Here is a 72,089-nt window from a genome sequence, read left to right as displayed (position 1 = left end):
ATTTGAGGGTGCCGGTATATGATAAACGAGTCTGAGACGAAAATCGGGAACTCTTTAAAAATAGATGAATACTTGTTATTTAGGGCTCAAATCGAATACGGTAATTCATGAAGCGACCCCTTACACGTTTTAGAAAAATTGGGAGGTAACGAAACATGACCTGGTTCGACCTTCAAATGGCTCAAATTTAAATCTATAATACACGATTTTCGAGATTTCAGGCTCCTGAAACAAAAATGTCTGTCGATCATACTGACGGTTCCTTAGGTCAACTAAAGAAGGCACACAAATTTTGAGAAGCAACGGAGGACATTTGAAGGAACCGGTACGCGGTAAACGAGTCTCGGATGAAAATCAAGTATTTCTTAAAAATAGATGAATATTTCTTGATTAGGGTATAAAATCGAATACGGTAACTCATGAAGCGACCCCTAACACATGGTAGTAAAACTTGCTGGAAAAGAAACATTACTCGGTATGACCTCCAAACGGCTCAAATTTAAGTGTATAATGCACGGTTTTCGGGATTTTAGGTTCCCGGAACAAAAATTGTTCGTAAATTATACGAAATGATTTCTCGGGTCAGATAAAGCAGCTACACTAATTTTGAGAAGGAACAGTGGATATTTGAGGGTGCGGGTACGTGATAAACAAGTCTCGGACGAAAATCGGGTATTCCGTAAAAATAGATCATTACTTGTTGTTTAAGACTGAAAAACGAATATGGTAACTAATGAATTTCCCTAGACACGTGGTAGAAAAAGAAACATGACCCGGTACCGCCTCATAAATGGTTCAAATTTAAGTGTATATAATACAGTTTTTTCTGGATTTTAGGGTCGGAACAAACATGTATGTAAATCCTACGGATGGTTCATCGGGTTAGATAAAGCAGCCACACTAATTTCGAGAAGCAACAAAGGACATTTATTTGAGGGTGCTGGTACGCGATAAACGAATCTCGGACTGTAACAACCCCATTTATCCAGGAGTCTTTCGCAGTGTATTCCCAGATAAATAGAATTGTTATCATCTTGGTTGCCTGAGATAGTGAATAACAATGATAACAATATACACACCAAAAAAAAAGGATAACAATATAAAGGTACTTAGAGTAAATAACTTAAGTAATAACTTAAGTGGCCTTTATTACAATTCAATCTGTCTTAAATAACTGTAAGATTAATACAAGTGAATGATAAATCTATATAATACTATTAAAAGGCTAGCCTAAAAATGCCACGTAGACAATGCCACATGGGATGAAAAAAAGCCACGTAACAATGTGACTTGGCAAACTAATATGACATGGATTATCCAATTAATTATTATATTGCATTAATTTAAAATACTTATTTCCTTTAAAAAAACCATCCATATTCCATTAGCTTTAAATTTAATAACTAAAAAAAAAAACTACAATAAAAAAATACGCATTAATTATAAGTTGATAATTTCAAAATATTTCATATGGAGTAGTATTATATGTATTCGAAATTAAAAAAAAAAAACTGAATACATAAGAAATTAAGAACGAAGATGAATAAATGAAGTTGAAAAAAAAATTGTATTATCACTAATTCATTACTTTTTTTTGAAAGGCATTAATTCACTATTGTTGTTACTATAACTTTTTTGTATATAGAAGATGTTTTACGGAACTACTTAATCGACAATTGAGTATTAAAAATCATATAAAATATTTTCTTAGGAAAATATAAAATATATGGAAAATAAAATATTTATTTAATTAAAGTAATTTATAAACAAATTCTGTAAATACTTAAGTGAAATTAAACACTAATAATAGAATTTTAAAAGGGTAATAATACCGTGTATTTAGTTCATGAAATTATTTCACGTAAAGGGTAAGGTTTTGGAAAATATAAAATATATGGATAAGAAAATATTTATATAATTTAAGTAATTTACAAACAAATTCTGTAAATACTTAAGTATATCTATACAATATAGTTAACATGTTAGATTAAAGCATTTAATTTAATTTCACATGGCATTAAAATTTAGTATTTTATACCCCATTAATTTCTATTAATTTTTATTGATTATTTAATTATTTATTAATTATTATTAGATTATTGGTTATTTGATATAATTCTTATAAAAAAATAAATGATTACTAAAAGTCCTTACAAAAATGTCTTTACATATTATGTAACATAAAAATAAAGAAAATCAAAAGACATCATTAATATTCTTAAATTAAATGTATATATTTATGATTTGATAAGCTAAAAAAACCAAAAAAAGATGTAACTTACCAAAATTCACATAAAAGTTTCATAATTTACAATTATATTTCACATTTTAATTGAAAATTTTGGAAGAGAACATAGATGTTAGTGAATCGGTTAAAGTTTTTCATATTAACACAGCTCATAAAATTAAAGTATACATTTATTTATTTCTTTAAAATCTATATAATAAATAGTATAAAAAGACTAACATTGAGTACATTTTTAAATGACATGTGATATAACAACATGATTTCAAGAAGTCATATTACAAGTCTCATCATCATAATTTTTTTTTTATGTCCCCTAATATTTATTCTTACAATTACAATATTAGAAAAAAATTAAAGAAGACAATAACTTTTTATCTTCTTCCACTTCAATACTTTATTCAATTCACCACAAGCATTTAACCATACTTTTCATCTTCTTTCTCCATAACTCATTTCCCAAGTTTCTTTATAATGATTCATATTTTTAGTTTACCTTAAACTTTTGATGATATTATGACTTCTTAATTACTACAGTACTTTTTCTTGTGATGATAGTGTTTATTCCATGAGCACAACAATATACATGCATTTTTATTATAATTTTTTATCAACCTACAACTAATTCGTTTTTCTCATGTTCTCTTTTCCATGATAAGATTTTACTATATTGGTCAAACTCATTTGATAATATTTTAAATATACTCGGTATATCTTATGCAATTTTGTATTTCGTGTACAGTTGATTTTGGCATAATACTAATTTGTACAATTGATTGAATTTTCAGCAGCATGACATACTTGGAGATCAATACGTGCAAATGACAATCGACAAGTATGTGGATTTTTTTTAAGAGGATGATGTTTCTCATTTTTTTTCCTTGAAATTTTTTTTTGGGAGATTTTTCTATTTTAATTATTAATACAAAACTCATTTGATAATATTTTACATATACTCGGTATATCTTAACAATTTTGTATTTCATGTACAATTGATTTTGGCATAATACTAATTTGTACAATTGATTGAATTTTCAGGAGCATGACATACTTTGAGATCAATATGTGCAAATGACAGTCGACAAATATGTGGATTTTTTAAGAGGTAACATGATGTTTCTCATTTTTTTTTCTTGGAATTTCTTTTTTTGGGAGATTTTCCTATTTTAATTATTAATACATGACAATCGGTGAGTAAAGAACACAATTTAAGAATTATCAATTTTTTTTATTTCAGATATTAGTTCAATATCAGTTAACACGATAGTTGATGTTGGAGGATGTGTTCATATGGATGATCAAATATGAAACTCTTGAATGGAGTAATCACCATATTGAGGATGTATTTTTATGTCGTTCATTTTAATTGATATTAGCCTATCTATTTTTGTTCCAATAATTATGCTAAGGTTTTAGCCTATTAGTTATTCTTGGCCTTTTAGTTGTAGTGATAGTATCGACACAACATTGACGGATAATTCTTACAAGAGAAAAAAAACCATCAAATGATAATTAAATTTGAAATGGAGACACACGTATTCAATGTATTCAATTACTATATTAGTCTTACTTCATTCACTTTGTTAGGCTATTTTTCTTTTAGCTATTGAAGGAGAAAAACTTGAACGTCGTTGGTAAATTGACGGTTAAGAAACTCCTCAATCTCCGGAGCACCCATGTATAAGTATTAATCATTGATTTCTATATAAACAACTTATGTCTATATACATGTAATTAGACTATTTAATTTGAGTATGATGAATTGAGAATGCAAATCATTACTGAATTTACGAGTTAACATAAATCATGAATCATCAGAGCAATGAGCAGCGTCATCCGTTCAACATATACATTAAAAAAAAACTCTCTATTAAATGCCTAAATCCCATTAATTTACTAGGTTGTTAATAGAGGAGAAGAAGAGTTACTCATGATTAGATTTTTTTTGTATCTTTTACAAAGACCCACATTTTAACGACAAACACAATGCCTCTATTCACCACTAATCTCATATTATTAGAGGAGAAGAAGAGTTACTCATGATTAGAGTTACTCATGATTATATTTTTTTTGTATATTTTACAAAGACCCACATTTTAACGACAAACACAATGCCTCTATTCCCCACTAATCTCATATTATTATTATTATTGTTTATATTACCGTGTTAGTATGTTCAATCTCATTATTTACATCCTATTTTATCGTCTGCAATGTTTTCAAATCAAAATATATTTTATACAAGTAGTATTAATAAAAAAAGGAAATTGTATAGGACCCGTGATTTTTCACGGGTTTCAAAACTAGTTAAACATTTAAATGTTAAGTATGATTAACTATGTAATTTTATCTGCTCCCCATTCGATCAGAAATCATCAAATAGATCGTAATAGGTCATCGATAGTCAAAAAAATGGTTTACAACTGACACAAGACACAATCACGTCAACCAAAAGGCCGAGTAGGAATAACAAAACAATACTAAACATATTATCCACAACACCTGCAGCATAAAAAGCAACAACAAAGGAACCTACACACTAACCCCACGTCGTACTCGTACACAACCCGACTACCTCACGCCACGCGTGGGTTTGCAGGTCCATGCTTAACTCCGTGCCTGGCCTACCAAGTCCACAGGTTAACGACGTGAGTGTATTACTACGTTGAAAATTAAAACTCTCCCGCCTATGCCACAAATTAGTAAGGTTCGTTGGGTGCTACCGCCTACTGTGCACTTTTAAGATTTTTTTTTCGTGAAACGAACATGGTTCGATAGCAAGTTATCGACATGAGTGTATTAATTCATGCAATATCATCTCTTTAACAAAATTAGTACGAAGTACAAAGTATCAAAAATTAAGAACAATAAGGATCCAATAGTCCAGAGTGAATAATATCCTTAAGAATTCAAGTATGTGATCATTTATAGTTTAAAATCACAATCGTGCTCTCTTACCTATCATGTATTTTGCGTTGGTGAAACTAGAAGATGAAATGGATTATTACTTTGCCTTATTTGTATATCTAACACGAATATCGAAAATACGGAATATAAGTTTAGTTAAAAATCGCAATGATTTTTTTCAATTATAACATCAAATTGGAACCATTTTTTTTTTCCTTATGTGAATAATGGACTCGGAAATCTATGATTTATTTGTAAATAACTTAATAAAATACCATCTCTTATGAAAGCTATTGTTTATTAGTAAATGTCAATATAATAAGAGTCTAGACCGTTAAAACATAAAAGTTAGCTACACCGTTGACATTTTTTTGGTTTAATAACCACATTTAGAAGTATTTGTTTGAAAATAGAAGCAGCTGTTGTTACTCAAAAACATATATATGTGAAAGCCTACACCCGTCACGAATGCGTGTTATTATCGTAACAACTAATTAACGAAAATATCCCGAAAAACTTTAATCATAATAAGGGAAATAATACAAAAGAACAAACTAGGTAAAAAATTAGGGTGTACACCAAAGAACAACCTACATTTTCCAGTCTAAAAAATTAACAAAATTATTTAGAAATTTTCAAATTTTCATTTTATTCTAAATAAATAGAGCCTAAGTCTTGTATATAACTAAGATAATTACTCTTCTCTCTTACCAAAAAAAAAAAAAACTATTCTATTACTCATTAAAACTTCTAAATAATTGTCAAAAAAAATAATAATAAAAAAAATTCAAGTTAACCATGGCCACTTTTGCCAGAAAAAGTAGAGGAAGACAAAAGGTCGCCTTGAAACGCATGGAAAAGAAGAGCAATAGGTTGGTTACATTCTCTAAGCGTCGGGGAGGCGTGTTTAAGAAAGCGAGCGAGTTGTGCACCCTTTGCGGTGTGCAAGCTTTATGCATAGTTTTCTCCCCTGCAAAGAAGACCTTTGCTTTTGGCCATCCCTTGGTGGAGGCCATTATCAACCGATTCTTGCTTGAGGATAACAATTTGCCTCAAGATAATCGAGTCTCTACAAAACCTTTTCAAAATGAGACTCTCTTGAGATCCAATAAGGAGGTGTCACTCCTGAAGGATCAAATCGACGTTGAAAAGAAGCGTGGTGAAGAACTCCTTAAAGAGAGGAGATTAATGAGCGAAGAGGCTCAAAAATTCTTAGCTCCGGCTGAAACATTTATCTTATCGGAACTTAAACAAATTCAAGAAATACTAATTACTTTGAAAAATAATGTACTTACACACGGTCATAATCTAGTTCAGGCTCAACCAAATCTGAACCTTACCCCGAAACCAAGGCCATCGATATTACATGGCCAAAACTTATTAGAACAAAATCCGTTCTTGAACCGACCAAACATGTTGGTAGGACAATATTATACCCCTAATCCTACCCTTGTCCACGGCCACACCCCTCCGACTTTCAAAGACCCATCTCGTATCACTCCCATGAGTAATCTCATGAATGCGGGATTCACTAATTCAAACATACCACCGTCTTTTCAAGAGCCTACTAACCTTATCCCGGGCTCATTTAACGGCCAAAATAACATGCTAGCAGACATGGGATGGAACCCTATACGAGGACAGACATTCACAAGCTTGTTAACAGGTGAGGGAAGCTCAAATTCTCCAGCTCCTCCCATCAATCCCCAAGGCAGGTACACGGGAAGCGGCTCTATACCAGGAGATTACCAGACATTCCAAAACTTGTTAATTTCTGCTCCTCCCTTAAATCCTCAAGGCGAGTACATGGGAAACAACCCTATACCAGGTGATTACCAGACTTTCAGAAACTTGTCAATGGGCGAGGGCAGCTCAGACCCTTCCATTCCTCCTTTCAATCCTGATCAATACGGATTCGGATTTGATCCTGGGATGAACTAGTTTGTTGTACTTTTTTAATTTATTTTTTTAAATAACTTGCAATTTTCTTTTCTCCTATATAATCCTATTTTAATTCCTAGCCTTAGTAAAACTATCTACGACGAAGTACTAAGCTACACGCTGCCTAGACCGATTTCTTGAGATGTGATTTCAACCACAAATGCTAAAGTTTTGCATACAATCATACTAAATGTTAATCGCTTTATGTCATCTAGTTCATCAGATTTTTAAAGATTTATGAGGAATATTTCACTTAAACGTAAAGAATCACGGTGACATAAGAAGTAACACATAAACTTAAATAAAATCTCGTAAATAAACATAATATACACATAGATAGACCAAAATCAGTCGGCCATCAGACAATAACAGAAAATTTCTCTCATTGTATGTTACCAAAGCTTATACGAGACCTTTGTATACATACAACGGTCCAATACTCTTATCTTATGTTATACTCCATCCGTCCTAGTCAATTGTTGTTCTTTGGTTTTGGCACAAAGACCAAGAAAAGAGGAAGGAGCCAATCACTAAATGACAAGTGAAACATTGAGTGTGAATGATCAAATTGCTCATCAAATTCGTTCTTAAAATAGAAAGGACAACAATTAACTGAGACACCCCAACATAGAAAAGGACAACAAATGACCGGGACACATGGAGTATCCCTCAATACATACTATCGCGGTACAGCTCATAATTTAGCTATGTACATTTGAGAAATTCTTAGGTACACCCAATGTAATGTAATGTGGTACACTTGACGAATTATATATCTCTCTTTTTTTTTTGGTATATGTAGATTCTTCATAGTTAACTACGAAAAATGCTCTTGAATCCAATATTCTCATTGATTGATTCGGTGTAGGATGAAATGGTATACCTGGTGTACATATAATAACACTAGACTTAAACAGGAAAACGAGGCCATCGAATTACAACTATTTACGAGAAATTCATAACGACAATCTACAAAGTACACAACAATATTTATATAAGTTATCGTAGAAACAAATTTTGTTGATTCGAGACGCGTTGGTAAAGAATTCTATTTAACTTTGTATTTTTAATTAATTTATCAGTACTTTTTTTTAGTGAAAGTAATTTATCAGTATTTGTAGTATATATAGGGAGGTAAAGAATAATCGAATTATCGAAAAGTAAAAATAAGCAGCGAAAATTTAAAACATTATTCTACACGTGTTTAACTTCCACTTTCCTTCGGAAGGTTTATTGACGACATTGTCAGTGTGAAGTTTTAGCCTTTTAGGTGATAGAAATAAGCTTACTACTCCCCCACTTATTTTTTTCGCTATTGCTCTTTCAAGTATGAATTTTACTCTTTCACGCACTTTTTCTCATAAATTTTCCACATATTACCCTTGTCAAAAAAACAAATTCTTCTTTCCTATCTTCCTCTTCCTCTAAAAAATTGATCAACCCTCACCAAATTACTCAATTATAATGCCAAATTACTCAATTATAGTCTAATTCTCATATTAATTAAGTAATAATTTCTAATTCTAACTTCTTTAATCATATTTTTGTATCAAATTAGGTAGATGTAGATAAAGTTGGAGTAAATAGAATTAGGGTTTATGAAAAATAAAATTGATGGCGAAGGGGGTGGCAGTGGAGGGGGTTGATGGTTGTGGTCGTGTTGTGCAAGGAGTGGGGTGGCAGGGTGGTCGAGGGAGGGGCGTGGTTGGAATGTGTTATGGTGGTCGGGGGAGGGAGGGAGGGTGGTAGAGGAGTTCAGATTATGGTTGCACATGTGGGGAAGGTGGAGGGGCAGTGGGTATGGGTTAGACCTGGCAAAACGGGTCACTCGGGTCGGGTACGGGTCGGGTTAGTTTGGGTCGGGTCATTTCGGGTCTGTCACATATTTCAGGTCGGGTCGGGTCATTTTCGGGTTTCGGGTCAATTTCGTTGGGTCATTTCGGGTCGGGTCATTTCGGGTATAGGTCATTTTGGGTCAGGTTGCTTTTGAGTTAATGGCTAAGCACTTAGGTTAATACTATTTTGATTAAGAAATACTATTTTGCAAATTTAACTATTTATTAGGGATTATTGTAACCAATGAAACTTTATTTTGATATATATAGTATTAATGAGTTAATACTAGTCGTTTCAGGTCATTTTAGGTCACTTCAAGTCATTTGGTATCAGGTGAGTTATGAGTCGGGTCTTTTCGGATTGGGTCACTTCGGATCGGGTCAACATTGGGTCAAACAATGTTCGGGTCGGGTCTGGGTCGGGTCGGATTAGTTCGGATTTCGGGTCATATTCTGGTCAAGCAAGTTCGGGTCATTTTCGGATCTCGGGTCAGCCTTTTCGGGTCGGGTCATTCGGGTCTGACCCATTTTGCCAGGTCTAGTATGGGTAAGCCTGGGCGGGTGGGGGAAGAGGAGGATCTGGCCGGCATAGGTTAGGAGCGGTGGGTGAGGGTGGCACGGTGGTGGTAGAGGTGGACGGTGTTTGAAAAGTGGAGGAAGAGTTGAGAAAACTGAAAAAATAAGGATGTTGAGTGGTGGGTAAAATGATTAATTATGTCCATGATTGTGCATAACCCTATCTTTTTTGTTTACCTTTTACTAAAATATCATTTATAAAGAATAGAAAAAGTGGTAAAAAAATGAATACCACAAAGGGAGTATCTCATACTTTTTCAATTATAAGAGTTTAATTTTAGAGATAACCACATTGTTTATCATTAAGGGTGTGTTTGAATTTAGTGATTTGGAGAGAAAAGAAAAGGAGGGGAAATAGGGGATTTAAAATTTCTTGTTTGGATAGAAAATGAGGGTGGAGGGAAATGGAGGGGGAGAGATTTGGAGGGATTCAATTTCCTTCCTCTAAGCCTAATCAAAATCTCTCCATAATAGGCAAAATTTGGAGGAAAATTGTATCCAAACACCCACATCTCATTCCCCCTCTCCTTCCCTTCCCTTCCCTCCCATTCTCTTCCCTCATTCCCCCTCCCCTCCATTTCTCTCCACTTTTGCTATCCAAACACACCCTAAGTAAAAGCACACATTATTGAACTAAGAATACACAACCACATTCGAACCATGGGTGGACCCACCTAGGCTGAAGGTCTATTTGGATACAATTTTAGGAGGGAAAGGGAGGGGAGGGAGAGCAAAGGAAGGGAAAGGAGGGGAGTGGAGAGAAAATGAATTGTAGTTTTGATAACATAAATGATGAGAGGAAAATGGGAGTGGAGGAAGGAGGGAGATGGAGGATGCTGATGGATAATGACAATAATGCCCTTGTATTTCCATCTAGTTAGGAAGGCAACTTCTTCACTGTGGTACTCTTTCACCATCAGTTTTCCTTATTCAACTTATCACTGTATTCAATTTGTATCAGCAACAATTTCAATTCAGAAACGAAACCCAATATGTAATCCAATCGAACTATATATGTAATTCGATCCTAATTCAGCTACTCAGAAACTGTAATTATCGAATTACAGTTTTCGATCGAATATGTAATTCAATCGAACTAAATATGTAATTCGATCGAATTACCATCGAAGAATCCAATGGAATTCTAGTTCTAGTATAAAAAAAATTACACAAGAAGAAGAGATCAAAGAGAGAAAACGAACCTGATAAACTAAATTTGAGATTGAATTAATTTGGAACTCAATTTGTAACCATAAAACCCCAATTCATAAACCCTAGATCCCCAATTTGAAAACCCTAAAAAGTTTGTTGTGATAAGAATGAAGTGTAAATGAGAATATATGTCGTCAGATGGGTTACTGTTTTAGATTTTTAGTAAGGGTAAAGTTGTCTTTTCACAATTAAATGAGAGTCCAAGCAAAACTTTCCTTCCAAATCTTGTCTCTAATGGAAAGATTATAGTTTGTTCTATAGGAGGGAAAATAAATTCTCTCAATTCCCTCCTCTTCCATTTCCCTCCTTCCATATTTTGTATCCAAACAAAGGAAATTGAATCCCTCCCCTTTCCCTCTCCTCCCCTTCCCTCCAATTCTCTCAATCCAAATGGACCCTAAGGGTGTGTTTGGATAGCAAAAGTGGAGGAAAAGGGAAGGAAGGAGAATAGAGGGGAGGGAAAGGGAGAGAAGGGAAGAGGAGGGAGAATGGAGAGGTGGAGTTTTCCCTCCAAATCGTGCCTATGTTGGAGGGGAAATATTTTGGCTTGGAGGAAGGAAATGGAGGGATCCATTATCCCTTCCCTCCAAATCCCTCCACCCCTATTTTGCTACCCAAACAATGGATATTGCCTCCTTCCTAATCCCTCCCTTCCCTTTCCTTCCAAATCCCTCTATCCAAACAAGGCCTAAAGTCCAAGTAGTTTTCTAGATATGAAAAACTTCTGGGTTTATATAACAGTTGTACAATATAGTGCAGTTGTCTATATAAGGTGAACAAGGTGCCTGTGGCGGATCGGGTTGTTATTGATATGAAACGGAATCTATCGGAAATGGAATTGAAAATTTCAGTTCAGTCTCCGGTCCAACATTTTTTAAGAATCCAGTTTCGACGAGTTTTTCCGGTTTGGACCGGAAAGGACGAAATTACTGTTATTTGATTTTTTTTTCTTAAAAAAAAATTTTAATCCGATGCAATCCGATCCAATAGACTCGATTTTTTTTTGCACCAGATTTTGAAAATTTGGGCATGTAATTACAAATTTCTGTCCAACCGGTCCAGTTCGGTCCGGTCTTAAAACCGGAATTTTTTCGGTCCAAACTAAGTCCGGAATTTTTGTTGATTCTGGTTCCGTTCCAAACCGGATTAGGTCAGGTCAATCCGATTTTAAACCGTGCACAACCTATGACCCTATCTATAGATAAGGTGTTGCCGGTTATTAGGTTGCTAACAAAGAAACAATGGCCAAATAAGGACTTACTTTTTCACATACAGATTTTGCTCTTTGGCATACGTTTTTTACAGTTTTGCCCTTGTCATTTTATTCCTCCCCTCGCCAAATTATTTTTTTTTCTCCCTCCCCTCTTCTCCCTTCACCACCACCACCACCACCACCTAACCACCACCAAGCTGACAAACTGATAACTCACTCGTACCCACTCCATCCTCCAGCCGCCCCGACTCCTAAACGCCACCCACTCCAGCCGTCCTGACTCCTAAAAGCCACCCACTCCAGCCGACCCACACCTAATCACACCGCCAAATCCCGTCGTCGCATATACACAGCCAAGACAAAAACGGATGTAAACTTTCATATATACAAAACAAGAAAGACGAATCCGACAAATCTGTCAGATGCTATGCGGAGTTTATTGACAAAGGAAATGATTTTTCAAACAATAAGAAAGTTTGGCAACGCAGGCATATACCAAAGTCTGATTCCATTGTGCAAATGATTGTGCACACAAAATAAATTAATTTTATTAATTTCACATACTGATAAACCTAATAATTTCACTAATAGTTTGTAGAGTAATTAGATCGATTATAGAGAAAAAGGTAATATAAATTTGACTTGATTTGATTAGGTTTTAAACAAAAGGGTATGCCATGGAATATTTATGAAAAAGTATATGTGAGAGATTAAAGTTCGTATGTGAAAACGTAATTCCGAAAAAAAGATGCGCTTACGTAATTACCCCGTGCAAAATTACGACCCTCCCACTTCCTTAATACAAAGTATTTTTCTTTCAAAAAAAATATCAAAGAAGCCTTAACCTGCCTTTACAACGATAAAATCACGTGTTAGTGTGTTACATGTATATTACTATGTACAAAATTACGACTCTCCTGCCTATGCCGCAAATTAATTACAAGGTTAAACGGCTGCTACTGCCTACCGTACACTTTTTAAGATTTTTTTCCCGTTTCACGAACGCTTGTTCGATAACAAGTTAACGACAGAGCATATTAATTCATGCAAAATCATCACTTTTAACAAAATTACTACTAAGTACAAAGTATCACATTTAAGAGCAATAAAGATCCAATGATGTCGACAGTGATTAATGTCCTTAAGAGTTCATGTACATGTTCAATTAATTAATTTATAGTTTAAAATCATTATCGTGCTCTCTTACCTATCATGTATTTTGGGTTGCTGAAATTAGAAAATAAAATGGATTTACTCGTATATCTAAGAACAAATATCAGAAATTCGGAATATATAAGTCATTAATTTAGTTAAAAATCGCAATTCCGATGGACAGTCCTTTAAAATCCAGCCGCTGTGATTTTTTCCAATTATAACACCAAAACGGAACAATTTTTTCTAAATGTGAATATTGCACATAGAAACCTATGCGTTTTTTTTAACTGACTTACTGAGAGACCGTCTCTCGACATAGCTACTATTTCTTTAAATGTCAATACTATAAAAGCGTAGAATTTGTGCTAAAAGTTAGCTGTATCGTATGAAATAACAGCTCAAAAACATGAATAAAATCAGAAGTTTTTTTGCTAATTTGATTATCGGAACTTGTTTAATGAGACAAGTGACAGCCTACACCTGAGGTGACATAATTTTTCACCAATACCACAATTTGTGTAGTTATCCTAACAACGGAATAACGGATTAACGAAAATATAACGAAAAACTTTGATCATAATAAGGAAAATAATACAAATTTACAAACTAGGTAAAAAATTAGGGGTAGACAAAAAACAGCCTACATTTTCCACCTACTAAAATTTTCAAATTTTCATTTTTTCCTGAATAAATACAGCCCAAATCTTGTGTAAAATCAAGACAACTACTCTTCCCTCTCCTCTCTAAAAAAAAATACCTCAATCGCTCATTAAAACTTGTTTGTTAACCATGGCCAATCCTGGTAGACAAACTAGAGGACGACAAAGGGTTGCCCTTGAACGCATGGAAAAGGACAGCAATAGGTTGGTTACGTACTCTAAGCGTAGCCAAGGAATACTAAAAAAGGCAAGCGAGTTATGCACCCTTTGCGGTGTACAAGCTCTCTGTATAATTTTCTCACCCGCTAATAAGCCCATGGCTTTTGGCCATCCCTCAGTGGAGGCCCTTATCAACCGCTTTTTGCATGGGGACAACAATTTGCCTCATGATAATCGAGTCTCCACTGAACCTCTCTTGAGATCCCTTAAGGAAGTGTCACTCTTAAAAGACCAAATAGACGTTGAAAAAAAGCGTACTGAAGAAATCCTTAAGGAGAGGAAGGTAATGAGCGAAGAAGCACAACAATTTTTATCCCCACCTGAAACGTTCACTTACTCTGAGCTAAAACAAATTCAAGCGACACTTAAAGTGTTGAAAAATAATGTACTCACGCATGGTCATAATCTAGAGGCTCAGTCAAATATGAGCCTCAACCCGACCCAAATCCCAGGTCCTTCGACATTAGATGGCCAAAACTCACAGCAACAAAATCCATTCTTTAACCCATCTAACATGTTGGTAGGTCAAAATTATAACCTTAATCCTACCCTTGTTGAAAGTCAAACCACTCCGACTTTCGGAGACCAAACACAAATGACAATGGTGCCACCTCCCTTGGTGAGAGACCCTAATGACAACATTTTGATGGGGATGATCCCAACCCCCATGAGTACCTTGAATGACCCCACATTGGCAATGAGATCAAATTTCATGAATACGGGATTCACTCATCCAAATATACCGCAAGCTTTTCAAGGGCCTACTAACCTTAACCCGGGCTCATTTGACCGGCAAAATAGTATGCTAGCAGACATGGGTTGGAACCCTATGCCAAGGCAGACTTTCACGAACTTGCTAATGGGCGAGGGCAGCTCGAATTCTCAAGCTTTTCCCTTCAATCCTCAAGGCGGGTATATGGGAAGCGACCCTATACCCGGTGATTATCAGACGTTCCAAAACTTGTTAATGGCAGACAGAACCTTGAATTCTTCAGCTCCTCCCTCCAATCCTCAAGGCGGGTATATGGGAAGTAACCCAATACCCGGTGATTACCAGACTTTCAGAAACCAGATGGGTGAGGGTAGCTCGAATCCTTCCAATCCTCCTTTCAACACTCAAGGCGGGTTCGGTTTTGATCCCTGATTTGATCTTGGGATGAACTAGTTTCTTTTTTTTTTCTTCATGTCTTGACTAGTAGTTTAGTTTACTTTTCATGTCTGTCAATTTTTATATTTTTTTTTTCTTGTCGTCCAAGAGGAATTTTTATGTATGCATGAAACGGCAAAGTATACGAATTTCTAATTCTCAGCTAAGAAGCATACAGGGCCCGTGCGGGGCGTGCGGCTGTACAGGGCCCCAAAATTTTGGGCTCATAAAACCAATGAGAAGTAAAGATAAATAAATTTAAGGTCTTCAAAAACTCGTTAAAAGTTAGTGTCTTGGTGGTTAGTAAGTAAATTTAAGGTCTTCTTTTTTTTCATTGTTTTTATAAAAAAGTTTTGTAAAATGTTATATAAGGCCCCATCTTTAGATTACGCACAGGGGCTCCGAAAACACCGAGACGGCCCTGGAAGCATATAGATACGGCTAAGACGGACTATCCTGAAGTCCCGGCAAATCCCCGGTTACTTATTTGAAAGTATTTAACGCGCAAATGTTAACAGATATTAATGTTAACGTCGGTCACTACTCACTACTAAAACATGTTGAGAAACCGTAGATCGTTTTACGAAAGTAATTCAAAACTGCAAAATAAAAAAGCATGTCTGACTAACAAATAAACGCCATATATGCGCCCCCAAAACTGGATTACTAGAGCTTCAAAATAGAAAGTTATTCATGTGTTACGATTTTTAAATGACAAACTAAATGTGAAAATGTGATTGGCATGTAGCTACTTCATATAGACATTTTGAAGATGAAACCTACTCGATAACCTAAAATCGCCCATGATACTTCGTGATTCGAGCGTATACTATTTCTAAAAATAAATTTAAATAATGAGAATCGAAGGATTGATTTCCTTACATAATTGATAGTAGGATATTCTGACAACTGTGACAACAAAAAAAAGCAAAATCCTTAAGCTAGGATGAGATATACTCCCTCCGTCCCGGTCATTTGTTGTCCTTTGGTTTTGGCACAAAGACCAAGGAAAGAGGAGAGGGTCAATAGCTAAATGACAAGTGGAACAAATTGAGTGTGAATGATCAAATTACTCTATCAAGTTCATTCTTAAAATAGAAATGACAACAAATGACTGAGACACCCCAAAATGGAAAAGGACAACAAATAACCGGGACAGAGGGAGTATTTGATTAGTAAAATTCACGTAAACACGTATTGCTATATCTAAATTAATTATCGTAAATTGTATAATTAGTGGTTATTTTGGATGAAAATAAAATTTCAAACACTACATACTTCCAATTTGTAACACAACAAAAAAAACAAAAACAAAAAAACATTTGATCAACAAACTTTTTCATGTCGACCAAGACCTGGCAAAACGGGTCAACGGGTCGGGTTCGGGTCGGGTCAGGGTGGGTTTGTCACATTGTCGAGTTAGTTCGGGTTGGGTTTTTTGGGTTCCCGAGTCATTTCGAGTATGTTTGTCGGGTCATTTTCGGGTCAAGCGGACCGGGTTGTTTCAGGTCAGGTCGGGTCATTTTGGGTCAATGATTAAGAGAAGAAAAGGTTTTTCAAGTCTTTTCGAGTTTTGGGGTCAATTAAAGTTATGTTTTATCGGGTCATTTTCAGGTTGGGTGGTTTCGGATCAGGTCATTTCAAGTTGGTCTGGTAATCGTCAACTTATTTTCTCTAAACGTCGTTCGGGGCTATTTAAAAAGGCTAGTAAATTATGCACCTTATGTGGTGCAGAAGCCGCGATAATTGTATTCTCACTGGGAAAAAAGGCCTTTTCTTTTGGTCACCCGAATGTTGAGGTTGTGCTCAACTGTTTTATGTTCTCAGGACTTCCGTCCAAGCCATCATCAAGAAGTCAGCAACCACCAATCCTTAAAGCACGCTGAACTCTCAATATCCAAGACCTCAACATGGAGCTAACATTAATGAATAGCTAGATCGAAATCGAGAAGAAGAAGGGTGAAGAGCTAAGTGAGGTAAGGAAGGCTAAAGCCAAAGCACAAATATTATCCTACAACCGGTTGTATAGTAGCATTGCACAACCGCCTCAAAGTTGTTGAGCTTTTAATCAAAGTTGTTGGGCTATTTTACAAGTTATTGAGCTATTTTACGAAGTTATTGAGCTTAATAATTATTGTGTTAATTTAAGCTCAATAACTTTGTATCATAGCTCGATAATTTTGTTAGTAAAGCTCGATAATTTTATAACAAAACTCAACTACATTGAATAAGTTGTATATACAACTAGTTATATAATACATTAACTGAAGCGAAAGAAAATAATCTTTGGTGGGATGTACCTATTGAAGAGCTTGATATGCAACAATTGCAACATTTCCAAGGTCAATTAGATGAGCTTAAGCAACATGTTATTCAACATGGTAATAACCTCATGATTCATGCATCTAATCAAGCAAGTGTTAATCCTCCTATCATGGGAATGATTAAGCATCCTATGCTTGGTTTTAATCATAATCCGGCTTTGTTTAACAACCCTAATTATGGATTTGGATACAATCAGGATTACAATAATTATTTATTATTAATAAATTAGTGCTTAAGAAAGAAGCATGAAATTAATATACCTACACATCACGAAGGCAAATATTTGCCGTTTATTACAACTTTATTTATGAAAACACACATTTATGGCTATTTAATTACTCTATCTATCAACGTCAAGGCAGCGATTGATACTATGGTGAATCTCTGGAACCCGAATGCAACGATTGTGGGGAATGTTGTGGATGCAAGGGAGAAAGTCTTTATCTTTCGATTTGCAAATGATCGTGACAAAGCTAGGGTTTGGGAGGGTCAACCGTGGCACTTCGATAAATTTCTTTGGTGCTTCAATGAACCTAATCAAATTGGTAAGATCACGGATGTGTGACACCCTCATTCATTGCGGAAAAGTAAACACATAATTCTAGATAAAAACTGCATGGATATGTTTGTAATAGGTTCATTTGGGTAAAAACATGTAAATTTTAAAACCTGAACCTGTTATAAAAATATCCAGATGGGAAGGTGTCAAACATGCAAGGTCTAAAATAAATCTCATGAATAAAACATCGCTAAAGTCGCGAAACAAAGTTATACAACCCAAATATGAAAAAGGGAGACATATGTCCCTAAAAAGTATATGACATAAAAAGTGTTTAAGGGTCACAATAAAATAAAGCCAATCTAGGTCCCAAGGTTACTTTGCTCGCTAGCTCGTCCATGTACCCCATATATGCATCACCTACCTGTCAATCGCATTTTATACAAATACGAAAGCCACAGTCAGTGGGGAGTAACTCCGAGTCCTCCCAGCCACGAAATGTCATAATTAATATAACATGTAAACATAAGAATATGAATATGAATAACACATAGCTTTAGCATATAGATGCTAGACAACCGTGCTTATCATGTGAACAACAATATAACAACACATAGTCCTAGCATGTGAATACTAGACCGACTCATACTACACTATCATATGAATCACATAACATCCAAGAATCCAAACTCTATCAACCATAGCCGGCTTGCATCTCACCTCCTATAATTCATATAATCATCAAACAAGAAAGGACAATATATCTAGAGACAAGCATAAGTTCTTAGTACAGTCAATAGTCACTCTGTAACTCGAGTCTATACCACGAGGTAAGGTAAACACCCTAGTCCTAAACCTGCGCAGACCTAGCGACATGTGGAAAACTACCGCATCCAAGACCCATGATCACACACATGAGTACCCCTAAGGAGTCCACCAAAGGGTTGGCTAGTACTTAAGCTGACCACATACTTCTACGAGTACGTCAGGAGGTCATGCCCTAACTTGGTGGGGGCTGACCACATACTTCTACGAGTACGTCAGGAGGTCATGCCCTAATTTGGTGGGGCTGACCACATACTTCTACGAGTACGTCAGGAGGTCATGCCCTACTTGGATATAAACCCACCAAGCTAAGACACAAAGGCTATTAAGCTGTGAACATACACTCGTCAAAGACTATAATGGCCTATCTATGATGAAGGCCGAAATACTCACCTAGGACCTAGTCCCAGCTGGAATACTTTAGCCCACACCACACAAGACAAGTAGGACACCCAATTAACCATAAGAGGGGCAAAGAGTCCAAACTAGCACACACAAAAGATCATACACATCCTAGCATATGAAAGGCTACGCAAGAGCATATTCAGCTGACAATCCAACAATATCTCCAATATCAATAATAATCCAAATTCCAGCTAACCAACAGTACCATAATCCGTGAGAACAAGCTAAAATGGCAAAGAGGCTACAAGACTCAAGCATAAGGCATCCAAAGCATCCAACAACCAACATGTGAAATGTTAATTACAAATATCAAGGCATAACATAAAACCTCCAATAACAACCAATCTCACCTCAAAGACAAACCCTCGACCCGAGTCCCGCGACGGGTCATCAGTCAAATAGAGGCTGACCGGTTTAAACCTAGTTTGACCAAACTCGTTCGGTCAATCTGGCCCAGCTCAGAGTCTTGGCCTACTTTGGCCCAAATCACAAAATTCATTACAATATCATTCTCATGCAATATTCCAATTTCTATCATGTGAACACTATCAACATAAAGAAAACATTCCAACTTGCAAAATAACTAATTCCACAAAATTCTCGCATAATAAAATAGCATAAATAACCGTCTCACACAAGGGTAAACTTTTCTATAAATTTTAATCGATAAAACGACGCCATTTACTCATACGGACTCCGAATTGAGTGATTCAAGTGGCTAAACCACCTAATTTTTCGATGTCGTTCAATCTGTCATATTTTTGGAAACATTGGAAACCGTCTCGGTCCGGTACTGACGCGTTCCAGCCAAAACACGGACTTGTCACAACACATAATTCCTCATCCAAATTTGTTCCAAACAATAATATACAAATGGGTAACATAAATTAAACATAAGCATACTCATCTTACTCCATTCATTCATTTATCAACAAGATCGTCTCAAACAACAACAAACAACAACAAACAACAAATACAACTACTAATGTGACATTAATTTGTCGAGTAACTCGGAATAGTTACCTTAAGCTAGAAAAAGAGAACAATAACACTTGAGAAAGAACCCTAGAAACCAAAATCACTCATCATTTTCTACAATATATGAGTCACCTAACTCATCTTCAAATTCTTCACCTATAAGAACAACAAAAACACAATTATTAAACTTAAATTCGAAAACCCTAAAAGATGAGCCTTAAAACAAAATTGGGGGAAATGAAAATAAAGCTTACTAGTAGATGAGGATTGAGGAGAGGATTCCAAATATATAATTTTTATGAGATTTGGTCGAGAAATGAAGGATTTATGGTGGATTTAAGGATTGTAAGGAGGATTTTTGAGATGAATTTGGTGTTTGATGAAAGGAAGAGAGAGAATGAGAATTGAGGAAATGAAAGATGAAGAGGAGACCCATGGAGGATGGAGGGTGCATGGTTTGGGGTAGGGTGTTTGGGTGAGTTTCAATTGTTTACGTTTTGGTTTGTTTCGACGGAAATTAGAAATATTCGTCGAACGCGATTTCCGAGAATATTAAAGTTCGTAAACACGATTTTACTAAAAGATTAAGTACTCATATGCCCAATATCCAAACTCGTTTACCCAACGACCGTAAGAAATGGGAGAATCCCAATTTTACGACTTTTATCCGAAATCTATTTTATCAAAGGAAAGGGTTTAAATATAGTTTAAATCACTTTTAAACATTTCTAAACTATCAAAAATAATTACATTTCTTCAAAATAAAATAAAATTATATTTTATCGAATAAATTTTATTTCAAATAAATTAATATTAAATTAAAATAGATTAAATTGTTACTTTTAAAATATAATAAGGGTCTTCAAAATTACGGGGTGTTACAGATGTCCCTTTGTTTAATTTCCCTATCTGGGCTAGGGTTTATGACCTTCTCATTGCTGGTCGCACAAGTCTAACCAATGCAAAACGATTGGGTGATACTTTGGGATCGTTTATTAGTGCGGAGTTTGGCCCTAATGCAGAACTTGATAGGGCTATTTGGTTGCGTATCTTGCTTGATGTTCGAAAGCCTTTAAAATCTATCATCCCTGTCCGTATGAAGAGTGGTAGGGCCGTCAACTTAGATGTTAAATATGAGCGCCTTCCCACGTTCTGCTATGGCTGTGGCTTGATTGGTCACGGGGAAAAAGATTGTGATGACGGTTCGTATGAGGAGGAAGAATTGAAATTAGGTGGCTGGCTTAGGGCATCTCCATGGAAGGTAATTAAGACGGTGAAGGACAATGCGAGTAAGGTGGCTAGGGATTTACAACCCAAATTTGAGGCTTCGAAAGCACGAGATGATGAGGATGTTGTGGCAGCGATGATCGAGAAGTTGAGGCTGGTTGCTATTGGCCTTAAGAGTAAAAAGTGTCATGATGAGAAAGGTGTTGATGGAGGCTGCGAGGATAAGACTGAATAAGGACGGGCAAGGAGTAATGGGTGTGGGAACGAGTAAGGAGAGACGTGTGTGGTGATGATGGAGGGGGATGTTTCCAATTTGATGAGCATCGATGGGGGTGGGGAACAGGAGGGCTCGAGGGAGGATGACAATGGGACCTTCAACAATGATAGGGTGATAATTAGTGAGATGAGGGAGGATGAGGCGGATAAAGGGAATGGTAATATAGTAGGGGGTAGTGTGCTACAGGAGGTCTTGGGTAAAGAAAAGAATGGGGGTATCAAGGGGAGGAATTGGAAAAAATGGGCGAGAGGGAAGGGGAGAGGAGTTGGTGGTCCGGTGTTAAGTGAAGGGGTGGTAAATAGTGTTGGGAAATGGTGCAGGGAGGAGGGGACTGGCGAACAATCTGAAAAGCAGCTGAGATTTGATACAGACGGGGGCGTCTTAATACCTAAGGCGGTGTTTGATTTTGATCAACGCCGCCGGGCCTAATGAATTACTTAAGCATCAACTGTCGGGGCTTGGGCAATCCCGATAGTGTGTGTGCTTTCCGCGAGCTTGTACGGAGAGAGGCCCCGGCCATTATTTTCTTGTCTGAAACTAAATTGAGTGGTCGTGAGATGAGGAGTGTAAAAGAGCGGTTGGATGACTACTTTGGATTCGAAGTTGATAGTATGGGTCATTCGGATGGGTTAGCTTTTCTTTGGAAGAAGGATATCGATTATACCTTCATGTCAGAATCAGTCCATCATATGGATTTTATAGTCAGGGGAATGGAGAGTCACCGAGTTTTATGGTTGGCCAGCTGTGAATGATCGTCACTTGTCTTGGGAGTTGTTGCGGGTCCTTAATAACCAATCTTCGCTTCCTTGGCTATGCTTGGGTGACTATAATGAGGTGTTGTTTGCTACAGAGATGAAGGGTGGAAGCTGACCACAGTGGTTTCGGAATAATTTTCAAGCGGCAGTGGATGAGTGTGGCTTGCGAGACCTTCCTTGGGTGGGTTACAATTTCTCCTATGATAATGGGCAGGTTGGTGACGCGAATAGGCAAGCATGATCGATAGAGCGATGGGCAATGGGCTTTGGTTCGATTTATTCTCGTATGCGAAGTTACATTATCTTAATCGAGAATGGTCGGACCATGTTCCGATTAAAGTGGTTTTGAACAGAAGGGCACCGGTTGAGGAACGGGTTAGGACCTTCCGATTCGAGCAAATTTGGGTAGGGAATGAGGGGCATGGGGATTTATCTAAAGTTCTCCATGAATGTACGGTGGAGCTTAAGGCGTGGAAGAAAACGAATATTTCGCAAATTGGCCGAGACATCTTCAGGAAACGATCACAGCTAGCTCGTTTGAATGAGGGGGATAGGGATGCGAGTAGTGTGGCTAGGAGGAGGAAGTTGGTTGCGGAAATTTCTGACCTTCTAAAGCAAGAGGAGAAATACTGGCGGCAACGGTCCCGGGCTTTGTGGCTTAAATATGGAGACCTGAACACGAAGTTTTTTCATAATCGGGCAGGGGAGCGGAGGAGGAAGAATTACATCGCGAGCCTGATTGATGATGAGGGAACCATTCGGGTGGGGGATGAAGAGGTGTCGAGGGTTGCGTTGGGATACTTTGAGGAGCTGTTCACTTCTTCTCAGCCGTCGAACATGGATGAGGTTTTCTATGGAATTGAGCAACGTGTTACGGGGCCGATGAATGCTATTCTTAGACAGAAGTATAGTGAAGAAGAGGTGTTAGAAGCTCTTAACCAAATGAACCCTTTGAAGACCCCCGGTCCGGATGGAATGAATGTTCTATTCTACCAAACATACCGGAAGACAATCGGCCCTATTGTTGTAGATACGGTCCTTGCTATCCTTCGAGTTGAGCGATCCCCTGAGGATTTTAATAAAACGCATATTGTTCTTATTCCTAAAAAGAAAGCGCCGATAAAATTCGTGGCTTTCGACCCATTAGTCTCTGTAATATGGTGTATAAACTGGTGTTGAAGGTTTTAGCCAATCGGATGAAACAATTTTTGGGCGACATAGTCTCTGTTAACCAAAGTGCCTTCACCCCGGGGCGTGCTATTTCTGATAATGTCATGATCGCGTTTGAAATTTTTCATTACATGAAGCTTTTGAGGAGTTCAGAGGGCTTTATGGCTTTGAAGCTCGATATGGCCAAGGCATACGACAGCGTGGAATGGGTGTTTTTATGCCGTGTATTGAATACGTTGGGTTTTAATAGGGAATGGGCGGAAAGGGTCATGGAGAGTTTGTCGTCTGTCTCATTTGATGTCATGATAAATGGTAGTCCTTCGCGAGATTTTCGACCGGCTAGAGGCCTTCGACAGGGTGATCCTATCTCCCCGTATCTCTTTATCTTGTGTGCGGAAGTTTTGTCTCACCAAATGCGCAGAGCTGCGGAAGGTGGGTCACTTCACGGCGTACGAATAGCGAGTGGTGCCCCCTCGGTCTCTCACCTGTTATTTGCAGACGATAGTTTCTTCTTTGCTAAAGCGAATGTGGAGGAGGCCGAGGTGATTAGTGATATCTTACGAAAATATGAGAGAGCGTCTGGGCAGCTGGTAAATTTGGACAAGACTACGGTTTCCTTTAGTCGAGGGGTTGTGGGAGAAAGACAGAGCACGATTGCGAGCAGGTTAGGTGTGGTTGCGGTTGAGGAGCAAAGTCGATATCTCGGTCTTCCTACTGTGATTGGTCGGTCAAATAAAGTGTTAACAGATATTCTGCGGGACAAACTCAGTAAACGGCTTCAAGGTTGGCGCGGAAAAATATTGTCTTGGGCTGGTAAGGAGGTTCTATTAAAGGTTGTTGCCAATTCACTCCATACCTATGTGATGAGCATTTTTAAGATTCCCGCTAACTTGTGTGATGAACTTAGATCGATGATGTCTCGTTTTTGGTGGAACAATGAAGAGGGGAATAATAGGATTAGTTGGGTGGCATGGAAGAAATTGTGTCAGCCGAAAGGCATGGGTGGTATGGGTTTTCGGGACTTTAAGCTGTTCAACCTAGCGCTCCTTGGGAAATAAGCTTGGCGACTTACGACGGAGGGGGGAAGTCTATGGGAGCAAACTATGCGCGCTCGCTACTATCCTGATGGGTGTTTTCTTAAGGCGGGTATGGGCTCGAAACCGAGCTATGTGTGGCGTGGCATTATGGAGGCTAAGGTTGTTTTGGTGAAGGGATTGCGGAAAAGGATAGGGGATAAGTGGTCGACTAAGGTATGGCAGGACGCGTGGCTCCCGCATACGCCCTATGGGAGGGTTCTCTCGCCATGTACGCAGGGGAATAAGGAGTTGTTGGTGGGAGAGTTGTTGAATGCAGATGGAGGATGGAAGGAGGAGAAGCTAACGGAGCTATTTCTACCCTTTGAAAAAGAGCGGGTTTTGAATATTAGGGTCAGTTCGAATAGACCGAGTGACATTTGGTATTGGAAACCGGAGAAGGATGGGATTTATACGGTGAAGTTGACCTATTATCTCCTCGCGAGAGAGGTTTGCTTAGACGTGGGTTGTACGTCGGACAGGGAAAGCGAACGGTGGCTCTGGAATTGGATTTGGAAGACCCCGGTGTGGCCCCGAGTTAAGCTATTCTTTTGGCATCTGTGCATCGAGGCCCTGATGACAAGAGCGAACATCGCATCCCGAGTAAGAGGTGAGAACTCATTTTGTTCTTTTTGATATTCTTTTTTGGAAACTAGCATTCATATTTTCAAAGATTGTCATGTAGTTAAGCAGGTTTGGGAGGGTCTGGATGTGGATGTCGGGGAGGATATTGTGGGGGGTGGAATTCAGGATTGGGTGCAGGAACGGTGGAAGGAACTCGGAGTTCGAGAGCATAGCGTTTTTATGGTGGGGTGTTGGGCCTTGTGGGAGCATCGAAATAAGGTGGTTTTTAAGAGGAGGGAGGTGGATCCTTGGAGCGTCATTAGGCGTACTAAGGACATGATAGAGGAAGGTGAAGGATCTGGGTTCGTGCTCGACAAGAGTAGGGCAACGAAGGCTAGGAGGAGGAATGGTGAAGAAGGTGGTTGGATGCCGGCACCAAGCGGGTTTGTTAAGATTAATGTGGATGCGAGTATGAAGGAAGGGGAAGGGGTGAGCTGCGGGGTGGTTTGTCGAGACACGGGAGGCCAAGTCTTGTCGGGGGTGTCGATAGTGCAAGAAAGGGTGTGGGAAGCTCATGTAGCGGAGGCGGTGGTTGTGCTCGAGGGCATGAAGGAATTGAAGCGTTGCGTATGGGCTGCTCCAACATTGTTATGGAAAGTGATTGTCTTCAAGTGATCGACCCCTAACAAATCCTCTCTAAGAATGGTACGAAGGCCTTCCGATGAATCGTCCACAATCGTGATATATAGCCGTTGTAGAATGAACTCCCACATTGGCTAACCAATCAGCCGCTAGATTTGCTTCTCTAAACTAATGTTCGACTTGGACTGACCATCTCTCCATGTGAATAAGCTGCTTTTAGCGACTAACCAAAGGTTAAAGATTATTACTTAGGAGTTGATCCTCTCGCACAAAACTGACACAAGTCTTATTATCAATATGGAACAAGACCTTAGTGAACCCCATTGTCCGAGCACGCTCTAGACCCGTATCAAGGGCTCTCATTTCAGCACGCATCGAGGTGCAAATACCGCTATTGAATAAATAACCAGTGATAAAATTACCCGTATTGTCTCTTAGAACACCGCCACACCCAACTGGTACGAGGTTCTCCTTGGAAGCGCCATCGGTATTAAGAAGTATGACTCGCCCCGAGTGAACCGACCCGTACTGGAGCATACTCGATTCGATTGGACCCGAAAATATTAAGACCTGAAACCGACCTGACTCGACCCGATGATGACCCATAAATTGAAGTAACCAGGTTAAGGTTCACTCAAAAATGAACCTGCCTCGACTCGTGACCCCAGTCAACCCTGGTTCACTCAAAAACGAACCTGCCTTGACCGTGACCCCAGTCAACCCTATTCATGTACTAACCTGAAGCGAGTTGATTGTTGACCCGACTCGAATTATAAAGCGAAATTAATCCAAAAGCTTACTCGATCCAGAAGATAATCTGAAAGTTACACGAAATAAAACAACAAGTAAATCATTAACAAGAATAAAATAAAAAAAATTGTTTTCCCGTCATTTTTCTACTTCGTGTTCCATTTTTTTACCAGATCAACAATTTTTTTTCATTTTTCCCTACTTCTGTAAATTACTTTAAAAATAAGTTTAATAATATGTGACCTTTTAAAAAAATCAAAAGAATCTAATTCTTAAGTAAATAAAACGTTATTCATGAAATCGTGCGCGAAAATGACAATTAAAAAATAGTAAATAAAAACTAACATTAATATTTTAAAATTAGATTTGGCGTCAAGACAAATTTTCAATTATGGACATGTTTTCAAGAGGAATATTCAATTTTCGAGTTGGCGCGCCAATGCTCGAAATTCAATTCTTTATCTTTCATGGCTTGGTGCCAACTTTGAAAATTCAAATTTCAGTTTTTGAAGCACATATAGGTCTTATCTGGATAATTAAATGTGAAAACAATATATTTTATTACTCAAAATGTAAATATTATATTTCACAATACTGTTTTTAATGTGTTCGGAATACAGTTATTTACCGAAACAAACAAATAATCGATAAAATTATTTGTTCCTCCTCATATATTAACAACTAGTTTGAAAGCCCCTACTTTGTACAAGTTAATGACCTTGATTATTTTAAAACTAAGTTGTAGAACATTATTAAATAGGTGTTTCGAAGTTCAAATCCGGGTGTCACATAATTCTAAAAAAAATGAAATATCTTAATCCCTTATATGGTCTCTTGATACGTACTTGATTCTAAGTATTAAGTAGCCTCTAAAGCTTTGTTATCTCGAATTCTAGCAAAACTTATTAAGTACTAATCATCATAAGTGTAAGGGAATCGGGGCGCTGTGATAGCCCTTATGATTAATATAAAGACGTGTGTGAAATTAATGAATAGTTTACGTTTGCTGTATTTTGAGAGGGTGAATAAAGCAAATGTAAACTTTTGACTGGGACGGAGGGAGTATATATTTTGTTTGAACCATATACCCTTCAAATATAGACAATTTGCTTACATATGTCATGCTTTTAAATTAGTTATTTTAAATTTTTTTGTTCAATTAATAAGACTGCATGTCTTATATAATAACAATAATAATTAATTTTCTACTTACTAATACACGGAGTTCATTTTTATGTTCTTTCTTTCACAAAACACATGTAATGTATACTCATATGATCATCTTATTGCTATCATTGCACCGTAAAGACGTAAAAGATAAACTCATCTATATTTTTGGCCACTATAAGCAAACTTATAATTTAGTGACAACAAAATTATAGTTGTTAAATTTTAATTTTAACCGTTAATAATAGAAACTAGACCTGTCAAACGAGTCGGGTGGGTCGGGTCCCGGGTCAGGTCATACGGGTCGGGTTAGGGTCACGTGTCGGGTCAAGAAATAATTTTTAACGTCTTTATTAAAAGATTTTTTTAATTTCAAAAATATTTTATAAAATTAAAATATATTTAAAATCATTATTTTAATCACATTCATCATATACAATAATTATATTGATATAATTATTAAAATAAAGTTTTTTAATAATTATTTTATTATTAAATATTATAAAAGTTATATAAAATTGACTTTTTAGTTGAATTTTTAATTTTAAGTAATAAAAAAATAATTTTTTAGGTATATTTTCAAATATAATATATAAATATTAATATTTTTAATAAAAATCATGATTTTCCCTTGACCCAACAGGTCAACCCGTTCGGATCAGGTCTCGACCCTAAAATAATAGGTCATTTTGGGTTCGGGTTAAACGGGTCGCGGGTCGAAAAAACCGGGTTTATAACCCTAAGAAAAACGGGTCGGGCGAGTCGGGTTTCCGGGTCGGGTCAAGTTTTGACAAGTCTAATAGAAACTCTTAATTAAGAGCTCTCTTTCACAATAGTTAAGTGACTCAAAAGACTTTAAGTTGATTTTCAAGTTTCAAGGATGACTTCTATTTATAATCATAAGATCACCCTACCTTGTGCTAATCTTTCAATGTGGGACAATTCTACTATTTATACCTAGTATATTCACAACACTTCCATTATTTTTCAATGTGGGACGAATAGCATACTAAGAAATAAACCATATTTTTCACACCTACCTCGACATCCAACCCGAATCCCGGAATACGGACATTTGCTACTAGACCTGTCAAAAGTGTCAGGTGGGTCGGGTCATACAGGTCGAGTCAGAATACTGTTCGGGTCAAATACGGGTCGGGTCAGATACGAGTCGGGTCATACGGGTCACGGGTCGGGTTAGGGTCAGAATATGGGTCAAGAAATAATTTTTAACGTCTTTTTTAAACGATTTTTTAATTTAAAAAATGTTTTTTAAAAAATTAAAACATATCTAAAACTATTATTTTAATCATATTCAACATTTACATTAATTATATTGACATAATTATTAAAATAAAGTTTTTTTAATAATTATTATATTATTAAATATTATAAAAGTTATATAAAATTGATTTTTTAGTTGAATTTGCAATTTTAAGTAATAAAAAATTAATTTTTTAACTGTATTTTCAAATATAATATATAAATATTAACATTTTTAATAAAATTCATGATTTTTGCCCGTTCGGGTCGGGTCTCGACCCTAAAGTAACGGGTTATTTCGAGTTCGGATCAAACGGGATGCGGGTCGAAAAAACCGGGTTTGTAACCCTAACTAAAACGGGTCTGGTGGGTCGGGTTTTTGAGTCGGGTCGAGTTTTGACAGGTCTAATTGCTACTCATTATATCTAATAGTAGTTATATTTAATAATATGAGCGAATACTATATGTTAATTTTCGTACATTCAACATCTAATTCGATTAATAATGAGCAAATACTAACAAACTTATAATCTTATCTAGAGTCCAAAGTTTTTCGCACGTATATAGGTAACATTTGTGCAATTTTATCTTATTGCTAACAAACTAATCTTATTTAAAATCCAAAGTTTTTCTTACATATAAAATTAACATTTTTTTCTTATAAATATTAAGTAGTTTTTAAGGATTGACTCTCTAAATGAAAAAAATGTTAAAACTTGTAAAATTAACACGAAAAATTAACATTATGTAACGTTACTTTTAAAGTCTCTTATATAATAAGTATACTACTGATATTTGTTCGTTATTTAAAAATTCGGTTTATAAATTAAAAAAATAAATAACTTATTGCTAAACTACTAAATTTGAGTAGAAAAGGAGATGATATGACTATATAATTGTGAAACTACCAAAATCGAAAGTATAATACAAATAAATTTCACTATTGTAGAGATAATAATAATACAAACTTTTATAAGAGCTATTTAAGACAATACTTAAGAGACTCAAAAGATTTTGGGTTGATATTTAAGCTCCAAGGATGACTCATATTTATAATCATAGGATCACCTCCACATTATGTTAATCTTTCGATGTGGGACAATTCTACTATTTGTAATAATAGGATCAACACACCTTATGTTAATATTTCGATGTGGTACAATTATCCTATTTATAATAGGATGACCCCACATTTTCGACTATTTATACGTAGTATGTTCATCACATCTATATTATTTTCAATGTGTCACATATAACATACTAAGAAGTACATCATCTTTTCGTACCTAGTTCGACATCCAACTCGATTTAATAACGATTTGTTCTTTGGAGTCAGGCCTCCTACTCCCCCTTAATTGATGTATGAACTATGTTTGTAAGTCTTTAGTTTAAATACCTATTTAAACAGAAAAAAAAAGATTGAAAACGGATAATTTTGTCTCAAATAAAAATCCGTGATAAGAAAATACAAATAAATTTGGTATTAAGACTACATAAGCCGTTATGGTCTATGGGTCTTCTAGGAAAATGTTTTTGTAGGATTTTATTATGAGTGTTTTGTGAGTTCCTAAAGTTAAGATGGTAGCTGAACCATGAGCTCTTTGCTATACTTAGATTTCTTTAACTATTGTCCACTTAATTATTTGACCAATATTAAGTGAGTTGGTCTCATTGTAATGAAATCATACCTAACTCATTTTTATATTATCATTCTCATTAAATTGAATAATTAAAATATTATAAACATTATAACCCATTTTAATATAGGAAATATTATTATAATAATTAAAACATTCTCCGCATTATTTTTTATATCATATTGTGAAGATAATGATACAAACTCTTAAAAACTCTCTAAGACAATACTTGAGAGACTCAAAAGATGTTTAGTTGATAAATAAATTCCAAGGATGTCTTCTATTTATAATCATAATATCACCCCACCTTATGCTAATCTTTCGATGTGGGACTATTTTATTATTTATATACGAGCATATAAAATACTAAGAAGTATATATTTTATTATTTATATATGTTAAATACTAAGAACTTTTTATATAAAAATTAGAAAAATCACTTAAATATAGTTTAGGAAATATATATTATAATAATTAAATATTTTTTACTTTATTTTTTATATCAAAAAATATTATTTATGATACTTTCCTAAATTGATTTTGCTTAGAATCGCTTGAAAAAGCCTCTTTTATAAATATATATAGATATACATATAGATTACATTATCTCTGTAGATACGGAAGTTTTATATATTTTAGTATTTATTTATTATATGACATCTAGGATATTTAATTTATAGATAATTATCAATAATCATTGTGATAATATCTTAGATATTTTAAAAATCTTTATCTTGCCCTCTAAGCCAGCTACAACTATAAATATAACTATTGGTTTTAGGGTTGGGGAGAGCAGAAGGATTAAGTCAAATGACTTCGTCTTCCTACTACCAAATTGTAGGTAGGATGGAATAAGTCAAAAAAAGACCACATCATCTGTAACACCCCAACTATCCGACCAAGATAATTGGAGCGTTACCGTCTCGGTTTCTCAAGGTAGTGAAATCGGAGATACAATCCAAGAACAATGTTATAAATAGCAGGTTTAATGGTTTACAACGAATAAATGAATAATGAAAGATTACAAGTCATAACTCCTGGGCTATTATAATCAATCATGTCCGACTCGGAGATCGCCAAGCCCCGTCCCTCCTCCCGCATGCTACCAAAGCTAACCTGTAAACAGTCGCACCTGTAAACAGCTGCTCCCCATATGATCGGAAATATCATATGGATCAACACAGGCCACCCCGAAAATAGGTGACATTTACACAGACACACAAACGTCAGTTTCAATAATAAATGCAAGACATGAGATAATAAGGAAATATGCAACATGTTGATCATATGAATGAGACATGGATAAATCAACATTACACCGGTACCGTGACACGCCCAGATATACCCTCAATCTCTACTCCGGTACCGAGACACGCCCAGGCATACCGATCACCACACTAGGTACCGGGACACACTCAGGCGTACCGGGTCCGGAAGCCAACCGGATACCCTGTCAGACGTCGTGTCTCAACCACACGCATCCCTCCGTACTCAAGCCATTAATGTGCACATTCCCATTGAAGTGGGAAGCTCTAAGGGGCGACCCAAGCATAAGACGGTTTCCCAACCGTCTTACGTCTCCTCAACAATCAACTACCACCATCAAAGGTATTCAACACAATTCATTCACAACTATACATAGAAAATAAAAGAGCCACCACTACGCCAAATTGGACCATCAATAAGGAGCGTATCACAACGGTTTAAAGCATTTAATAACGACACTTAGATTACCGTTTTTAAAATATTGGCGGAAAACTAGATCGTGCTAATAAGAATAATAGTTTCCGTCGAAAACCGTTCTTATTATAATGTGACAACGGTTGTTTAACAAACCGTTATCAAAATCGTTTATGGTTTCCAAAAACTCGTTATAGGATCACCCTTATCAACGGTTGTTAGACAACCGTTACCAGTTTAAGAAAACGGCGTTTCGAAAACCGTTACTAAATTAACACCAGCAACGGTTTTTGGTACCCGTTGTTATGTTATAGCTACAGGTTTCTTGTAACCGTTATCATTTTCTATTATGAAAGAACGGTTCCTCTGAACCCATTGTCATTTATCATTTACGGGTTAAAAATAACCGTTATATACTTTTTCCAATGTTTAATATTTAACCGATGCATGTATGATAAATAATGAACCGTTGCATACATTGTTTTGTTTGACCATTATTACTATCCGTCCATTATTATATTCACACATGCATGCATACATATTTTCCTATAAATATCACTTATAATGTGATCAATTAACCATATTCACCAATCCAAAGTTCAATTAATAATAGCTTATAATTTATTTAAAAATATTTGATGGTAGTCAAGCTATACCTCGCAAGTGCACGATTCTATCGTTGTACACTATTAAGGGTCGATCCCACAAGGAGTTGAAAAGATTACTAATTGTTCTAATCCGATCGTTTAGCTAAGTCGAAAATAAGAGAGGATGGTTGTTATACTAATGCTACCTAAAATAAAGAGAAATGCAAAATCAAAAACAAGAAAATTAAGCAAACACGAAGGGTAGATTGTAATTCAAATAATTTAAAGGCCTAAGACTCGGTTCTTCCCAAACAACTCGCAATTCCACATGGTTAAATTTCTAGGCTAATCACAAAGGTAGTTAGGTGAGGAGGTGACGGCTCTAATTCGCCTAAGACCCCCCTCTCGGGTTCGAAATAGGACACTAGCACTACCCACCAACCCCCCTCTCGGGTTCGAAGGTCGGAATCCCTAACTCAATACCCAACTACCCCAAAAACATGCATTATTCCCAAGGTAGTCCAATATTTGCTAAGGTCTTTAAGCCCCGTCAATTCCCGGGTCATCCCACTCCCTCTCTCGAGGGTCGATTTCAAACGCTAGTTTAGAGGTGTCCTACCCCGGTTCTCCCTTTCGGTCTCAACCGAGGTCAACAATAGGGTCAAGTCTCGGGTATCCAAATCACAACCTAACCAACTCTCGTTGGTGGTCAAGGGTCGTAAGTCGACACTACCCAAAAGTCAACCCATAAACCAAGTCAATCCTCTAAACTACCCTCACCAATTTCCCCAAATAATTAGCCTTTATGAAATTCAATTAGTGAAATTACTCATGTTGGGTCAAACCGAGCCTTAGTGGGAGACTACTCACTAATCATGGCTCTAATTGCAAAATAAACAACAAAGATGGAAACTTTGGTCACAAACATGGTGAGAAGATGAAATTCACTACTAAACATGCAACAAACTAACAATGGATGGAAGGAAAGATGATTTAATCTAATAATGAGAGAGATTTAAACCTAAAGACACAATCTTTAATCAAATCAACTCAAAGATTAAGTCTTTGAGGACAACTACCCAATGATGAACAAAAGAAAGAGGAACAAAGGAAAGATGAACAATGATAAGAGAAGCAATGATGAAATTAACAACAACAAACAAACAAACAACAATTTTAACATAAACAATCAAACAAACATCAAAGATGAACAAAATGTAAACAAATGAAAAGGGAGAGAAATAATACCAACAAAATAGTGAAAGAGGAATTTGGATAGAAATAATAAAGAAGGAAATCCTTCAATCTTCTTACAAACCCAAATTCAATCACTAATTGATTGAAGAACTTCTCTAATTAAAGAAAGATTAACAAGGAGATTAAGAAAGTTTAAAGCTTGAAAGGGTAAAATTTCTGGATCTAGGGTTGTGTCTACAAAAGGGTTTAAGAGGGGGTATATATAGGTTATACAAGGATTAGGACTGAAATGGGAAATGGGCTTTGAAACACGCGATTGCACTCCCGGCCGGTCAACCGGCCGCCGGTCATTTGACCGGCTGGGAGATCCCTGGAAGTTTTGAACACTTTTCGAAGTCATCAGGTGTGCACGGCCGGTCGACCGGCCGCCGGTCCCTGACCGGCTGGGACATCTTGACTTTGAAGCTTGACTTTAGCCTTGGAGGAACTCCCAGCCGGCTAGCCGGCCGCCGGTCATTTGACCGGCTGGGAAGTTCCTGTAACTTTCTTCCAAATTCTTTGTTTCTTCAGCTCATTGTTCTCCCAGCCGGCTGGCCGGCTGCCGGGCCACCGGCTGGGAATTCCCTTTGGTTGATTTTAGCCTTGGATTGTATACATTTGCGTTCCCAGCCGGCTGACCGGCTGCCGGCCTACCGGCTGGGAATACTCCTCAGCTTCATTTTCTCCTTCTTCCATGCTTAGTTGATTGGGCTCTTCTTCTAGCTTCAATTCCTCCATTCTCGCCTCAATTCCTGCAAGGGAGGTACAATATCATAGGCATGGGGATTGGGACATGAATTTCAAGCAAGAACATATAAAACCGACTCAAATGAAGTCGGAAAGCATGGAAATAGAAGGGAAAAATGGTGTAAAAGGGTCCTATATCAATATTACACTTCGATCACCATGTTGTCGTCTTCTACACCCGCCGAATCACAATCAAATACCCGCTATGTCCATCCTATTACCTGTATTATACATAACCTTCCAATCAAATATGATGACAATGGTAAGGCTTTTTCGAGAAGTTTTACTTGGATGAGAGATATGCTTCATCAAGGTGGTTATACGAACGTTAAAAAGGTCCACCCAGCTTGGACTAAAGTTCACGGTTTTCTTGGTTACGCAATGATCGAGTTTGAACGTTTTGGGAAGAAGCTGGAATCTTTTCGTCAAGCAAGAAAAATCCAGGCAAGATACGATGATCATGATGCTGGGAAGAAAAATTATTATACGGATGATGTGTTACAAGCGCAATATTTATGGATTGCAACCGATTGTGACATTAATCTATTAAGAACATATCGTCACTATATTGACACTGTGCCTCGTTCATGGGAGGCGGAACAAGTGCCTCCTAATAATCCATATATTGAATTCCCAATATTTATCTCAGTTGCAGGGGAATTACAAGATGATTATGTTAATTAATTATTATTATTCTAATTAATGTTGTTAAAATCGCGCGTCTTGTAATTTCTCGTTATGTATGTATTTTTCTTGAATATATGTGTGGTAGTGTATTTTATTTTCTAATTATTTATTGCAACTTACTTAGGTTTAAAATATTTGTTAATAAGTCAACTTTTACATTAAATTAATTACCAACGTTTTTGAAATTTTTTTTAAATGTGACTATGAATGTTAAAGTATCTTTTACTAACATTCATTAATCAAATCACAATATTTCATCCCCATTACACAAATTTGAAACAACATGGCAATGAACCCTAATTTTATCAACAACGAAGAATGGCTTACACAAACGATTGAAGATGATGGGACGGTTATATCCGGGATTCCCGCCGATCAACACCCATTAATCAAAGCATCCCTTGAACATCAACTTAATTATTGGATTAAGAGGTGTGAAGCAGTCTGGCTTGTCAACCAAGCCTCATCATTATCATCATCATCATCATCATCATCATCATCATCATCATCATCATCATCATCATCATCATCTTCATACCCTCGTCGGCCTTTGCTCGCAACTTGGCTGCAGTTAGATATATGTTGAGTTGTACTCTTCTAACCTTATCTCCACATGCAAGTCGTGTCCTTGCATATATTCAATCTGTTATTGCAATATATGAAGCCAATGACCCGAAAGTTAGGGTATAGCAGAGTGGCGTAATTAGTGGCAGGTTAAGAAGTGTTTTTTACGCTTAACCAGGGTTGTTCCGACTTATATTATACATCTTTTGATTTCTGATTAATGTTGTAATGTATTTGGTTTAAAATTAAATGAAATGATCATTTTGAAAGTGTTGAGTTATGCTTGTTTAATTTGCTTCCATTTTTTGAACTCCATAGATCAGTCAGTAATCAAGATCCAGATTGCTGCAACATAATACTCATCAACAACGGTTCACCTGCAACCGTTGTCAATTGGTTCATCAACAACGGTGCTCCTGCTGTGTTGATTTAATGTTTAAAGTTAGTAGTTTGTTAATTTCTGGTTTAGATATGGGTGGAAAGCGGAAAAGAAATGATGGGAGAAGGTCAAACGAAGAAGATTCAGGTGATGAGAATAATTTGGAATTGGATACTGGGCGAAGGAGCCATAGGGTTTCTCTAGAAGCAATATAGAGAGGGATACCTAATAAACTTCAATGGGATAAATTAACGGGGCTGCCAGACGGCATCTTTGCTTCAAAATTCGCGAGTTGGATTGGTTGTTGTGTAAGAGAGTATGTGCCTCTCGGTTTACCGCGTATCGATTAGTTATGTAAAGACCAGGAGGAAAAGCTATGGGGGAGAATAAAGGTATGTATATACAATAATAAATGCAGTGAGATGAAATTATCTTAGTGTTTTAGCAGGATTTTCCTGAACGGATCCGGCCTGATGAGAGAGTAGTTTGGGTATCTAGTTCTATGTATTTGGTAGAGATTAAGGAATAATTAATAAGAAAAAGACTTAAGTATAGATAATATTGCTTATATTATATGGACGAATTGAGTACAAATTTGTATATGAGATCGGATATATTCAGAGTAAATAAAGATAGAAAAAGTGTAGAATAATTAAAGTGTAAGTATTCATCTCCCATTATCTATTTACAAAAGCTATATATAGCCCTCTTTCTCTATTAACGTTCTTATTATTAACGTTACAATGATCAACGTCCTCCCCAAATGTAGGAGTTGTTGCCGGATTAATAGGGCATGCTCCCTATTAATCCGCTTGACTTAATCTTCCTTTAACGAATCCTCAGCTCTTTCTCTCCTTTCCGTCTTGATTCATAGATGATAGGGTCTTATGGTTGGACTTGGTCTTCCTTGAGTATAGGACACGACTATTAATTCCCAACAACCGCATTTCTTGTTTATCTTTCTCAATCCATCCTGTTTTAATGCTCTGCCAGGTTATTCTGTACTTACCATCAGGCTTCTCTTCCAGGATTTAGTAGCCTTCTTGCTATAATATTTCTTCAATAGCTGAACAGCAGTTAGAATTGTCCGGTCCTAGGTTACCTTAATCAGACCAGTGAGGCCGGACTAGGTTGGAGTCAGACCAGGCTAAACTTGGCCTAACAATTGCCCCTTGACATTTTACCCATGCTGGATCTGGCCAGGGGTGGAATGTCAACTTTACCGGGTTAAACAATGAGAAGAATCATATTTATTCAATGACTCTTAGACTCCTAGTTACCGTTAAACACTGCAACGGCTAAGTGATGTCATGCTGACAGTTTTGCAATTTCTAGGGTTTCCATACCGTTAAACATTCTCTATAAATACGGTATTTGAAGCAAGGTTGCTCTTCACCAAATTTCTTCCACTTTCTTTGCTAGATTTTCTTCTGAAATTCTCCCCTATTTCCCAGGAATCTTGTTCTGCTAGTTTATACTTTTTCGAAAATTTTAACTTCATCACAATAAATCAAACAATCAAAGATATGAGAGCCAAGAAACGTCCTGTATCCCATAAAACTGCTGCATCTCAGATGGCTGCTGCTGAGCCTAAACCCACAGATGTCCAGGAGGAAGAGGTGATGGAGATTGATCCTCCTGCTCGTGCTGTGGCTTTTAAGTACCAGGATTCTGTTTTTACTGCCCTTCAATCTTTGGATCCTTACTTTCCTGAAGAGAACTTGTTGAAAACAAATTATGACAAGATACTTAGGGAGAAGAAAATAATTCCTGAGTCGACTGAGGTATGGATTCCTGAATCTTGTCCAGTCAGGGCTAATTGGGTATCACCTGGTTGGTTCTGTATTTTTGAATGGGCGTTCAAAGCAGGCTGTAAGTTACCTTTTACCCCTTTAATGATCGATACCATTCGTGCAATGGAAGTATCACCTTTTCAGATTATGCCAATGGTTTGGAAACTTGTCCATTCTGTTGAAAATTTGTGTGCTAAGCACAATCTTACAATTACCCTTAACGATATCAAGGCAATTTATCATATGAAAAACCCAGTTAATGGTCGGTTTAAATTGAGAATCAAGTCGAAAATGTCTCCATTAATTACTAACCTGGACTCTGGAGATGACAAAAGTTGGGCAAAGACTTTCCTGTTTATCCGGACTGAGACTCTGGGATCAGGCTTTGATTACCTGAGATATCCTCCCTTGGAGAGTGGTAGGTTTCCTGTACTCTTAGTTTGCAATATATATTACATGAAATTAATAGGTTTTGATTTTCACCTGTGTATTTTTGGCGGTTTTTGCAGCTCATGATTGGAACTTTGATCCTCTTGACGAGGAGGCTATTTCCAGGATAGAGGCTTTCCTTGCTATTCCTGAGGAAGAGAGGGCCTGGCCAGCTAGTTTGGGCAGGGAATTATTACCCCGGTATATGAAGATCAAGCTGACTGGGGTCAAAGTACCCAAAGGCAAGCCTAGCTCTACTGCTCTTTCCTGTATGTCTTCTATATGTCTTTATGTTAATTGCTATTTTCTTGTCGCTTCTCATCTGATACTTACGTATATTCTTTATGTATTCAGTATTTAGGTCTTCTGCTAGGTTGGCCAGCTTTTCTGCAAAAGATTTGAAGGCTGGGGTGACTAGGATTGCTGAACAGTCCAAGAGCCAGGAGGCTAGTGGGAGTGATAAAACTCTTGATATTCTGGTTTCTGATGTCCAGCCTTCCCAAGATCCACCCAGGCTAGTGTCACCGGAGGTTGTCCAGGCTCCAAAAAGGAAGAGGGAAGATGTTATCCTTGAAGAGGAGGAGGGAGAGAAAGAGCCTATCCAAGCTCAGCCACTCAGGAGTATAAGGCAAGTGCCTGCTAGGATTGATGACATGGATGCTGCCCAGGCACGGATAAATGAATTTTCTGCAAAAATGGGCGTCCAGCTCTTGTCCGCTAATACTCTTGAGTCGTCTACCAGAGTGGTTTCTATTCTGACTTCTCTTGTGACAAAGGCTGCTGAACTCGGTTCTCAGGCTAAGGAGGTTAGTTGTAAAGGGATATTTTTAATTGTTCATGTGCTTTTTGTTTTGTTTTGTACTTGGCTGATTGATTTTATTCTTTTGTAGGGATTGGATGTCGGGTTGGCTACTGTTTGTCAGCTCAGGGATGCCCAGGCCAGGATTTCTAGTTTGGAGGAAAAACTGGATAACCTTAATCGTGATTTGCATACATCCAGGAGTAATGAAGTAGTACTTCAATCCCAGCTGGGGAAAGCTAGAGAGGCAACTAGGGCTGCTATAGTTTGTGAGGTGGCCGCAAAAAATGCTGAGAAGGTTGTCAGGCAAGATTTGGAGGCTGAGAAGCAGGCAATGCAGGACCAGTTAAGAAAAAATGAGGAGCTTGCTGCTGAAAAGGAGTTAGTGGAAGCGCGGCTGGCTGATGCTGCTCAGTACTTCTTCGGGAAAGGCCGGGTTGATGCTATGAGGGATCCGGAATCTGACCGGGCTAATTGGAATCCGGACCGGGATGAGATAGCACTGGACGCTCAGTATCCTGATTTGGCCAATATGGGTCAAGAAGAAGAAGTGGATTCTCCTCCTTCCAAGGCAAAATCCGATGACCAGGAAATGGCGGATGGTTGTGAGTCGGTTACTGGCTCAAAAATAACTTAGATTTGTGTTTTTCTTTTAGGTTTTGGTCTATCCAGGGGGAATGTCCCTGGAATGAATATTTAGGAATTTTTTTTGTTTTTTTTTTTTTTGTTTTTTGGCCCATCCAGGGGGGATATCCCTGGAATGGATGATTATTAGGTGTGTGGTAAGGCCAATTATTTTGGATGAATAAATATTTGGTCTTTGTTTGCTTCTCTTTGTGTTTTGACAAGGTACTTTTGTAATGTTGGATGTGTGCTGGATCTGACCAGTTATTTGACTGGATCGGGCCAGTTTTCGTGCTGGATCTGGCCAGTTTAATTTTTTTTTTGTTATGGGTGGGGTTGTTGCCTGTCTGGAGGGCTTACATCCCCTGCCTGTCTGGAGGGCTTATGACCCATCTATGTTATCCAAGTCAGGAAGGAGTTTTCCAGATTTGTATGTTAAGTGGAGCTCAATATTTTAAGGCCTGTTTTGCAACTGAAATTTGGATATCATTTGGATATTTGGTGGGGGTGGCCCCCAATCTTTAAGATTTGTTTTTAAATAAAATGCAATATGTAAAACAAGTATTGAAGATTCTGCTTGGTAAAAGTAAATATGAGGACATAGATAAGTACTTGGGCACATAATTTGAAGAAATCATATACGGCATTTATTCATATAATGGCAAGTATCATACATGTAGTTTCCAGGCAAGAAATGTCAAAGTGAAAAATTATACCTGGGTTGAGAGATCTATTTTATATGTGAAATAGTTTTAAATGTGCAATATTCCAAGCTCTTGGGATCATTTCGCCGTCCAGGGTTGTAATCTATAAGCTCCCTGGCCGACTATTGAGTCAATCAGGTAGGGACCTTCCCAGGTTGGGGCCAATTTGCCAGCATTCTTTTCTTTTGTGTTTTGGAAGACTTTCCTGAGGACAAGGTCTCCTACCCCAATACCCTGGCTTTGACAGTCTTGTTGTAGCTTTTCGCAACTCTTTGCTTGATATCTTTGCTAATCGATCTTTTGGCGCATCTCTTAGCTCTTCTGTTAAGTCCATGCTATCCTCCATTAGAGGTATATTGCTTGTTGTTGTGTTCAGGCTGCATCTGGCTGATGGAATGTCCACCTCAGCCGGGATTACTGCTTCACATCCATAGACCAAGGAGTAGGGGGTTTGGCCTGTGGATGTTTTGGGCGTGGTTCAGTCAGCCCAGAGGACCAGGGGAAGCTCTTCAGCCCATCTGCCTTTTCTTCTTTCCAGCTTCTTCTTTATGCAGCTGATTACCACCTTATTACTGGATTCTGCCTGACCGTTGACTTTTGGATATCCTGGTGTGGATGTTACCAGGTTGATGTTCCATTGAGCACAGAAGGCTGCTGTTCTTTTTCCCACAAATTGCGTGCCATTGTCGCATACTATTTCAGAGGGGATGCCATATCTACATATGATGTTGTGTTTGATGAATGCTATGACATCCTTCTCCTTGACTTGCCTGTATGATTCAGCTTCTATCCATTTGGAGAAGTAATCAGTCATTGCTAGCATGAAAACTTTCTGTCCGGGTGCTTGAGGTAGTTTTCCTACTATATCCATGCCCCACTTCATAAATGGCCAGGGTGCGGATATGGAATGTAGTTCCTCAGATGGCTGATGGATATATGGTCCGTGAATCTGACAAGCTTTGCATTTAGAGCTAAAATCCAGGCAATCGGCTCTCAAGGTGGGCCAATAATAACCTGTTCTGAGTACTTTCCTGTCAGGGAATTCTGGGTCCAATATGACCTCTCCTGTTTCCATCTGTGATTGTGCTACATATTCTTCCCTGACAGGTGACTTTAATTGCTATGCAAGGGACTTACCTGACTTTGAGGGTTTCAAAGCTTGAGTGTAACATTCCTGAGCCGTCCTCTGTTCTCCCCTGATAGTGGTTATCCCCCAATCTGTTGGAATTTTCACACATTGATGGTATGTTGATGGGATTGCTTTGACATTGTGGATCCATGGTCTGCCCAGGATTACATTATATGAGTATAGGCAATCCATTACTCCAAATCTTTCATATGAAGCCACGCCTTCCACATAGGTTGGCAGGCTGATTTCTCCCAGGGTGTTCTTTGTTTCTCCGCTGAATCCAACCAGGACGCTGGATTTCTTGATGATCTTTCCTTCATCTATCTTCATGGCTTTGAGGACATCGAGCATCACCAGGTTGATTGAACTGCCTCCGTCTATCAGGATTCTTGATACCTTTGCTGTGCCAATTTGCATGGTGATTACCAAGTCGTCATGGTGTAGATCGATATTCCCTGCAGTCCGAGTCATCAAAGGTAATAGCGAGCGATGACTTGGGCCTGGAAGGAGGTTGAAGTCCGGATTCCCTGGATATTCTTTTGGCAGCTGAGCTGGTCAGACCACAGATTTCTGATCCTCCATTTATGAATTTGACTTCATAGATGGGGGGAGGAGGAGGAGGATCTCTGCCGTTCCCTGAATCTCTCTTGTTTTCTCCTTCATCTTTGTTCTTTGGCTGCTGGATTAAGTCTTTCAAGTAGCCTTTCTTTAGAAGATATGCCACCTATTTCCTGAGTTGGATGCATTCTTCTGTGGTGTGTCCGATGTCCTGATGGAAGTCACACCATCTTGTTGGATCTTTCCTGGGGTTGTCAGATTTCTTGGGCCATCTGACCGTGTCTCCCAGACTTTCCAGGCGTTTGATTAATCCTGCAGTATTAATAGAGAAGTTATATTCAGGAATAGTTGGAAGGCTAGAAAGGTTACCTTTATGTTCTTGTGCCATGTTGACTTCAGATCGTTCAGGCCTGGAATAGGGTGCTGATCTGGGATTGCCTCCTTTCTGGTAGGAGCTTTTCCTGTTAGTGTGTCCGTAACCTTGCTTTCCTCCGGATGAGTTCGTCCTGAAGTTGAGGTCTTCTTCAATCTGACATGCTCTAAAGCGATGGATTGAACTGTGGCAAAGGTCGGGCATGCTTTCTTAGTCAGGTCTGCATAGATGTCACTGTCAAGCAGGACTCCTTGCCTGAAGGCTTCTACCGCTGTTTCTTCATCACACCTGGGAATGGCCACCTTCTCTTTGACAAATCTGGCCAGGAATTCTTTGAGAGATTCTTCAGGAAGCTGCTTTACCCTGAACAGGTTACTGGGTCTCTTGGCCATATCTCTGCTGCTTGCGAATTGTTGATTGAAGGCATTGATCAATTCTGCAAAATTCTTGATACCTCCATTTGGGAGGTTAATGAACCATTGTAATGCTGCTCCGGTCAGGGTTGTACCAAAGCCCTTACACATGCAGACCTGCCTGAGTTCACTGGGTATTGAGGCAGCCAACATTTTCTGTTTGAATATGGCAACGTGATTTTGTGAATCAGAGGTTCCATCATAAGTTCTCATGGACGGAACAGTAAATTTCTTGGAAAGATCAATTTTTGCAATTTCATCTGCAAAGGGTGAATCTGCAAAGCTGTCAACTTCTACTTCAGCCACAGGGTCTGGCACTCCGGGTATGTTTTCTATTTTATTGTGGAGTTTTTGAATTTCCTGAAGCATGGCCATCATTATTGCTTTGCTTGATCTTGTTTGTTGTTTCGTCATTGGGAATGGTTGGGGTACCAGATAATGTATCCTTCTCCGGGGTTCCAAAATTGGAGAAGTCAATGTTTTTGATAATGGATGAGAATGGGGTTCCTAGTTCAAATCTGGTCATGGAGCCTGAAGCCTGATTTTCCAATTTTTTTCTCAGGCTAGACTCAGACTCCTTCAGCCTATTGATTTCCGCTTCTGCTTGGGCTGCCTTCTCTTGGATTATTTCCAATTCTTTGATTTTGGCCAGGGCAGCCGCTAATTGCTGTTCTGAGGTGAGTTCCACCATTTTTATGTGTGAATTTTAAATGAAAGATGGTAAAAGGAATTTTTTGATTAAAGAACTAGATGCCCCACGGTGGGCGCCAATTGTTTTAGCAGGATTTTCCTGAACGGATCCGGCCTGATGAGAGAGTAGTTTGGGTATCTAGTTCTATGTATTTGGTAGAGATTAAGGAATAATTAATAAGAAAAAGACTTAAGTATAGATAATATTGCTTATATTATATGGACGAATTGAGTACAAATTTGTATATGAGATCGGATATATTCAGAGTAAATAAAGATAGAAAAAGTGTAGAATAATTAAAGTGTAAGTATTCATCTCCCATTATCTATTTACAAAAACTATATATAGCCCTCTTTCTCTATTAACGTTCTTATTATTAACGTTACAATGATCAACGTCCTCCCCAAATGTAGGAGTTGTTGCCGGATTAATAGGGCATGCTCCCTATTAATCCGCTTGACTTAATCTTCCTTTAACGAATCCTCAGCTCTTTCTCTCCTTTCCGTCTTGATTCATAGATGATAGGGTCTTATGGTTGGACTTGGTCTTCCTTGAGTATAGGACACGACTATTAATTCTCAACAACCGCATTTCTTGTTTATCTTTCTCAATCCAGCCTGTTTTAATGCTCTGCCAGGTTATTCTGTACTTACCATCAGGCTTCTCTTCCAGGATTTAGTAGCCTTCTTGCTATAATATTTCTTCAATAGCTGAACAGTAGTTAGAATTGTCCGGTCCTAGGTTACCTTAATCAGACCAGTGAGGCCGGACTAGGTTGGAGTCAGACCAGGCTAAACTGGGCCTAACACTTAGTATTCGATATGTGCTATTAGCCGAAACTAACCAAGTATGCTCACCATATATGTAGGCAGCTTACACTGTTTCCCATGAACATGATGGTTACCTAAAAAAAAGATAGGGAAATCCTTCAGAGCATGGAAGTTAAAGGTTGCTCAAAACCACTTGTTCAACAAGAAGACCGGGGAGATAAAAAAGAAACCAACAACGAAGAAGTATCGGTATGTCAGGCAGCAAGATTGGTATAACTTTATTGCTTATAGGCAGTCTGACAAGTTTAAGGTAATTTACCTGAAACTCATTGGGATCACTTTATTAGTAATCACTTAATAAGTAATGAAATATGCTTACGTTACTCGATACAAGTCATTTTATGAAGACTATGAGTAGGCAGAACCAAGAGAACATTTCAAAGAAAAGGGCGTCTTTTATGGCTCCATAGGTGGTTATAGATTGATTAAGAAGAAGCTTGGAACTGTCAATCGTCACGACGCTTGGGTGACCGGTCACATTCCTAAGAATGGAAAGTTAGAAACTCCATATGATAAGGCCATCAAAGAGAAAATTATAAGTTTGAATAAATATGTCACTCCTACCACTAATGGTCGGTTATATAATTGTGAGTTTAAATAAAATTTAGTTGCATAATGGGTTTCTGTGTATTTAGAGGATTTGTGAGAAGGAGGTACAGGAAGGAAAATGGAAGCCTGAAGGACGCGATGACATTCTTGCTAGGGTAATCGGCAAAGCAGGGGAGAAGAAGAAAAAAGCGGGCATGCGAAGTGAGAAAGACATGGAAAAGGATCAAGATGGGGTAGATGAAGAGGAAGCCATAAAGGCAGTGGAGAAGGAGAAGGAGAAGGAGGTGGAGGTGGGAGCCGAAGACACGTTCTTATCATCTCCAAATCCGGCTTTTGATGAGGTATTAGCTACTACGACTAGTTTATAATTTTTGTATATATATACTAATTAATTAAATTTATTATTTAAAGTAGTGCATGTATATATACTAATTAATTAAAAATATGAAGGTCGTTTGCAAGAAGCCTTGTGTTCTTTACTACAAAGACCCTACAGTAGCATCGGGCAGAATTGTTGTTGCTAGGGGAGTAGCGTTCTCACTAGTAGAAAAACCCCCTATAATGGCGGTCATAAATGGCCTTTTTATGGCGGTTTTTATAAATTATGGGTGCGCCGTATATCACGGGGTTGTTTATCCTTTACGGCGGTTGTACAACCGCCACAATAGCTTAGCTACAGTGGCGGTTTTTCAACAAAACCGCCATTATAGGCTTAGATAAAAAGACGGTTCTTACACAAGAACCGCCACTGTAACTCATATATAGTGGCGGTTATTGTTTGAAAAACCGCCACCATAGGTATTTAAATAATATCATATTGCACCACTATAGGTAAGCACAACGACGGTTGTTTTAATAGAACCGTCGTAAAAGGTAAAAAAAATGACGGTTGTTGTTACAGAACCGCCATTATAGGTAATTATAACGTCGGTTGTTTGGCGAAGAACCGCCATTAAAGGCAAAATATTTTTGAAATATTTAATTTTTTCACGTCGTTTCTGAAGGAACCGTCGTAAAAATTATTTATATTTTTTTTAAAATAATAATTAATTTTCTACGGAAATTTCAGCAGCACCTCCGCATAAATTTGATAATTCCAAATATTATATGAACACAATAAGACCTGTCAAAAGAAATGTAACCACATTTATAGTATTCCTAACAACACACGTCCAGCAACAAACTTACATCAATCTCGCATCACATCCAACATAAAAATAACATCAATATCATTATTATCAAAGATGCATATCCAAGTGTATGAAAAATACATGCCTTAGTTGATAAACCAATCTATAAGTTCTCTAAACATTTAGTAGCCCACTCTTCTTTGATCTCATGAATATCGCCACTTGACATGCTTGATTCCTCCATAAGCTATAGTTAACAAATAGGTCAATTAGTAAGAATATAAATCAACAACTAGCAACAATAGCCAAATACAGCATTGCCTATTTAGCTGTTTCAATTTTTCTTACACCACTTTCGCCACTGTCAAGCGGCACACGTGCATAGTTAAATAAATTAAAAGGGAACACACAAAAGCGTAAAAGCAAAATCACAACAAAACTAAACCTCACCTTACGATAATGGACTGATTGTGAGGCGTGGTTGGGGATTAAACTTGTCATATCAGAGCCCCTGAAGTACAAAAAATCGAGATTTCAGATAAGGTATGTATGGGCTCTTTTTAACTCCTGCATATACCAGGTATGGACTCAAAAAGAATAAGAGTAGAGCGTAGGGATACATTGACAGACCTACAACCATTGTTGATCGAATCAAGGTAGAGATGAAGCAAAGATGTAGCAGTCGAATCCATCACCCTCTGAAGGATATGGACATGAAATGGATAGAAAAAGTTGAGCACGTTATCAACATATCACTATAAGCCAAGCTCATTTATTTATTAATAGAAACAAAACAAGTTTGCTGTTTTCTGACTGCTCAATATCAACAGACCTCTCACTCCATAGCAAAATCCGAATAAGATTCGAAAGAAGAACAATAATATTAGGAAAAAAAAAAGTTAAGTCTGCATTATTACCTAATTTCATTTTTAAAAGTCCAGTCTTCGACGTGCAGTTGTAAAACAAAATAACCTGAATCAAGTCAATAAAATGCAAACCACCTCCAATAACCTTGTTAACCTAAGAGCACAATTGCGGCAAAAGTTGAACATCAAATTTACAGATGTTTAGAGTGAACGAGTAAATGACTACGAAACTGACTAACCATGCTGAAGAAAAAGGAAAAAAGCAGTAAATGAATGAAACCCGCTATAAATGACCATATTGAGCTGCAGTATACACAAGAAAATAGGCATTTGATTGCAATTGTGGAAAAGACAAGAAAATTGGGATCATACTACTCCTTATTAAATAAGACGTATCAAATAAGTGAAGCAAAATTGGCATCACATTAACATTTTGACTATTTAAGCTAATTAAAACAACTGCCTATCAATCAATTATAGAATCAAATCAAAATATTACTATAGTAGAGTATCTGACATTATAAGAGAAGCAAGTGACAATTTTTACCTGATCAGAAAAAACAGAAATTGGAGCTGCTGCTATTTTCTTGTATGTATTATTGAAGAACTAGAAATAAAAAAAACCAAAACCTTGAATTTGGAAGAAATAAATCAAAAATCATAATCATGGATTGATTGATTAAAAATAAAGTGATGATGAGAAATTGGAGATGTAAACAAAAGGTATGAGAAAAATAAAATAAAGTAGTTTGCGACCTGTTGATATTGAGCCATCAGAAAACAGCAAACTTGTTTTCGTTCTATAGTACACCAGCAACAAATTATAACAAATAATTAAAACCTTACAAAGCGATCAAGCAATTAAGAACTAAATAACTCGAAAAGCTTCAAATTAAAAGAAGCAACCTTTGGAATTGTAGTATTGGTCTCAATGTCGACAATTAGTTCATCGGCATCGTCGTTCTTTGAATCGAATCGTAATCTTCCATATATGCATCTGTGACAGCTTATTACAAATATTTGGTGGTGATTGTAGGGTGACTGGTGCTCGTGAGCAGCGGCGAGTGGAAGGAAGGAGAGAGGAAGGAGAGCTGAGTGTGGTCGGCGTTTTGCTGGTGGTCTGGCAGACGGGATGCGGTGGTGGGCAGGTGGGGGAGGCCTGACGTCGGTGGTTGCCCAAGTTGAATTGTGAGGGGATTGTAAAGGGTTTTTGGGTTTTGTCGGTGTGGAAATGAAGAAGACGAAGGAACTCAGTCTGGTAGTTAATTGTCTCATGTAGTCAATAGTTTTTCACAAATGTGTTGGAAAACAGAACGTGCTTTCTGTCAGAGGACATAGCTTAGATAGGAATTTGTTATGATCTAGGACTTAGTTGTCTACCCCAAATAAGAGAGCTCTAGCTGTTTAGGTGTATCACTCCAGTCAAAATATGCAAGATTGAAAACTTCATTATTCAAAATATTACTTGTACTCTCTCCCATCACATGAAAAACACTTAGAATGAACACAATTACATGGTTAGACGTATTCAATTACTCTACCAGCATACTACAGTAGTACCGCAGTTGCTCGGGGTTCTCTAAATCGCGAATCGTTGAGCGAATTCTATCCTGTCTGGTGAATATACATATTAACACATATTCTACAAGGCCGGATCATGAATCGGTAAGGGCGTATTCACAGCGAATCCAGTAACTCGCCAATTAGGATACAAAATCCCCAATTTTGATAACCATAATTCACAAAAAAAAATATTAAATTAGAATCTGAAATTTACAATAATTATATAATAAATCAATAAAACACATCCTAAACCATACTAATTATCATAAAACAACATATAAAACACAAATTAAAAACAAAAAAAATAGGTTTATAAAAGAAGAATACTAACCTTGACATCAAGGGTTGTGACTGGTAGCTGACGAACGGCTTGGATGGCAGGTGGGTCGACGATAACTGAAAACAAAAGGATGAAATAAAATGGTGATTAATTAGCCGAAATCGATTAAACCCTAAAACCATAAAATCGATGAAATAAAGTATGTGACTAACCTCGTGACAAGGAGTTTACAGCGGCATAATGGTGTCGAGGGCGGCGAAAGAAAAGGAAGTTTTGGCTGCCGGGGTTGAATTGTGAGGGGATTGTGAGGTTTTGGCGGTTGGAAATGAAGAAGACGACGAAGGAATGAACATAATCAATACTGATTACCGAGTATAATGTAAAGGGTTTTTGAAGGTTTTTTTTTACCTATTAAAGTCGGTTTTAATTAGAAACCGACACAAAAACATATCATGGCGGTTTTTTAACCCAAAAAATTGTAACTTTGTATCAACTTTTAACGTCATTTTTAACGTCGGTTGTTAATAGAACCGCCACAATTGACCTGTGGTGGCGTTTCTTATTTCGAAACCGCCATAAAAAATTTATGTTTTCACGTCGGTTCTTACTTAAACTGCCACTATAGACCTCTTACATACATAAAATTTCCTTCCCGCCAATTTATTGGGCTTTTCGCGTCGTTTCTATTAGAACCGCCATGATAACTGCGTCGTGATAGGGTTTTTCTACTAGTGTCTATAACGACCAGATTCAAGAAGTTGAGGTTTAAGGCAATCAAGTCATTGCCCTCCGTGAGGGATGGAGGGAAGTGGAAGTGACCTAGTAATATCTGGAAGAATATGGTACTCTAATAGTACCACGTAGTGAAAATTGGCTTTTGCAAGATGTCGTGGGTTCTATTGTGCAATGGCCTGAAGCATTCATTAGTGTTGACATCTCCGAGGTAGTTATGCTTAAGCGAACGCATTTTATATAATGGACATCTTTAAATTTATTAGGGTAACCTTATCTAACACATAGTAAGTATTTGAATTTTTACATTTTCAAGAGTTACACGAAGCCATTATAGCTGAAATTAGGACTACTACATCAAGACCCAAAGTCACTGATTCGACTGCCTCTGCATCCAAATTTAAGAGGTAGTAATAATTTGAAAAATAGATTGTGAGTTTTTCCTTTTTTTGTTATTTAAATTATATATGACGTCTCGTGTAATGTATATATTTTTTTTCTAAATTTTAGACCGGGGTTAAATCTACTTTTGCTGCACACAACGTTGGTGTTCCTCTTAAACCTAGATATCACACCGATGATTATAAGCAAAAATTGAATATTCCAACGTTGGTAGCTTTGCACCAGCTGGCTGAAAGGAAGCTAGCTACCCGGGAAGAATTCATGATTGATATCGGAAAGGATGTTATGGGCGAAGGTACAACTGTTGTTATGGATGGGGAATCCCTGTGTCAGTTTCTCGACCTTGACGAGTTAGATGCTATGCACATTGTAATTTGGATGAATTTTTTTTAATTAAAACTTGGCATTTGGTTTTACGAATAGTGATGTTTATTTAAATCATCAATGAAAATAACATTCTTCGTTCCATTTGACGTAATAGGTACCTGTGTACACACATCGCTGAGGGGAACTATGTTTCTCATGACTACGGATTCGTGTCACCTGAATTGTTCTCTCAAAAGCTGCATGGATACAAATACAGAGACCACATTGATAAAATTGCTGAACGGTTGAGGACGCCCAAAAGCTTATGGTTTGCCCCATACAATGAGAATCGGTATGTATAATACTTTATTATAATGAACCACGATTCTATTCATTTATTATCACGCTTACATGCATGTATATGACTAACATTTCAATTATCAATATTTCATAGCAAGCATTGGCTGCTAACGGCAATCAATGTGAAAAAAAAAGCATAGTGTACTGGATTGACTCTTGCGGACATAATCCTACTAAGAAATTTGTAAAGATGATGTCTGAGTAAGTTTACAACCTTACATTATAATGTCAATTGTTATTGTATGGCCTTTGAAGACTAGGCTCCTTTTAATGTCCCATCAGTATTACTGAGCCAAATGCTAATTATAAATTTCCTGTATATATTTATGAATTAGTGTGTTTCAAGCAATTGGAGCATCAAGTCCAACTTTCGTCACGATAAAAGTAAGTGTATTCTTAATAATTACTCCTATCATTTAATTTATGTTTATGCGATAGGTTGGTATAATTTAGCTTATTTATATGTGATTTATATAATAGTCTCCAATACAACCAGACAGCCAACAATGCGCCTTTTTTCTGTTATCGGTCCATGTGTGAGATTATCACCTGGAAGTATATCAACATAGAGTCACCGGTTAGTGTGTTTTAATAACTTTTGCAAACGTAACTTAGGTTTAATTCTGTGTAATATTCCACTTATTCTGTCTATTTTAATTAAGTATATTTTGATTTGTAGTTCCCACCTTCAATCAACAACAAAGACCCAACCTATTCTAAGGAAGACATCGCGACATGAGAAATAAGTGGGCCACTTATTTTCTTTCATTAGCGGATGGTCAATAGTCTGCTCATTATTTATATGTGTATAGAGCCATGTGTAATTAGTTATGGTTACCCTGTTTATAATATTTTGATGCTGGGTTGAATAAATCAATCTGTGTAATATTCAGATATTGCAGGATCAAAATTTTGCAATGCGCAGCTGCTGAAATGCTATTTTGAAGTAGCATTTCAGCGGAACCTGCTACTGCAAAAATTAGCATTTCAGCAGCTGCTGGAACCTGCTAAAACAATTTTTTTAAAAAATATTTATAAATTCGATTACGATTAAAAATAAAACCGCGGTCAATAAATCTATTGAAAACGGTCGCATTTAAATAGAAATCCGTTGACGTATTCATCCATAATATAACGGTTTAATAAGCACAAACCGTTGTTGAATTCATAACATTTAAAACGGTTTAATAAGCATAAACCGTTGTCATATTTACTATTTTACAATGGTTGTGTTTCAGTAAAACCGTTGTCATAGGTTTCCGTAGAGCATTCAGACTAAGACTACCATGGTTTCAATATTATAGACAACGGTTTTTGAACCGTTCTTAATATTGTATTACGGTTATTTGAACATGTTATTTAGATTTCATAACGGCTCCGCCTTTTTAACAACCGTGGTCACGAAATAATAAAGGTCGATGTAATAACGGTTCCGTATTTTGTATTATAACGGTATATCACCTTATCTAACCGTTGTTGCACCGATTATTTGGCGTAGTGCACATTAAGCATATGACCAATTCAAGAATTCCCTCCCTAACAACCCTTCCAATACCCACATGACATACTAACCAATTAATAAATGCATATGACAAAGGAAGACATACAAACATGCTTATACAACATTGAAACCGAGTAGGATAACCTACCTTTAATCATAATCCTCAAGCTAATCGAAATCACCAAGTATCCATCTCATAAAACCGTCTCATCCTACATAAACCATGTAATAACTATCACAGTTCACTCTATACTAAATTACAACATAAAATCCCTCATTATAAGTTACTAATTACTCATTTTACCTAACTAAATATTAATTAACCTCTCTTAGTAAACCCTAACTCGAATTTACTCATAAAACAAAGAGAAATGGGTGAGATTTCTACTTACAAAGGTAGATCGGGGCATAGGAGACATGTTTGAGGAGTCTATTGATCGAATACGAAGGGGGAGGGGGGGGGGGGGTGAATTGAGTATTAAAACGATGACCACTTTTTCGAAATATATGATGTAAAATTAATTATTTGATTTTATTGATTAAAATCAACTAATTAATTATACTAATAAGCGCAAAATCGAAATAACAAAAATAAAGAAAGAGAGAAAGAGAGACACACAGGATTTTGAAGTGGTTCAGTTTCACAAGTCGAAACCTACGTCCACTATTCTCGATTAATAATTTTTAGTACCTTTCTACGGATTACAAAAAATATCAATCCACTCGTATAATCAACTATATGATTATAACTCAGATTGAGTATCGCTAAATACTCTAGGTTGCTCTTACGTTAATAAGAAAAGTACAACGATAAATACTAATCTCACGTTATGCGAGTGAGTATACTATCTTTGTGCACTTAGTATCCTATACCGATTTTTCTTCGAGTGATTGACAAACTTGATGCGCAACTTTTGTATAAGCAAATTATAAAATAAGAATTAAAGCTCAAAGAATTTTGCTTAAAAATATTTTTCTCTCTAAAAGTGTAGATGTGTGTGACTTTTAAATGATGAATGAATGAGAGTATTTATAGTAGTAGAGAATTAGGGTTTAGGAATGTTCTGGAATGTATAAAACCCTAAATGACTTGACGAACAAGTAAGAGGCAAGGGTAGGAGGAATGGATCGGCCTCTAGGGTTTTCAGCCGGCCCCTAGGGTTTCCTTTGGTCCATTCGGCCTTCATTTCCCACAACAAATCAAGATAGAATTTAGTTGAAATCCTAGGTTGCATGACGACATAAATATCGTGTTACAAACCAATAGTTTATTCAACTTAAATTCTTATTAATTAATTCCAATTAAAATAAATAGTCTCTTATTCTTATAAAATATTAAAAATATATTTTCCAAAAATTAACGCATCATTTTTGTCTAGCAATGAAGTTATGGCTGTGAGGTCATAACTTCACTAACCTTTAAATCAAACAACGTAAAACCATTACCGGATGACGACCTATACTATCTAATCTTCAATAGATCTTCAGTAAACGAATCGTCTCTTCACAAGTCTCTCATCTTGAGTCTCGTGGTTGTTATTTGGTCTTGATCTTGAACATTACGATCAAATGTCTTTGAAGTCAAACCTCCTTGGTCCAATACTTCAAGCTTGCGTCATTGTAATTGTTCCTTTCTAAATTAAGACTTAAGCACACAATTATACGCATATGTTTATAATATTAAGTCCACATACAAATCATTACTGTCATTATCAAAACAACTAATTAGGACTAAAGGTCCAACAATGTTCCACCATTAATCCAAGCTTGAAGGCCAAGGGAAAGATAATTTGGGGTATTTTAGAGAGAAGGGAGAGAGTTTTAGTGTAAGAAGGAATAAGGAGAAGAGTGAATGGTATAGGTTTGGGATAAAATAAAATCCCGAAATATCATCTCTCGGGTACAGCTCAGCACACTCGACCGAGTTGCTCTCACTCGGTCGAGTGTGTCCTCACTCGACCGAGTGCCGACTCACTTGGTCCACTTGGGGTATTACTCGGTCCACTAGAAGTCTACTAGGTTAACTTTAGGTCTTACTTGGTCTTGTCCGAGTACGTGTGAGCTCCCTCACGCGTCTTTAGGTCTAAGTACGGGTCCCACAAATGTCGGGTATTACATCATCTCCTTATTAGATTTAATGGATAAGACCCTCACAACACTATCAAAACCTTAAATCCCTTAGAGATGTAATCAAGAGAGTTACGAAAATTATAACCTTCAATCTTTCAATAATAAAACTCTTATTTTTCGTATTATTTTTGTACCTCTTTATTTATTATTGGAGGTTCAATTTTTATGATTTACAATTGACATGCCTGGTGGGACCATCTCTATTTCTCATCTCTTTCTCCATATAAAAAATCGTCAAAGTTTGTTTCAATGGCTTCTGATGGTTATCAAATTAAACCTCGCAAGTGCAAGATTTATCGTTGTGCAAGATTGAGGGTCGATCCCGCAAGGAGCTAAGAAGACTACTAATCGTTTTAACTCTATTGTTTAGCTAAGTCGACAATAAATGATGATATTGTTATACTAAAGCTACCTAAAACAAAATGAAATTGCAAACTTAACAAAAGAAAGGTAAATGAGCAAGAATGAAGGGTAAGTTGTAAATCAAATGATTAAAAAGCCTAGAACTCGGTTCTCCTACAACAATTCGTAACTTCACACAATTAATTTCCTAGGCTAATCATAAGGGTAGCAAGGTGAGGAGGAGATGGCTCTAATTCGCCTAAGATCCCCCTCTCGGGTTTGAAGTAGGACACTAGCACTACCCACCAACCCCCCCCCCCTCTCGGGTTCGAAGGTCAGAATCCCTAACTCAACACCCAACAACCCTAAAAACGTGCACATTTCCGAGGAGGTCAAGAACTTGGTCAAGGTCATTAAGTACTCATCGTATTCCGGGTCATCCCACTCCTCCTCTCGGAGGTCGATTTCAAACGCTAGTCTAGAGGTACCCTCCCTTGGTTCTCCTTTTCGGTATCAACCTAGGTTAGCAATAAGGTCAAATCCCGGGTATCCAATTTACAACCTAACCAACTCTCGTTGGTGGACAAGGGTCACAAGTTGACACTACCCGAAATCAATCCATAAACCATGTCATTCCTCTAAACTACCCTCACCAATTTCCCCAAATAATTAGCCTTTATGAGATTCAATTAGTGAAGTTACTCATGTCGGGTCAAACCGAATTCTAGTAGAAGACTACTCACTAATCATGTTTCTAAAAGCAAGAGAAACAACAAAGATAGAATCTTTAAGCATAAACATGGTGGGAGAATAAAGTCTACTACTAATCATGCAATAACCCAACACAAATTATGAAGAAAGACAATTTAATCTAATAATGATGAGGATTAAACTAAAAGACACAACCTTTAAAACAAGTAACTCAAAGATTCAATCTTTAACACAAGAGAATCAAAGACTCAATCTTTGGGTGTAAATAACAATGGTGAACAAAGAAAAGATGAACAAGAGGGATGATGCGTGTATTTTATATAAGGTTTTTACCTCATTTTTACACGCATTTTTGTACTATTTATGTAGCATCTAGCTACAAATACCCCCAAATATTCTACTTTGGTTCGTTTTATGTAATTTGCAGGAATAAACCGAAGAGGAGCTAAATCGAGCCTAATTCGTCCCAATTGCATGCATTTATGGAGAATAAGGAGCCGGAGCTTGGAATCTAACATTTTGGAGACGCGTGAGCTGGTTTCGGAAGGTGTTTTAATGTCTTATGTGCCAAGATAGCTCGATCGAGTAGATTTTCTACTCGATCGAATGCTTTATATACTCCAAGTTGCTCGATCGAGCAGTTCAAGTATACACAAGAGGAGACATTGCAAGGAGTACTCGATCGAGTAGTTTATTTCTACTCGATCGAGAGGATTGACGCATAGTTGCTCGATCGAGTGGTTTATTTCCACTCGATCGAGTGGTTTATCCTTCTATAGACTTTTTCCGCCTAATTTTGGTATGGGCTTTTGTAATTAGTCCATAGATTAGGTTTAGGGAGGATTTATCGTATAAGACTGAAGGAGTGAACAACGTAACTCCTCTCTCATTCACTTTACTCTACTTTTGACTACTGTTCTTGGATTTTGTTCTTCTTCTACCTTTATACTACTCGAATCGGACTTGTATTGGTACTATTATTTCTTCCCTAATTCTTTAATCGTATTTGTTGCTTTATTTCCCTTTCTCTTTTATTGCTATCATTATTCCTTTATTAAATCCCTCATTAGTCTTACTATCATGTTTAGTTTTGATTATCTATATGTTATTATTGTTAATTCAATGATGATGAGTAGCTAATTCCCTTCTGCTAAGACAAAAGGGGATCCATAATTATGAAGGGATAGTAATCGTTTTATTGGGTTAATGCTGGTGTAGTCTTTGTTGTTAATTGCTGCAGTTATCTGTATCTGTCTAATTGAGTCGACGCGAATAGGTATTTATATCATAGTGACCTTTGACCTGGACCGAAAGGTTGGAAAAGGCGAGACTTGTAGCGAACAATAGGGCATTATAGTTAGGGCGAAAGCTAAGCTATTTGTGCTTTAGGGCGAATTGAGACCGAAAGGAGATATTCACTGCTCCTCAGACCATTCTTGCATTGACCTGAGACCTAGATTACTTGACCGAATGATTATGGTGAACCGTCTGTCTCAGCTATTTTCTCTATCTGCTTAATTCCTTTTCTCTGCTTTATTCTCTTCCTTACTCTTATTAGTTTAGAATATCACAATTAAAAACCCCCCAATTTGGTTACCTCGACGGACTTAGACAAAGCTGACAATTTCCCATCTCCCTGTGGATTCGACCCGACTTCCCTAGCTATATTAGTTAGTTGCCAGTTGGTTATTTTTGATAGGTATACGACTGCCCTGTCAAATTTTGGCGCCGTTGCCGGGGAGGTGGCGCAATTTTGTTGCTTTATTTAAGTTTTTCTCTCGTCTCAAGGAATTTATTCCTTGAGACTGATCTCATTTTCTGCAAAGTTTTTGATTAGTTTTGCAGGTTAGTTGTTTGCTTTGTAAAGTCTATTTGCCAGAATGCCTAAATTAGCCAACCATTCAGAGCCTAATGTGGATTCGCTGCCGAAAGGTTTCCTATTACCCATCACTGATCCGGGAAACTTTGGAATCCACCCATCTTACATACAGCTGGTAGAGAGAAATCTCTTTAGGGGGGTACCTGAAGAGGATCCATGCAGGCATATAGAGCTGTTTACAGAGTATTGCTCTACCATTCCTCTTTCTACTGGGGTGACACAGGACAAGGTTAAGGGAGCTCTCTTTCCCTTTTCTTTAGCTGATGATGCCCGGGAATGGTTGAGAGATCTTGATAGGGAGGCAGCCGGTGTAACCGACTGGAGTTCCCTTGCTTTGGCCTTTTACAGGCGATATTTCCCACCGCAGCGTACCAATACCTTGAGAGCTCAGATTAGTTCTTTTGAGCAGCTACCTACTGAATATTTGAATGGGGCTTGGACTAGGTTCAAGAAGCTTGTCCGCTCTGTGCCTCATCACGGGTTCAAACGATGGTTCCTTTGTACTCAGTTTTACAACGGACTTTATCGGAGTGAGAGAGCTATTCTTGACAGCGTAGCTAAAGGGAGATTCACAAAGAATGTTGAAGACGACCAAGGGTGGCGTCTTATTGTGGAGATGGCTATTCATGTCTCCGAATATGGAAATCCCCGTGGTAGTGAGCAAGTTATTGAGTCGGCAACTGCTGCAGTGGAAGATCCTAGCAAAAGTCTAGGTAATGTGGAGATTACAGAAGCTTCAGGCGAGAGTGCTCAGGTTTGTTTGATTACTGAGTATGTGGAGCTATGTGGTAGATGTGGTATGGAAGGGCATGACCCTATTGGATGCCTGGCAAGTACAGAGCGTGTCCTTGCTTATCAGAAATACAAGCAAGGAGTCCCTTTTTCTCAACTGTATGAAGAAATAAAGAATGCTCCTACTCTTTCTACGCCAGCGCCGCAGCCGGTTTCTCCTCCTGTAAATAAGGAAATTGCCGAACTGAAGTCCTTTATGTTAAGCATAACACAACAGTTTGATGAGAAGTGCAATAGGAAAGAAACTATCATAGCGGAATTGAGAGAACAAGTCGCGCAGTTAACACTCGCGAAAGACCAAGCCAAGCTTCTACCAACATTTAATCCAGCCAATGCAACGAATCTCCAAGTTGGCCTTACTCATGAAGGGCCAAGGGTACCAGAAGACGGGGTTTTGATAGCTGAAGATACCCCGGAGGATGATATAGATGAGTTTCTGGACGAAATTGTTGCTGCGTGTGGTCCAGACACTCGATCGAGTGAAAAATCTACTCGATCGAGTGAATCAATTCATCCCATCACTCGATCGAGTGATAATTATGGTCGATCGAGTAGTGCACAAATTGAAGATGGTCGATCGAGTGATATTCTTACTCGATCGAGTAAGTTTGCTGAAGAAATCACTCGATCGAGTGATAAAAATGCTCGATCGGGTAAGTCAGAAAAGGAGAATGGTCGATCGAGTAAGGAAAGTGGTCGATCGAGTATTTCTCAACATGAAATCACTCGATCGAGTGATAAAAGTACTCGATCGAGTACCAGAAGTGGCTGAGATCCTATTTTACTATCTAATGCCGCTACCGTGTCATCTTCCCCTACTGTGGAGACGTCACGCACTGACAAAGGTAAAGAGAAAGTCGCGGGTAGACCTGGCAAACGGGTCAACCGGGTCGGGTTCGGGTCGGGCCAGTTTGGGTCGGGCCATTTCGGGTTTCTCAAATTTTCGGGTTAGTTCGGATCGGGTCAGTTCATTTCGGGTTACGGGTCTATTTCGGGTTTGTTGGTCGGGTGTGTTTCGGGTCAAGCGGGTCGGGTTAATTCGGGTCAGGCAATTTTCGGGTCAAAGATTAAGAGAAGAGAGGCATTTCAAGTCTATTAAGGTCAATTAAAGTTATATTTTGTCGGGTCATTTTCGGGTTGAGTGGTTTTGGATTGGTCATTTCGGGTCGGGTTTGTTACGGGTCCATGAAAACTCGGGTCATTTTTGGGTCGGGTCGGGTCACTTCGGGCTTCGGGTGTCATTCGGGTTCAGCAATTCGGGTCGATTTCGGGTCTCGGGTCATCCTTTTCGGGTCGGGTCAACCGGGTCGGGTTGATTTTGCCAGGTCTAGTCGCGGGTCCACTCATTGCTACCAGAGTGCCCTTTCCAGGTCGTTTGAAGGACGCAAGGATCGAGCGACAGTACGGTAAGTTTGTGGACGTTGTGAAGAACCTCCAGGTAACTGTCCCTTTTACCGAACTTGTTACCCAGGTACCTACTTACGCTAAGTTTATGAAAGATATTGTGACGCGTAAGAGAGATTTAAGTGAATTTGAGACAGTTTCATTTATGGAAGAGTCTAGTAACTTGCTTTTAAACAAGGCTCCACCTAAAATGAAAGACCCGGGTAGCTTCTCTATTACCTGTATTATAGGCAATGTGGTTATTGATAAGGCTCTTTGTGATTTAGGAGCTAGCGTCAGTGTCATGCCCCTATCTGTCTGCAAAAAACTGAACATGAGTCATCTTAAAGTAACTAACATTACCCTACAGATGGCTGATAGATCTGTTAGGAAGCCTTTAGGTGTCTTAGAGGACGTGCCTGTGAAAATAGGCAAGCTCTTTATCCCAGTTGATTTCATTGTTTTAGATATAGCTGAGGACACCCGGACCCCAATTATCTTAGGAAGACCATTCCTTTGTACAGCTGGGGCAGTTATTGATGTCAAACAAGGGCGTTTGACTCTTGCAGTAGGGTATGACGCGATCACATTCAGTCTGCCTAGTACTTTGACTCGGCCAATGATAGAGGATACTTGTTATTCAGTTGATATTATTGACGAGTCTATTTATGACTTCTGGTCGGGTTCTTTTATGAAGGACCCACTAGAAACTCTTATGCTTTTTGATGAGTGTGCAGATAGCCCAGATGACGATGACGCTGTGTTGGATTTGATTATAGATTATTTAGATGAGCGCGAACTCACCGAAGCTGAGGGAGAGCAAGTGGAACAGATGATTAGCACACTTTGCTCCATTGAGGTAAAGGTACAAGAACGTAAGCCTCTCCCCTCTCATCTAAAATATGTTTTCTTAGACGATACAGAGCAATATCCAGTCATTGTTAGTGCTAAGCTTAATGATGATCAGCTGACCTCTTTGTTAGCTGTACTTAAGAAAAACAGGAAAGCACGGGGTTATTCATTGGACGATATAAAGGGGATTAGTCCCGATATTTGTATGCACAGGATAGAGCTGGAGGAAGATCACAAACCTTGCGAGACGGGGTCGGTATGAGATCGAACCAGAAGATGCAGGATGTTGTGATGGCTGAGGTAATGAAGCTGCTCGACGCAGGTATTATTTATTCCGTTGGTCATTCTAAATGGGTGAGTCCAGTACAGGTGGTCCCGAAGAAAAGAGGGACAACTGTGGTTAAGAATGATAAGAACGAATTAATACCTACTCGAGTAGTGACTGGTTGGCGGATGTGCATAGATTACAGATAGCTTAATGCCGCCACCAAGAAAGATCACTTTCCCCTTCCTTTTATTGATCAAATGGTAGAAAGGTTAGCTTCTCATAAGTTTTTCTGCTATTTAGACGGGTATTCCGGGTTCTTTCAGATCCCTATACACCCAGACGATCAATCTAAGACTACATTTACTTGTCCTCAGGGCGTGTTTGCTTATCGCAGGATGCCTTTTGGTTTATGTAATGCCCCTGCCACCTTTCAAAGGTGCATGATGGGGATATTTTCAGAGTATATTGAGTTTATTATGGAAGTTTTCATGGACGATTTCAGTGTTTATGGAAGTGATTTTTCTAACTGTCTGTCTAACCTTGAGAAAGTGTTGCAGCGCTGCATTGAGGTTAATCTTGTGCTGAACTGGGAGAAGTGCCACTTTATGGTCAACGAGGGAGTTGTCTTAGGGCACTTAGTTTCTGATAGGGGAATAGAGGTTGATAAAGCAAAGGTGGAATTGATTCAGCAATTACCACCTCCTGTTAATGTTAAGGGGGTGTGGAGTTTCCTTGGCCACGCCGGCTTTTATCGCCGGTTTATCCAGGACTTCTCAAAAATTGCTAAACCACTTACACAGCTGCTACTTAAGGATGCCCCTTTTGTGTTCACTGATGAATGTCTTTCTGCTTTTAACAGGTTAAAGCAGGCTTTGGTCTCTGCACCGATCATACAGCCTCCCGACTGGGACTTGCCATTTGAGATAATGTGTGATGCCAGTGACTATGCACTAGAAGCGGTGCTAGGCCAACGGAAAGACAAAGCTTTGAATGCTATCTATTATGCGAGCCGAACTCTGGATGAGGCTCAAGTGAAGTACACTACCACTGAGAAAGAGCTGCTAGTTGTAGTTTATGCCTTAGAGAAGTTTCGTTCTTATTTGGTTGGGTCAGAAGTTACTGTTTTTACTGACCATGCAGCTTTGAGGCATCTCCTTGCTAAGAAGGAGGCTAAACCGCGGCTATTGAGATGGATACTGTTGGGCCCAAAATTATCCTGCCTGACCTGACATAGGCCAGGCAACAGCCAAGGACAACCTCCAGGCAAAAGACATCTGAAACCAGGCATTGATTTAACACGGACAGGCACCAAGCAGGAGTTGATAAAAGACAGGCGAAAGATAACCAGCAGCCTGAAAAGGAAAAGCACCAGGCTACTGCAGGCGACAAACAGGCAGTTTATATATGTTCCCTACGAAAAAGGAAGACCAATTCCAGAAAGCAAAGATATAGGAAGCAGTCAAAGCAACGGCTAAATCTTAAGGCAACCACCTCCGGGTAAATAGGACACATTCCCTATTTACCAGGAAACCCTAAACAGCATAAGAAGGAAGGGGAAATCAACTATAAATAGGAAAGAAGAGAAGATCAGAAGGATCATCAGATATACCCTCACTTTTACTTATATTTTTGTATTCTTAAGCAATCTATTCGTCTGTCACGCCTGATATAACAATACTCTGTCAGGCTATCTAAAACCATAGTAACAATCACTCCTGGCTTGATGCCCGTGGTTTTTTCCCTTATTCCCAGGGTTTTTCCACGTATAAAAATCTTTGTGTCATTATTTATTAGTTCATTTTGCACTTAACTATACCAATCAGGCGAGTTGTTTGAGTTAGATCACCCTACATATAAATCCCTGGCAGGACAATCTAGATCAGTAAAAACCCTGCCAAAACAATTGGTGCCCACCGTGGGGCATCTAGCTCAAAAATAATCAAAGCCCATAGCTAAACACCACAAAAAAACTAAGAAAAGATGGCAGGAGATAGCATTGAGCAACAATTAGCTGCTGCCAAACAACAGTTATTGGAGATGGAACAACTGAAACAAAAAATGGTCCAGGCTGAAGCAGAAGTGGCAAAATTGAAAGAATCAGAATCCAGCCTAAAAGTACAGCTGGGAGAAAAAGCTTCAGGATCAAAGTTGAAAGTCCAGCCTGGCACACCATTCTCCTCAATCATAAGGAACATTGATTTCTCCAATATTGGTACTCCTACTCCATCAAAGTGCAAAGCAGGAGAAGAGACAGACTCAGGAGAATTCCAAAATGAAGAGACCTCATCAGATCAGACTAACACGGCCATTATGATGGCTACGCTCCAGGAAATCCAAAAACTTCATGAGAGATTTGAAAAGATTCCAGAGTTCCTACCCCAATTGAAGAAGCAAATCCAGAGAGCTATGCTGATTCACCCTTTGTGGATGAAATAGCAAAAATAGACCTGCCAAAGAAATTTGTGATTCCCTCAATGAGAATCTATGATGGAACCACAGATCCACAGAACCATGTTGCCTATTACAAGCAAAGGATGTTGGCAGCATCAATTCCCAGTGAACTACGTCAAGTCTGCATGTGTAAGGGATTTGGAACAACTCTGAACGGACCTGCCCTGCAATGGTACATAAACCTGCCAAATGGAAGCATCAAGTCCTTTGCTGACTTGGTCAACTCTTTCAATCATCGGTTTGCAAAGAAGAGGGAACTAGAAAAGAGATCCAGTGACCTATACAGGGTTAAACAAAAGCCTGGAGAATCCATCAGATCCTACATGACAAGATTCAACAAAGAAAAGGTTTCAATCCCCAGATGTGATGTTGGAACAGCCGTTGAAGCTTTCAGGCAAGGGCTACCCCTGGACAGTGATTTCTACGATGCAATGACCATGAAGCCCTGTCATACCTTTGAAGATGTCCAAGCATTAGCCATAGGCTATATCAGGCTGGAAGAAGACAAAGGCTACAAGGCAGATAATGCTGACAACAACTCGGGGATATGACAAAACCAACAAAAAAGCTCTAACCACGAGGAAGCGCCAGCCATCTCCCTACACGAGACCTGACAGATCAGAAGTCAACTATACATATGAACAACGAGGTAACTCCTATACTTATCCTCATGTCCAGGAATATAACTTCTCTGTTGACATTGCATGACTGATCAAGAGACTTGACCATATGGGAGACATTATCAAGTGGCCAAAGAAGTCAGACAACCCCAACTCAAGGAAGGACACCACCAGGTGGTGCGAATTTCACATGGACATAGGGCACACAATAGAAGAATGCTTGGGATTACGCAGACAAGTGGCTTACCTGCTAAAGAAAGGATACCTGAAAGACTTGATGCCAACAAAGAACAGGGAAGATGATGGAACAAGAAAAAACACAGAAAGGCAACAACGTGACTTACCCCCTGCACCACCCATCTATGAAGTCAAATTCATCAATGGAGGATCAGAATTTTGTGGCTTGACCAGCTCAGCTGCAAAGAAAATTGCCAGGGAGTCAAAAATGAAATCTCCTTTTAAACCTATCAATTTACCTCAAATTACTTTTGACGACACTGATATGCAGGGCATTCCAGACCTCCACCATGATAGCCTGGTCATCACCATACAAATAGGGACTGCACGTGTCATGAGAATCCTGGTAGATGGAGGCAGTTCAGTAAACCTGATCATGCTTGATGTCCTTAAAGCAATGAAGATTGATGAAAGCCAAATCATAAAGAAGTCTAATGTCCTAGTAGGATTCAGTGGAGAAACAAGGAACACACTGGGAGAAATACCCCTGCCCACATACGTGGAAGGAGTATCTTCATACGAAAGATTCGGAGTCCTGGACTGCCTGTCATCCTACAATGCCATATTGGGAAGACCATGGATCCACAACGTAAGGGCCATACCCTCCACCTATCACCAATGCATCAAAATACCAACAGAATGGGGAGTAGCAACCATAAAAGGTGAACATAAATCTGCCCAGGAATGCTATACTGAGTCACTGAAGCCTTCCAAGGCAGGTAAGTCTCTCGCCTAGCAATTACAGTACCCTGTCAGGACAACTCATGTGGCAGAAACCAAAATGGAAACTGATCAAGAAATTTTAGACCCTGAGTACCCTGACAGGCACGTACTGGTAGGATCTGATGTCCCTGATAACATCAGGCCTGAATTAGTAAATTTTCTTAAAGGTAAATTTTCATGTTTTGCCTGGTCACATTTTGATATGACCGGTATAGATGCCAATATTATTACACATAAACTAAATATAGATGAGTCTTATAAGCCTGTCCAGCAGAAAATAAGAAAGTTTGCCGCAGAAAGATATGCTATCATTAATGAAGAAGTGGACAAACTATTGGACATGGGGATGATAAGAGAAGTCATGTACCCTAACTGGCTAGCCAACGTAGTGGTGGTACAAAAGAAGAATGGCAAGTGGAGAGTTTGTGTAGATTACACAGACCTCAATAAAGCCTGCCCAAAAGACCCATTTCCGCTCCCACACATAGACGCAATGGTGGATGCTACAACAGGGCATGAACTCCTGACATTTATGGATGCCTCAAGTGGATTCAATCAAATCAAGATGCACCCATCTGATCAGTAACATACTGCATTTATCACGGAAAGAGGCATATACTGCTACACAGCAATGCCCTTTGGCCTGAAAAATGCAGGGGCAACATACCAACGCCTGGTCAATACAATGTTTAAAGACCAAATAGGAGACACCATGGAAGTCTATATTGATGACATGGTAGTTAAATCAAAGAAAGCTGAAAATCATGTCAGGGACTTGGAGACAGCCTTTAAGATCCTGGAAGAATTTAATATGAAACTTAACCCATCCAAATGCCATTTTGGAGTATCTTCAGGCAAATTCCTAGGTTACATGGTGACCAAAAGAGGAATAGAAGCCAGCCCAGAACAAATAAGAGCCATACTAGAACTGGAATCCCCCAAGTCAGTCAAGGATATTCAAAAACCGACAGGACGAGTTGCAGCCCTGAATAGATTCATTTCCAGATCATCAGTAAGGTGCAAGGCATTCTATGACCTACTCAGGAAGAACAAGGCATTCAAATGGTTGCCTGAACACGAGACAGCCTTCCAGGAGCTCAAAACATACCTGACTACACCTCCACTACTTGCCAAACCAGACAAAGGAGAACCCCTGACGGTCTACCTATCTCATCACGAAACAAAGCATAAGTGGAGTCCTGACCAAAGAAATTGATGGCCAACAGCATCCAGTTTACTATGTAAGTAAAAGTCTCCAGACGCAGAAACCAGGTATGGCTTACTTGAAAAATATATACTTGCTTTAGTAATGTCCTGCACTAAACTTCGACCTTATTTTAAGAGTCACCCAATTATTGTAAGAACCAACCTGCCTATCAAATCTGTCCTGAGAAAGCCTGAGTTGTCAGGCAGAATGGCAAAATGGTCAGTACAAATTAGCACCTATGATATAACCTTTGAACCCAGGACGGCAATTAAATCTCAGGCACTAGCAGACTTCGTGGCTGAATTCAGTCCTACCCTAGAACAAGACCTCATAAAAGAGGTCAATCTTCTTGACACCCAAAAGACAGACCAGGAATGGACTCTCCATGTAGATGGGGCAACAAATATGAAAGGCACTGGCCTAGGACTAGTCCTAAAGTCACCACAGGGAGACCTAATTGCACAGGCTATTAATTGTGAATTCAAAGCCACGAATAATGAGGCTGGATATGAAGCCCTGATTGCTGGACTAAAGGTATGTATAGAACTCGGTGTAGCAAACCTCAAGGTAAAAACTGACTCTCTCTTAATTTCCAATCAAATCAAAGGAGTATATGCTGCAAAAGATTCAAAGATGATACTCTATTTGGAATATGTCAAAAACCTTTGCAAAAAATTCAAAACCTTTGACATTGACCAAATACCAAGGGACTTAAATACCCAGGCAGATGCCCTAGCCAGCCTGGGATCAAACTTCAGCCCTGCTGTGTTTGACAAAATACCCATCGTCCACCTGTTGGAACCAACCATAGAAAGGCCTGAACAAATTTGCCCTATCCAGGAAGATACAACCTCCTGGACTAAACCCTACTATGATTGGTTCTTACAGGGGATACTCCCTACAAATAAAAACGAAGCAAGGGCCCTGAAAATCAAAGCATCCACTTATACCATTATAAATAACACCCTGTTTAAAAAGTCTCAGGCTGGACCTTACTTACGTTGCCTGGAACCAAATGAAGCCAGCCAGGTCATAGAAGACATACATAATGGATACTGCGGAAATCATAAAGGTGGAAGAAGCCTGGCAAGCAAAATTCTCAGGACAGGCTACTTCTGGCCAACCCTGAGAGCTGACTGCATAGCATATAGCTCAAAATGTGAAGCCTGCCAAATCCACTCCCCTTATATCCATCAACCATCAGAGCTACTACATTCCATCTCAGCCCCCTGGCCATTCATGAAATGGGGCATGGACATAGTAGGCAAGCTACCTCAGGCGCCTGGACAAAAAGTCTTCATGCTAGCAATGACTGATTACTTTTCCAAATGGATAGAGGCAGACTCTTACAGGCAAGTCAAAGAAAAGGATGTCATATCATTTTTCAAAAGGAATATCATATGCAGATATGGAATACCTTCAGAAATAGTCTGTGACAATGGTACACAATTTGTGGGAAAAAGAACAAAGAAACTTACTCGTGCACAATGGAATATCAACCTAGTCACATCTACACCAGGCTACCCTTAAGCCAACGGCCAAGCGAGAATCAAGTAACAAAGTAGTAATCACCGCTGAAGAAAAAGCTGAAAAGAAGAAAAGGAAGATGGGCGAAGAGCTCCCCTAGTCCTATGGGGTGACAGAACCACACCAAAACGCCAAAGCCGGACACCATATTCCCTGGTCTATGGTCGCGAAGCGATAATACCGAGAAATTCATGTGCCAACTACCGGAAGCGGCTGAACACAATAGAAGAGAACATGCCCCTATTGCAGGATAACTTACTCTTAACAGAAGAACTGAGGGATGCAGCCAAAGTCAGGATAGCCGCCTACCAACAGGCAGTAGCCAGAAGTTACAACAAAAATGTCAACATCAGAGTATTCAAAGAAGGAGACCTGGTCCTAAGGAAATTTTTCCCCAACACCAGAGAAAAGAACGCAGGCAAACTAGCCCCTACATGGGAAGGCCCGTGCTTAATTGAGTCAATAGTGGGACAAGGAGCTTACAGGCTACAAACTTTGGAAGGAGAAATTATCCCCAGATCTTGGAACATTTCCCACTTAAAACTATTTCATATCTGAGAAGCAGGTAAAACTACCTACCCTATATACATGTCAATAGAACTTCCTGCTATGTGCTAAATTGCTTGCCTGTTATTCTTAGCTTCATCTAAAACTTTATTTCAAATCCTGAAAACTTGTTTTACGCCTTCTTTTCACTTATTATATGTTACACTTTAGACTTAAACAAATGTTCAGGATTGAGGGCCACTTCACCCAACCTGAATAGCATTTCTAAAAATGCTCTAATTTGGCACCTGCCTGCCTGACCTGAAAATTAAAACTGAGCTCAGTACATAAAAAGATAAGTACAAAGGTGGAATAGACCAGAGTACTTGTCAAAGAAGCCCTCCCGACAGTGAGGGCCATAAGCCCTCCCGACCGGCAACCACCCTCATTCTTAAAAGCCCTCCCCGACAGGCAAATAGAGCCACCATTCCCCATAAACACGAGAACGAGGGCCATAAGCCCTCCCGATGTGCATCACTCTAACAGAAAAATATCACATGAATGTACAGGTACAAATTCCAATCAAACACAGCAAGAAAATCAAGAGAAGAAAGGATATATATATTAAAACCTACCCAGGAATATACCCTTCCCAGGCAGAAAGAACAAACCGTTTATCCAGGAAAAGCCAACAAAAACCGAAACAAATTCTAAATTGTTTGTTCAGGGAACATCCCCCCCTGAATAGGCCAAAACAACACAAAATTCCACAACAGAAAAAACCAAACTAGCCCGCCTTGGACACAGTAGCAGAGCCAATCCCCTCATCAGCAGCCTCCTCTTCTTCATCTCCCTCCCCTTCAGCATCACTATTTTTCCCTTTGGATGGAGGAGAGTCCACTTCCTCGTCAGCATGCAACTTACAAAGCTCAAGATAAGTGGTATTGAGATCAGCCAACTCCTGATCAGGATTCCAAAAATGCCTGACTTCAGCAGGCTCCTTCATAGCATCCACACGGCCCTTGCCAAAGAAATACAGTGCAGCATCTTTGTACCTAGCCTGGACCTCATCCCTCTCTACAACCAATTCTTCATTTACCTTTAACTGCTCCTGGATAGCCTGCTTTTCAGCCTTCAATTCTTCCTGAGCAATATCAAACTTAGCCTGAAGAGCTTTCAGAGCATCCTGAGCATATTTCAGCTTAGAAGACTCCACCAGCAACCGAGCCTTCCCCGCCTCATTATCCTCCTTCAAAGAATGATTCTCAGCCTTAGACACCTCCAACTCAGCTTTAAACTTGTCAGCATCTTTTTTCAAGATTTGTTCCTCCCAATCCAAGGTATTTTTTATACCTTGGACTGATTCCAGTTGACAGGCGCTCCTCAACACATCATTAACATTCTAAACAAAAGAAAAATGCCTATCTAAGCCACAAAAAAGAAAACACACACAAATACCCATAATAAACAAAGACAAAGAATATATACCTCCTGAAGCATGGTAATCAGATTGGCAGCATAGTCCTTGGAATGGTACATAGCAGCCAAAGCACGGGCAGAAGCATCCTCTGCCTGGTACTTGAAGTAGGGATCATCAACCACAAAAGCCTGAGCCTGAATTTGATCCTTGGCAAACTGGACCTCATCCATACGAGCCCTTACCCCCCTGACCTCATGAACTCCTCCTAAAGACTCATCCACTCTCTTCCTCTTCTCAGGACGGTCACTATCATCCACAACCTTTTCAGGCGACGCCAACTGAACCCCCTGCACAGGTTCTTGAATTTGAACAGCACTATCACTTCCCGTTGCCTCACTGCTCTTTGACTTCTCCCCTGTAATTTGAGAGACCCCTGCCTTCACCAAAGACAGACCAAAACTAGCAATTCTGGCAGAAGCCCTGGTAGCTGCACGACGAGTTTCTAAATCAGCAATATAAGCATGAATCCAATACAGGAAACAGAATGACAAAAATAAGCAAAAGAACTTACTCCCTGACGAAGATGCCCCTGGAACCTTAGTGCTCTTCACAGGCTTATACGTACTCAACTTAGCCTTCTTAAAACGAGGCATAGAAGCTTGCCCCAAACAGGCAGGCCAAGCCCTCTCCTCTTCAGGCAACGCCATAAAAGCTGCTATCCGGTCACCCCCTCAAAGATCGGGATCATTCACCCAATCATTTACTAAAAGAAAGCACGGGCAAAGTAAGTAAACTCTCCAAAACATATAATTACCAAACCAAAAATAATGCAGAAAAAAAAAGTTACCTCCTTCAACAGCTGGGTAATTGAGATAGTCCAGGTCAGGGGCAATTGAATCAACCTTGATAAACATATAGGTTTGAGCCCATCCTTTATCATCCCCTTAATCAAAGTTGGTAATCAGGTGAGCCATCTTTGACCTGACTCGAAAATTGAACCTCCCAGTAGAATGACTCTTCAGGTGATAGACATTCTTGAAGTCATCCAGGGTAATAACCAATTTATGCTTAGAACATAAATGCTCAACAGAATGGACAATTTTCCAGACCATTGGCATTAGTTGAAACGGAGGAACCCTGATAGCCCTAATCACCTCAGTCATGAAAGGAGAAAGGGGAAGCTGACCGCCACCCCTGAACGCCCACTCAAAAATACAGAACCAACCTAGGCTACTCCAATTAGCCCTGACAGGACCGTTCTCAGGAATCCAAACCTCAGCCCCATGAGGAATAAGGCCCCTGCCCTTTATATAATGCTCAAAAGCAGGTTTCAGTTGATTGGCTTCTTGAAAAGAAGCCGCCAAAGCCTTATTAGGAGAATACTCACCCCCCTTATAAGACATGGACAGAACCTCTGGAGGAGCGACAATCTCCACCACATCATCCTCAGGGATGATATCAGGGACCCTCTCAACCTCAGCAGAAACCATTTCAACTTCAACAGGAACTTCCTCAGCCTCAGCAGGAGCTTTTGAAGCTGCTGTCCTTCTCCTACCGCCAGCCATATATTATTTTTCTGGGAAATAAATTCTTTGCAAAAGGAGAATTTTTTAGAAAGAGAAAGAAGAAAGATAGAGATTGGAATGTGAAGGCATACACGGAATAAGCAGGATATTTATAGCCGCAAAACCATAACGGCTAGGAAAGCAAGTGGTTAAGATCAATCATGACTCTCCTAGGGTTTTGTGAACCTACCCTATTTATGGCGAGTAACCGTTACAAGAAGTTGAATCAAACACCAATTCTAAATCCGATAAAAAGACCCTGCACAAATCACATGCCTGGCCCAAATTTTTATCTCCTTATTCCTGGCCAGACCCAATAATGGAATAAGCAGATAAGGGGCAATTGTTGGGCCCAAAATTATCCTGCCTGACCTGACATAGGCCAGGCAACAGCCAAGGACAACCTCCAGGCAAAAGACATCTGAAACCAGGCATTGATTCAACACGGACAGGCACCAAGCAGGAGTTTATAAAAGACAGGCGAAAGATAACCAGCAGCCTGAAAAGGAAAAGCACCAGGCTACTGCAGGCGACAAACAGGCAGTTTATATATGTTCCCTACGAAAAAGGAAGACCAATTCCAGAAAGCAAAGATATAGGAAGTAGTCAAAGCAACGGCTAAATCTTAAGGCAACCACCTCCGGGTAAATAGGACACATTCCCTATTTACCAGGAAACCCTAAACAGCATTAGAAGGAAGGGGAAATCAACTATAAATAGGAAAGAAGAGAAGATCAGAAGGATCATCAGATATACCCTCACTTTTACTTATATTTTTGTATTCTTAAGCAATCTATTCGCCTGTCACGCCTGATATAACAATACTCTGTCAGGCTATCTAAAACCATAGTAACAATCACTCCTGGCTTGGTGCCCGTGGTTTTTTCCCTTATTCCCAAGGTTTTTCCACGTATAAAA

The 72,089-nt window shown here is 38.5% G+C and overlaps 1 protein-coding gene and 1 long non-coding RNA gene across 2 annotated transcripts; one reads left to right on the top strand and one right to left on the bottom strand.

Annotated features, from left to right (window-relative positions):
• Window positions 1-24,673: 24,673 nt before the first annotated feature.
• LOC141635723 (uncharacterized) lies at window positions 24,674-25,882 on the top strand. The gene is made up of 2 exons (XM_074446721.1): window positions 24,674-25,203; window positions 25,300-25,882. The coding sequence occupies exons 1-2, from the start codon at window positions 24,674-24,676 to the stop codon at window positions 25,880-25,882; spliced, it is 1,113 nt and encodes a 370-aa protein (XP_074302822.1).
• A 20,688-nt stretch (window positions 25,883-46,570) lies between these two features.
• On the bottom strand, window positions 46,571-47,582 carry LOC141628623 (uncharacterized). Its single transcript, XR_012537162.1, has 4 exons — window positions 47,486-47,582; window positions 47,199-47,266; window positions 47,019-47,079; window positions 46,571-46,815 (listed from the first exon to the last, which is right to left on the bottom strand). It is a non-coding gene; the product is annotated as an uncharacterized LOC141628623 (long non-coding RNA).
• Window positions 47,583-72,089: the final 24,507 nt, after the last annotated feature.

Source organism: Silene latifolia, chromosome 2, assembly GCF_048544455.1.
Source record: "Silene latifolia isolate original U9 population chromosome 2, ASM4854445v1, whole genome shotgun sequence".
NCBI lineage: Eukaryota > Viridiplantae > Streptophyta > Magnoliopsida > Caryophyllales > Caryophyllaceae > Silene > Silene latifolia.
This window is presented reverse-complemented; position numbering and strand designations above follow the sequence as displayed.

Bases quoted from the DNA above. Each gene is read 5' to 3' on its own strand.
- LOC141635723 (XM_074446721.1), top strand. From the start codon at position 24,674: ATGCGCGCTCGCTACTATCCTGATGGGTGTTTTCTTAAGGCGGGTATG. The intron at 25,204-25,299 runs GTGCATCGAGGC...TTTGGAAACTAG, and splicing joins AAGCTATTCTTTTGGCATCT to CATTCATATTTTCAAAGATT.